Source organism: Megalopta genalis, unplaced genomic scaffold (genome assembly GCF_051020955.1).
Source record: "Megalopta genalis isolate 19385.01 unplaced genomic scaffold, iyMegGena1_principal scaffold0025, whole genome shotgun sequence".
In the NCBI taxonomy this organism is placed as follows: domain Eukaryota; kingdom Metazoa; phylum Arthropoda; class Insecta; order Hymenoptera; family Halictidae; genus Megalopta; species Megalopta genalis.
This window is the reverse complement of record NW_027476095.1, coordinates 207384-278101: the sequence shown is the minus strand read 5'-3', so window position 1 is coordinate 278101 and position 70718 is coordinate 207384. Positions and strand designations below refer to the sequence as shown.

Sequence of the window (70718 nt, the reverse complement as noted above, 5' to 3'; positions counted from 1 at the left end):
CTTAACGCGATTAATTATTATTAAATCAGCTTTGCAATTCATTCGTTAATCTTCACTGTACACCTTGCATAAAAATTTCATATAGTACACACGAGGTGTCATGCACATCAGAAAATTAAAACGGCTGTCACGGTTAAACTACATATTATTTCGGGTCTGAAAAATTAGTAAATATTATTCAGACGTTCTAAAGTAAAGGTGAACAGCGTTCTTTTTTAAAATATCACTATTATGTAGTAAAAACAATCCGGAAAGTTCTCGCTTCGAAACTTGTTCAATACTTCGAACGCGGCTCGAGTCCGTCCCAACCTTTTGTCAAAGTCTCGCGTGCTGCGGATTCTGTCGCGGACTCTCTCTCTCTCTCTCTCTCTCTCTCTCTCTCGCACCGTCACCTCTCATTGGCCAGTGTTTTTCGTTAATAACTCGAAAACAAAGCCGCAGATTGCACTTTCGCAAAGGAAAAAGTTACTTCAAATGACCTCAGCTACCCCTCATTTTCGGTTGTTAAAATAATTGTGGAACACCCTGTATACTAATTTAGGCTTGAATCTTGCGAAAGGAAAAAGATTAAAAAGGGGACGATTTAAAAACTTTTATCCGTCCAAATTTGAAAGCATGGAAGAACGTGATATCATATTAAGAGACTATTTGTTTATGAATGATAATATACAAGGGCGTGGTTTTTAACAATTTGCGCGAGATAAAATAATAAGAGAAGAACTTTTAAAGCGATTAGAATTTTCGTCTGCTATGCAGACAGTAATAAAAGATAGGAAATATTCCCAGAAAGAAATAAAAGAAGCATCTTTGGATAAATTAGTATTTGCAGTTAATCAACCTAATAGAGAAGAAGTGAACAGCATTATCAAAAATGAAATGGAAAAAAATAGTAAAGTTCACGACGGTTATGTAGCATTACAAATCAGTTTCAAGCATTACGTTGCTTTACGATGCTTTATGTTTGTTCCGGCCGAATCGCGGACCGCGGGTCAACGCACATTCGACATTCGATGTACGCCGTCTCGCCGTTTTTGTCGAATAAACGGCGAGGCGGCAAGACAAAAACCCGATCGACGTGCGTTGGCCCGACCGTCAAACGCTCGCCTCGGCCGTTGTAAACACGCGGCGTTTTTGCCTTATGAGGCAATGACCCGGCCTTCGACACCTGACGATGCTTCTCCTTGAACATCGGCCAGGTGTCTATATATACTATTTTTTTTCTTTTTTTTCGTGGGGGAAATCTGCTGGCCAGACTGGGGGGCCGCCCGGGGGGGGGGGCGGGACGGGGGTAGTGCGAGGTTTGACCCGCTAAAACCCCCACGGCGGCCTAGGGCGCTGGCGATTACTGGGGGAGTCACGGGAACTCTTAACGAACACAACCGCGACTCTCCCTCGCCTGGCCGACCACCAGGATGGAATGGCGGTGGCCGGCCGCGTCCCGGGGGGAGATTTATCCTCCCCCATGAATAATCTTGGTTCGGCGGAGCGGGGGACCGCTCCCCGCACCGCCTCGTCACGACAGCCGCTTTTCAATGAGGGTGCCCAGGGCCCCCGCCCTGGGCACGGCGGCCGTCGGGGACGACGATGTTCGTCGCCCCACTCCCGGTATAGGGAGGACATCTTCGGTTGGCGGGCGGCGGGCAATTAAACCAGCATAATCTGGTACCCCGCCGCCCGCCTATTCTCAGCTGCTCGGGTGGGGGGGGCTCTAGGCGTGGGCGCACACGCCGCACCCCCCGCTCACGGCGACCCCGCTCGGCAGCCTCCTTCTGCAACATTACCTGTTCGCAGAAGGCGATGGCTGCCGCCCATTTTCTCGGGCTCTCCAGCATGGTCCCAACTAAGCTGGAGAGAGCGAGGTCGCGACCAACTTCCCTTCTTAGGACTCGGCGCAGCACTGAAAAGGCGGGGCATACCTCCAGTGTATGCTGCGCCGAGTCCTCCTCCGCGCCACAGTGGTGGCACACCGTCGTCGCTTCCCGACCAATGCGACACAGGTAGACACCGAAGCAGCCATGCCCGGTGAATACCTGCGTCGCACGGTAGGAGAGCCTGCCAAACCGCCTCTCCCGCCACGAGGTGAAGTGCGGCAGGAGAGCCCCAGGGACGCGCTCGCCGGCATGGGAACAAAGCTCCGCATGCCATCTGGCGAGCGCAAGTCCCCGGGCCTGGAGCTCGAAGCACTGGACCGCCTCCTGCTCCGGCGGGTCCCCCCGATCCCGGCCAGCGATGCAAATGCGCCTATAAATATAGGCGCGCATTGCCGCCTGCAGCTCGAAGGGAATTTCTCCCGCCAGAGCAAGCGCCGCCACGGTAGACGTGGTGCGGTAGCCTCTTATGAGGCGAAGGGCCATCTGCCTCTGAAGCCAGCGCAACAACACTGTGTTGCGCCGGTTTGCCCTCACGGACGGCGCCAAAATCGGGGCGCCGTATAAGGTCATGGACCGCACCACGCCCAGGTATAGGCGGCGCACCATATCGCCCGGCCCCCCGAGATTGGGCAACAGGCGGCCTAGCGCAGCCGCCGCCCTCTCAACTCGGGGGACGAGGCGGCCGAAATGCGCTCCGAACCTCCAGTGGCTGTCGAGGTTCAGTCCGAGATACTTGATCTCAAACTTCACCTCGACGCAGGCTTCTCCAACCCGGATCCACGATCCGGCCGGTGGCCGCGACCGAGGCCGTCCAAACCAGACGGCCTCGGCCTTCTCCGGGGCCATCTTCAGCCCCAGATCGTGGATCCTCGCGACGGCGGCTGCCACCGCAACCTCCGCTCGTCGGATGGTCCTCTCGAAGGTGTCCCCGACGGCGACCACCAACGTGTCGTCTGCATAGCAGACAAGGGTGGCACCGTCGGGCAGGGAGGCCTTCTCCAGGACTGCGTTATATCCCAGGTCCCACAGGAGTGGTCCTAACACGGACCCCTGTGGGACCCCGCAGTTCACTTCCCTCCATATCGTCCCATACCGGCCCGGGTATTCCACCCACCTGTCCCGCAGGTAAGCCCCGATCACCCGCCTCAGATAGGGAGGCACCTGGTGTTCAACCAGGGCCTCCCTAACGGCGGACCAGGGCAGGGTGTTGAAGGCATTGACGATGTCAATGGACACCGCCAAGCACACCCCGCCCCGTGCCACGGCATTGTCCGAGAGGGACTTAAGACGATCGATTGCGTCGATCGTCGACCGTCCCTCCTGGAAGCCGAACTGGCAGTCCGCCAGATCGGGGCCATCGCGGGACAGGTGCCTGGCGAGGCGGGCGGCAATGATCTTCTCAAAGATCTTGCCCACATCGTCCAGGAGACAAATGGGCCGGTACGCGGTGGGAGAATCCGCAGGCCTCCCATCCTTCCTTAAGAGGACCATCCGACTTCTCCTCCAGAGGTCCGGGAACACCCCGGACCCCAGGAGCCCGGAGTAGAGGCTTCTTAGCCTCTCGCCCAGGACGCTCATGGCAAGCAACCAGACCCGGCCGGGGATACCGTCCGGCCCCGGGGCAGTATTCTTGCCCCGGAGCCATTTGACTACCCCGGCCATCTCCTCCGGCGCGAGCTCCAGATCCGGGGACCACTCATGTCCCTCTAGCTGAGGGACGGGCCAGAACGCCTCCCCGCTGACGGGGAATAGCGCGTCCACGACCCGTCCGAGCATCCCCGGATCCAGGCTCTCCGTCACAGGGGGCGCCCAGGGACGTAATCGTCCCATCGCCATTTTGTATGGGCGCCCCCATGGGTCTCGGTTTAAGGTACCGAGAAGGTCGCGCCAGGCCTGGCTCTTCGCCTGCCTGATGGCCAGCTGCAGGGCGACCACCTTCTCCCTGTATCGCCCATACAGATGGATAGTCAGCTCCACGTCGGAAAGTCGTCGTCGACGGGCGCGGGCGTACTGGCGTCGCGCGCGGACGCACTCTGTGCGCAAATCCGCTATCGCGCGCGACCACCAGTACACCGCCTTCCTCGGGAAGACCCTGGCCCGGGGCATGGCGACGTCGCAAATCGACGTCATTGCGCCCCGGAACCAATGGGCCTCCCTTGTCCCGTCGACTGGCCCGGCCGGTGTTGCCGGCCAGGCCATGATGTGGGCTGTCGCCATCAGAGCGTCCTGGTCGAGGCGCTGCAGCGCCCACCGCGGCTGAGGCGATCCCTCATCAGCGGGGCGACGTCGGGGCGTCGATGGGGCGGCGCTGAGGCCGAGAACAATATACCTGTGGTCGGACAGCGTCTCGACCTCCTCCGCCACCCTCCACCCCGTAATACGGCGCGCGGCGGGGGCCGTTGCCCATGAAAGGTCAACGATGGACCCCCCATTGTGCCGCACGCACGTATGGACCGAGCTCGAGTTTAAAAGACGGAGCTCGAGTCCCGCCGCCCAATCAAGCACCTTCCGGCTCCTCGGGTCTGTCCTGGGGGAACCCCAAGCTGTAGACTTGGCGTTGAAATCCCCCAGCACCAGCACCGGACGTGGCTGGCAGCGGGAGACGCATCTCCCCACCACGTCCAGATACTGCTCGAATTCCTCGAGGGACCATCTCGGAGGTGCGTAGATCGCCACAACCGCGGTGCCGCCCCAGTCAACGGCCAGGTATCCCCGGCCGCGCTCGATAACGGAGCACGCCGGGGACCCCGGCCGGCCTCCCCATATTATAACGGCGGAGCCGCTCAGGTCCCCCATCCAATGTGGATGGTCGGGAATCCTGTACGGCTCCGCCGCTACGGCCAACCCGGCACCCCGCTCGGCCATGAATTGAACAAGAAGGTCCTGTGCCCTGGCCGAGCGGTTCAGGTTGGTCTGTATTATAGGGCCCTTGGGCCCCGTTATAGGCAGGCCTCAACATCCATCGCCGCCGCGGGAGCGGTGGCGTCTGGGGTTTCTTTGGCCCCATCTGCCCGCGCGGGCGCGACGATGGCACCTTTTGGTGCCTCCTTCGGTTTGTTGGCCACGGTGGCCGCTGCCTTAGCCACCGTGATCTTTCTTCCCCTGCTCCCTCTGCCGCGTCTCGCGCTGGCAGGGCACGCCCGGCTACCGAGGCGGTGACCGGCTGGCTTGCCTACGCCCGCACAAAGCGGGCAATTTGACTTTGCCATACAGCCGGTCACTTTGTGGTCCCGACTGCCGCACCCAAAGCAGCAGTCGGAACGATCCTCGGCCGCAGTGCACCCCTGCCTAGTGTGGCCCAGGCCAAGGCAGCGATAGCACTGCAAGGGCCGGGCGCTGAGGGCCTCCACCGTCGCCTGAGTCCAGCCCCCCATGATTTTGCCCGCGACCGCAACTTTGCGTGCGGCCGCAGCAGGGCACTGGACCCAGAGGGGTAAGGCCGGATTTTGCCGGTCCTAACATCCCCCTGGTCGCACCCTCCCACACGGGCGACAGCTGTGGCAACCTCCGCCGGCGTGGTCGAGTCGACCAGGCCGCGCACCCTAAGGTCGGCCTTCTTTATTGTGCGCGCGACCTTCACGCCGGTTCCCGCCAGCGCGTCCGCCATCTTTGCGGCAAGGACAGTGGCCTTGGCAGCCCCATCTGCTCCGGGGACCTCCAAAATAATCCCCCGTCACCGCCCTCCTGGGCTTCAATGAGGCGATGCCAATTTCTGCCAGGTCTATTTTGGACCTGGCAGTGGTCATCGCCTCGGCATAACTCATCGCCCCGCCGGCCGGTACCGTTATTGTAACGGCAGCCGTGCGGGGCGGACGCGGCGGCAGAGGAGCCCTCCTGGGGGCAGCCGGTGCCACCCGTTTGGCCGCCCTCCCGTTCGGAGCGGCCTTGGCAGCTGCCGCAGATTTACCTGCGGCAGCCACCTTTTTAGCCTTCCGGCCAACTACCTGGGACCACACTTCAGTTGGAGGTGTGGTGGAAGGCAGCGCAACCGCAGGGGCGACCCGCGGCTGAGCGGGCTGACTCTGGGCCGCCTTAGCGGCCACAGCCCCCCCCTTACCGCCACCCCTTTTTCCCCCCTTCCTGTTCGTCGGCAGAGGGGGGGCAGATGGCACGGGCGCCACCGACTGCGGGCCCCGCACCCGCGGAACCAGCTCCCTCCTGAATGATGCCAGTTTGGCATCAATCAGGGAGCCGATCTGCGCCAGCAAGTCTGCTGGCGCAGCCGCGGGCGGGGGGAAGGACCTTCCTCGTCCAGGGCATTTGGGCCCTCGGACATCGACAACCGGCAGCTGCCCCGTGTCCCCCCCGGGGGACAGCGGCGGAGGCATCCCGGCAACAGCCGGCCCCACCTCCACCGCTTGACGGAGTCGGGCAACCTCAGCCCGCAACTCCGCCATCTGGTCCTTCAATTGGGCGTTTTCCGCCTCCAACAGCCGGGTAGCGTTGGGAGCTGACCTAATTGCCAACTCCGCAACACCCACCCGGCTGTTCAGGGCCGCCGTCCGCAGGGACCTGACCGTACTGGTCTTTAGACCAATTGCAGAGATGGAGATCCTGGCCACGTCGCCCAGGCACTCCATTACTGCCGCCGCTACGTCCCGCGTCGGGCGGCCGCGGAAATCCGCAGCGACTTCCACCTCATCGGGAAGTGGGTCGCTCGAACTCGCGGGCCTCGGCCCCGGGGCAACCGGGTCAAAGATGCCCGCGATGAGGCTTTTTTCGGCCTCAGCCTGCTTACGCTTGGCCTCGCGGAGACCAACGTACACGCCAGTCGACGGTGGCCGGCCTCTCTTCCTTGTTGAAGAGTTGCCCGGGACACTCTGCGTCGAGCGGTGGGAGGAGACAGAGAAGTCCGACTCCTCCCTCGCATCGCAATCGCCAAGGCCCGCCGCAGGCCTCTTTGTGCCGCGTGTGGCAGAATGCCCCCGCGACACCGGCACCACATATCTCTCGAGGCGCACGATAGCCTCGCACGCCCCCCCCCCTCACGCTCGTTACCCCCCTCCCCAGTTTTGTTTGTAAGGTGTCTATATATACTGCCGCAAATTCGATAACGGATGGAATTGTCAACAATTTCAGTGCAGATACCATTCCAAGTTTTATTCAGCGCCCTTGCGCCCGTACGAAGCCGTGCTTCATTTTTATAGTCTGTGCGAAGTCGTGCTTCATTTCATACTAAGTTCGAAGCCGTGCTTCAAATTTAACCTCTGAACGGAGCCGTGCTCCAAACATTGTAAACGAGGACTGTGGAGTCCAACAAATAAATCGTTGTCGTCTCCTCACGACTTCCGGCGGTTATTTTTGTGCCGTGCGCAACAATGTTCTTTGCTTTGTTCCGCGTTATTGCTTAAAAAAGTATTACGATGTTTTACGTTGTTATACATTGTTTTTACGTTGTTTTATATTGTTTTATATTGCTTTACGTTGTGTTACATTGCTTTACTTTTTTCGGATTGATGATTTACGGTGTTTTACGATGCTTTACGTTCTTTGCTTTGTTCCGCGTTGTTGTTTAAAAAAGTATTACGTTGTTTTAGTTTGATGTACATTGTTTTTACGTTGCTTTATATTATTTTACAATGCTTTACGCTGTGTTACGTTGTTTTCCTATTTTTCGCATTGATCGTTTACGTTGTTTTACGATGCTTTACGTCCTTTGTATTGTTCCGCGTAGTTGTTTAAAACAGTATTACGTTGTTTTAAGTTGTTATACATTGTTTTTACGTCGATTTATATTGTTTTACATTGCTTTGCGTTCTGTTACCCTGTTTTTCTTTGTTTCGCATTGATGATTTACGTTGTTTTACGTTGATCTACTTTGTTTCACGTGGTTTTTTAAAATAGTATTACGTTGTTTTACGTTGATATACATTGTTGTTACCTTGTTTTATATTGTTTTACATTGCCTTACGTTGTGTTACGTTCTTTTACTTTCTTTCGCATTGATGATTTACATTGTTTTACGATGCTTTACGTTCTTTTCATTGTTTCGCGTTGTTGTTTAAAACAGTATTACGTTGTTCTACTTTGTTATACATTGTTTTTACGTCGATTTATATTGTTTTACATTGCTTTGCGTTCTGTTACCCTGTTTTTCTTTGTTTCGCATTGATGATTTACGTTGTTTTACCAAGCTTTACGTCCTTTACTAAACCTTCTACTTCGCATTGATTTGAAGCTAAATCATGTGTTTCGCATGGAATTGAAGCTGACTCGTTTGTTTTGCATTCAGTTCAAGCTAAATCATTTATATCGCAAATATATGAAGCTAAATCATATGTGTCGCATGAATTTGAAGCTAAATCGTGTTTAGCATAAATGTAAACTGCATTATGTGTTTCGCATTGATTTGAAGCTAAATCAAGCATTTCTCATGGATTTGAAACTAAATCGTCCGTTTCGCATGCATTTGAAGCTAAACCATTTATATCGAATGTATTTGAAGCTAAATAATTTGTTTCGCATGGATTTGAAAATAACTCGTTTGTTTCGCATGCATATGAAGCTAAATCACTTGTTTCGCATGGATTTGAAGCTAACTCGTTTGTTTCGCATGCATTTGATACTAGATCATTTATATCTCAATTACTTGAAGCTAAATCATTTGTTTCGCATGGATTTGAAGCTAACTCCTTTGTTTTGCATGCATTTGGATCTAGATCATTTATATCGCAATTATTTGAAGCTAAATCATGTGTTTCGCATGCATTTGAAGCTATATCATTTGTATCGCAAATGTTTGAAGCTAAATCATGTGTTTCTCATGGATTTGAAGCTGACTCATTTGTTTCGTATGAAGTTGAAGCTTTATCATATATATATCGCAAGTATTTGATGTTAAATCACTTTTTTCGCAAGTATCTGAAGCTAAATCATGTGTTTCGCATGGATTTGAAGCTGACTCGTTTGTTTCGCATGCATTTGAAGCTATATCATTTATATCGCAAGTATTTGAAACTAAATCATGTGTTTCGCATGGATTTTAAGCTAAACCTTCTACTCCGCATTTATTTAAAACTAAATGATGTGTTTCGCATGGATGTGAAGCTGACTCGTTTGATTCGCATGCAGTTGAAACTATATCATATACATCGCAAGTATTTGAAGCTAAATCATTTCTTTCGCAAGTATTTAAATCTAAATCATGTGTTTCGCATGGATTTGGAGCTAAACCTTCTACTTCGCATTGGTTTGAAGCTAAATCATGTATTTCGCATGGATTTCAAGCTAACTCCTTTGTTTCGCATGCATTTGAAGCTAAATAATATATATCGTAATTATTTGAAACTAAACCTTCTACTTCGCCTGAATTTGAAGCTAAATCACCATCTTTCGCATGAATTTGGAGCTAATCTATGTGTTTCGCATGAATGTGAAGCTAAATCATGTGTTTCGCGTTAATTTAAACCTAATTCATGTGTTTCGTATGAATTTGGAGCTTAACCATGTGTTTCGCAATAATTTAGACCTAAATCATGTGTGTCGCATGAATTTGTAGCAAAATCATGTGTTCCGCATGAATTTAAAGTTGCATTATGTGTTTCGCATTGATTTGAAGCTAAATCATGCGTTTCTCATGGACGTGAAGCTACCTCGTTTGTACTGCATGCATTTGAAGCTAATTCATTTATATCGCAAGTATTTGAAGCTAAATCGTTTGTTTCGGATGGATTTGAAGCTAAACTTTCTACTTCGCATTGAAATGAAGCTGAATCATGTGTTTCGCATGGATTTGAAGCTAATCCATGTGTTTCGCATGAATTTGAAGCTAAATCATATGTTTCGTATGGATTTGAAGCTAAACCTTCTACTCCGCACGAATTTGAATATAAATCATGTTTTTCGCACGGATTAGAAGCTAAGTCATTTGTTTCGCATGCATTTGTAGCTAAATTATTTATATCGTATTTATTTGAATCTAAATCATTTGTTTCGGCTGACCTTGAAGCTACATCGTAAGTATCGACTGAATCTGAAACTAAAACAGCTTTATCTGCAAAATTTGAAGCATAATCGTATGCTTCGGCAGAATTTGAAGACAATTCGTACGTTGTGTCTTAAATTGAAGTTAACTCATATGTTTCGGATGACCCTGATGCTATATCATGAGTATCGGCTGAATGTGAATCTAAATCAGCTGCATCTGCTAAATTGGAAGCTTAATCGTATGTTTCGGGAGATATAGAAGCCAAATAGTACGTTAAGTCCATAATTGAAACTAACTCATATGCTTCGTGTGACCTTGAAGCTATATCGTCAGTATCGACTGAGTCTGAGGCTAAATCAGCTATGTCTGCTAAATTTGAAGCTAACTCATATGTTTCGGCTGACCTTGAAGCTGTATCATAAGTATCGGCTGAATCTGAAGCTAAATCAAATGTATCTTCTAAATTTGAAGATTAATCGTATGTTTCGGCAGAATGCGAAGACAAATGGTACGTTTAGTCTTAAATTGAAGCTAACTCATATGTTGCGGCTGAATCTAAAGCTAAATCAGCTGCATCTGCTAAATTGGAAGTTTAATCCTATGTTTCGGCAGATATTGAAGCCAAATAATACGTTAAGTCCAAAATTGAAGCTAACTCAAACGTTTCGGCTGACCTTGAAGCTATTTCATAAGTATCGGCTGAATCTAGAGCTAAATCTGCAGTATCTGCTAAGTTTGAATCTTAATCGAATATTTCGGCAGATATTGAAACCAAATCGTACGTTTAGTCTTAAATTGAAGCTAACTCATATGTTTCGGATGACCTCGAAGCTATATCTTGATCATCGGCTGAACACAACGTAACACAATGTAAATCACTGCAAAACAATATTAAACAACGAAAAAACAATGTATATTAACGTAAAACAACGTAATACTGTTTTAAACAACAACGCGGGACAATGCAAAGGACGTAAAGCATCGTAAAACAACGTAACATATCAATGCGAGAAAAAGTAAAACAACGTAACACAACGTAAAGCAATTTAGAACAATATAAAACAACGTAAAACCAATGTATAACAACGTAAAACAACGTAATACTATTTTAAACAACAAAGCGGAACAATGCAAGGAACGTAAACCATCGTAAAACAACGTAAATCATCAATGCGGCAACAAAGTAAAACAACTTAACACAACGTAAAGCAATTTAAAACAATATAAAACAACGTAAAAACAATGTATAACAACGGAAAGCCACGTGATACTATTTTAAACAACAATGCGGAACAATGCAATGAACGCAAAGCATCGTAAAACAGCTTAATGGTGATGGCGCATTGATGATTTACGTTGTTTTACGATGCTTCATGTTCTTTGCATTGTTCCGCATTATTGTTTAGGACAGTATTACGTTATTTTACGTTGCTATACATTGTTTTTACGCTGGTTTATATTGTTTTACGATGCTTTACGTTGTGTTACGTTGATTTCTTTGCTTCGCATTGAAGATTTACGTTGTTTTACGTTGCTGTACTTTGTTTTACGTGGTTTTTTAAAATAGTATTCCGTTGTTTTACGTTACTATACTTTGTTTTTACGTTTTTGCTATATTGTTCTACATTACGTTCACATTACGTTGTGAGTTTTCTGGTTCGCATTGATGATTTACGTTATTTAACGTCGTTTTACTTTGTTTTTACTTTGTTTTACTTGTTTTTACGGTGTTCTTCTTTGTTTCGCGTTGATGATTTCCGTTGTTTTGCTTTGTTTCACGTTGTACTTCAATACAGTATTACGTTCTTTACGTTGTTATACATTGTTTTTACGTTGTTTTATATTGTTTTACATTCGTTTACGTTGTGTTACGTTGTTATTCTTTGCATTACTACGTATTATTTACGTTGTTTTACGCTGCATTACTTTGGTTGCTTCGTTTCGCGTTGTTGATTATAACAGTATTATGTTGTTTTACGTTATTATACATCCTTTTTACGTTTTCAATATTGTTTTACATTACGATCACATTACGTTGTGTGTTTTTTGGGTCGCAATGATGATTTACGATGTTTTAAGATGCATTACGTTGGTTGCTTTGATCCGGGATTTTGTTTAAAACAGTTTTAGCTTCAGATTAAGACTATACGTACGATTTGTCTTCAAATTCTGCCGAAACATACGATTAAGCTTCAAATTTAGAAGATACATTTGATTTAGCCTCAGTCTCAGCTGAAACTCATGATATAGCTTGAAGATCATCCGACACATATGAGTTAGCTTCAATTTAAGACTAAACTTACGAGTAGTCCTCAAATTCTGCCGAAACATACGGTTATGCTTCGAATTTTGCAGATATAGTTGTTTTAGCTTCAGATTCAGCCGATACTCATGATATTGCTTCAAGGTCGTCCGAAACATATGAGTTAGCTTTAATTTGAGACTAAACGAACGATTTGTCCTCAAATTCTCCCGAAACATACGATTAAGATTCAAATTTAGCACATGCTGCTGATTTAGCTTCAGATTCAGCCGATACTTATGATAGAGCTTCAAATTCAGCAGAAACATACGATTTAGCTTCTAATTCATACTATACGTGCGATTTGTCTACAGATTGAGCCTAAACATACGATTAAGCTTCAAATTTAGAAGATACAGCTGATTTAGCTCTAGATTCAGCCGATACTGATAATATAGCTACAAGCTCAGCCGAAACATATGAGTTAGCTTCAATTTTAGACTAAGCATACGGTTTAGTATCAATTTCAGTCGATACATAAGACAAAGCGTCAAATTTAGAAGCTACAGCGGATTTAGCCTAAGTCTCAGCACATCCCTGCTCTTCTCTGCTCTCCTCTGCTCTTCTCTGCTATTCTCTGCTCTCCTGTGCTCTTCTCTGCTCTTCTCTGCTCCTCTGTGCTCTTCTCTACTCTTCTCTGCTCTTCTCTGCTCTTCTCTGCTCTTATCTGCTGCTCTCTGCTCTTCTTTGCTCTTCTCTGCTCTTCTATGCTCTTCTCTGCTCTGCTTTTCTCTGCTCTTCTCTTCTCTGCTCTGCTCTGCTCTGCACTTCTCTGGTCTCCTCTGCTCTTCTCTGCCCTGCTCTACCCTGCACTGTTCTGCTCTGCTCTGCTCTCCTCTGCTCTGCTGTGCTCTGCTGTGCTCTTCTCTGCTCTTCTCTGCTCTGCTCTGCCCTGCTCTGATCTGCTCTGCCCTGCTCTTCTCTGCTCTGCTCTGCCCTGCTCTTCTCTGCTCTGCTCTGCTCTGCACTTCTCTGGTCTCCTCTGCTCTTCTCTGCACTGCTCTACCCTGCACTGTTCTGCTCTGCTCTGCTCTTCTCTACTCTGCTCTGCTCTTCCCTGCTCTGCTCTGCTCTGCTCTGCTCTTCTCTGCTCTGCTCTGCTCTTCTCTACTCTGCTCTGCTCTTCTCTGCTCTGCTCTGCTCTTCTCTACTCTGCTCTGCTCTTCCCTGCACCGCATTGCTCTTCTCTGCTCTTCTCTGCTCTTCTCTGCTCTGCTCTGTTCTTCTCTGCACTGCTCTGCCCTGCTCTGCTCTTCTCTGCCCTGTTCTGCTCTGCTCTGGTCTGCTCGTCTCTGCCCTGCTCTGCTCTTCTCTGCTCTTCTCTGCTCTTCTCTTCTCTTCTCTTCTCTTCTCTTCTCTTCTCTTCTCTTCTCTTCTCTTCTCTTCTCTTCTCTTATCTTCTCTTCTCTGCTCTGCTCTTCTCTGCTCTGCTCTTCCCTGCTCTGCTCTGCTCTGCTCTTCTCTGCTCTGCTCTGCTCTTCTCTACTCTGCTCTGCTCTTCCCTGTTCCGCTTTGCTCTTCTCTGCTCTTCGCTGCTCTTCTCTGCACTGCTCTGTTCTTCTCTGCACTGCTCTGCTCTGCTCTGCTCTGGTCTCCTCTGCTCTTCTCTGCTGTGCTCTTCTCTGCTCTTCTCTGCTGTTCTCTGCTCATCTATGCTCTTCTCCGCTCTTCTCTGCTCTTATCTGCTCTGCTCTGCTCTGCTCTTCTCTGTCTGTTCTTCTCTGCTCTTCTCTGCTCTTCTCTGCTCTTCTCTGCACTGCTCTGCTCTGCTCTTCTCTGCTCTGCTCTGTTCTGCTCTGCTCTGGTCTCCTCTGCTCTTCTCTGCTGTGCTATGCTCTGCTCTTCTATGCTGTTCTCTGCTCTTCTCTGCTCTGTTCTGCACTTCTCTGCTCTGCTCTGCTCTGCTATGCTCTTCTCTGCTCTGCTCTGCTCTGCTCTGCTTTTCTCCGCTCTGCTCTGCTCTCCTCTGCTCTGCTCTTCTCTGCTCTTCTCTGCTCTGCTGTGCTCTGATCTGCTCAGCTCTTCTCTGCTCTTCTCTGCTCTGCTCTGCACTGCTCTGCTATGCTCTTCTCTGCTTGCTCTTCTGTGCTCTGCTCTGCTCATCTCTGCTCTGCTCTGCTCTGCTCTACTCTGCTGTGCTCTGATCTGCACTTCTCTGCTCTTCTCTTCTCTTCTCTTCTCTTCTCTGCTCTACTCTTCTCTGCTCTGCTCTGCCCTGCTCTGATCTGCTCTGCTCTGCTCTGCTCTCCTCTGCTCTACACTGCTCTGCACTGATCTACCCTGCACTGCTCTGCTCTTCTCTGCTCTGCTCTGCCCAGCTCTGATCTGCTCTGCCCTGCTCTTCTCTGCTCTGTTCTGCTCTGCTCTGCTCTTCTCTGCTCTGCTCTGCTCTCCTCTGCTCTACTCTGCTCTGCTCTGCTCTGCTCTGCTCTACCCTGCACTGCTCTGCTCTTCTCTGCTCTGCTCTGCTTTTCTCTGCTCTTCTCTGCTCTGCTCGGCACTTCTCTGCTCTGCTCTGATCTGCTCAGCTCTTCTCTGCTCTTCTCTGCTCTGCTCTGCACTGCTCTGCTATGCTCTTCTCTGCTTACTCTTCTGTGCTCTGCTCTGCTCATCTCTGCTCTGCTCTGCTCTGTTCTTCTCTACTCTGCTCTGCTCTTCCCTGCTCTGCTCTGCTCTTCTCTGCTCTGCTCAGCTCTTCTCTACTCTGCTCTGCTCTTCCCTGCGCTGCTTTGCTCTTCTCTGCTCTTCTCTGCTCTTCTCTGCTCTGCTCTGCTCTGCTCTACCGTGCACTGCTCTGCTCTTCTCTGCACTGCTCTGCTCTCCTCTGCTCTTCGCTGCCCTGCTCTGCTCTGCTCTTCTCTGCTCTGCTCTGCTCTGCTCTGCTCTGATCTGCTATGCTCTTCTCTGCTCTTCTCTGCTCTGCTCTGCTCTACCCTGCTCTGCTCTTCTCTACTCTGCTCTGCTCTTCCCTGCTCTGCTGTGCTCTTCTCTGCTCTTCTCTGCTCTTCTCTGCTCTTCTCTGCTCTTCTCTGCTCTTCTCTGCTCTGCTCTGCTCTACCCTGCACTGCTCTGCTCTGCTCTTCTCTGCACTGCTCTGCTCTGCTCTGCTCTTCGCTGCCCTGCTCTGCTCTTCTCTGCTCTGCTCTGCTCTGCTCTGATCTGCTATGCTCTTCTCTGCTCTTCTCTGCTCTGCTCTGCTCTACCCTGCTCTGCTCTTCTCTACTCTGCTCTGCTCTTCCCTGCTCTGCTCTGCTCTTCTCTGCTCTTCTCTGCTCTTCTCTGCTCTTCTCTGCTCTGCTCTGCTCTACCCTGCACTGCTCTGCTCTGCTCTGTTCTTCTCTGCACTGCTCTGCTCTGCTCTGCTCTTCTCTGCCCTGCTCTGCTCTGCTCTTCCCTGCTCTGCTCTGCTCTTCTCTGCTCTGCTCAGCTCTTCTCTACTCTGCTCTGCTCTTCCCTGCTCTGCTTTGCTCTTCTCTGCTCTTTTCTGCTCTTCTCTGCTCTGCTCTGCTCTACCCTGCACTGCTCTGCTCTGCTCTGTTCTTCTCTGCACTGCTCTGCTCTGCTCTGTTCTTCTCTGCCCAGCTCTGCTCTGCTCTTCTCTGCTCTGCTCTGCTCTGCTCTGCTCTGATCTGCTATGCTCTTCTCTGCTCTTCTCTGCTCTGCTCTGCTCTACCCTGCTCTGCTCTTCTCTACTCTGCTCTGCTCTTCCCTGCTCTGCTGTGCTCTTCTCTGCTCTTCTCTGCTCTTCTCTGCACTTCTCTGCTCTTCTCTGCTCTTCTCTGCTCTGCTCTGCTCTACCCTGCACTGCTCTGCTCTGCTCTTCTCTGCACTGCTCTGCTCTGCTCTGCTCTTCGCTGCCCTGCTCTGCTCTGCTCTGCTCTGCTCTGCTCTGCTCTGATCTGCTATGCTCTTCTCTGCTCTTCTCTGCTCTGCTCTGCTCTACCCTGCTCTGCTCTTCTCTACTCTGCTCTGCTCTTCCCTGCTCTGCTGTGCTCTTCTCTGCTCTTCTCTGCTCTTCTCTGCTCTTCTCTGCTCTTCTCTGCTCTTCTCTGCTCTTCTCTGCTCTGCTCTGCTCTACCCTGCACTGCTCTGCTCTGCTCTGTTCTTCTCTGCACTGCTCTGCTCTGCTCTGCTCTTATCTGCTCTGCTCTGCTCTGCACTTCTCTGTCTGTTCTTCTCTGCTCTTCTCTGCTCTTCTCTGCTCTTCTCTGCACTGCTCTGCTCTGCTCTTCTCTGCTCTGCTCTGTTCTGCTCTGCTCTGGTCTCCTCTGCTCTTCTCTGCTGTGCTGTGCTCTGCTCTTCTATGCTGTTCTCTGCTCTTCTCTGCTCTGTTCTGCACTTCTCTGCTCTGCTCTGCTATGCTCTTCTCTGCTCTGCTCTGCTCTGCTCTGCTTTTCTCCGCTCTGCTCTGCTCTCCTCTGCTCTGCTCTGCTCTTCTCTGCTCTTCTCTGCTCTGCTCGGCACTTCTCTGCTCTGCTGTGCTCTGATCTGCTCAGCTCTTCTCTGCTCTTCTCTGCTCTGCTCTGCTATGCTCTTCTCTGCTTGCTCTTCTGTGCTCTGCTCTGCTCATCTCTGTTCTGCTCTGCTCTGCTCTACTCTGCTGTGCTCTGATCTGTCTGCTCTTCTGTGCTCTTCTCTGCTCTTCTCTGCTCTGCTCTTCTGTGCTCTGCTCTACCCTGCTCTGATCTGCTCTGCCCTGCTCTTCTCTGCACTGCTCTTCTCTGCTCTGCTCTGCTCTACCCTGCACTGCACTGCTCTGCTCTGTTCTTCTCTGCACTGCTCTGCTCTGCTCTGTTCTTCTCTGCCCAGCTCTGCTCTGCTCTTCTCTGCTCTGCTCTGCTCTGCTCTGCTCTGATCTGCTATGCTCTTCTCTGCTCTTCTCTGCTCTGCTCTGCTCTACCCTGCTCTGCTCTTCTCTACTCTGCTCTGCTCTACCCTGCACTGCTCTGCTCTGCTCTTCTCTGCACTGCTCTGCTCTGCTCTGGTCTCCTCTGCTCTTCTCTGCTGTGCTCTTCTCTGCTCTTCTCTGCTGTTCTCTGCTCATCTATGCTCTTCTCCGCTCTTCTCTGCTCTTATCTGCTCTGCTCTGCTCTGCTCTTCTCTGTCTGATCTTCTCTGCTCTTCTCTGCTCTTCTCTGCACTGCTCTGCTCTGCTCTTCTCTGCTCTGCTCTGTTCTGCTCTGCTCTGGTCTCCTCTGCTCTTCTCTGCTGTGCTGTGCTCTGCTCTTCTATGCTGTGCTGTGCTCTGCTCTTCTATGCTGTTCTCTGCTCTTCTCTGCTCTGTTCTGCACTTCTCTGCTCTGCTCTGCTCTGCTATGCTCTTCTCTGCTCTGCTCTGCTATGCTCTGCTTTTCTCCGCTCTGCTCTGCTCTCCTCTGCTCTTCTCTGCTCTGCTCAGCACTTCTCTGCTCTGCTGTGCTCTGATCTGCTCAGCTCTTCTCTGCTCTTCTCTGCTCTGCTCTGCACTGCTCTGCTATGCTCTTCTCTGCTTGCTCTTCTGTGCTCTGCTCTGTTCATCTCTGCTCTGCTCTGCTCTGCTCTACTCTGCTGGGCTCTGATCTGTCTGCTCTTCTGTGCTCTTCTCTGCTCTTCTCTGCTCTGCTCTTCTGTGCTCTGCTCTACCCTGCTCTGATCTGCTCTGCCCTGCTCTTCTCTGCTCTGCTCAGCTCTTCTCTGCTCTGCTCTGCCCTGCTCTGATCTGCTCTGCCCTGCTCTTCTCTGCTCTGTTCTGCTCTGCTCTGCTCTGAACTTCTCTGGTCTCCTCTGCTCTTCTCTGCTCTGCTCTACCCTGCACTGTTCTGCTCCGCTCTGCTCTTCTCTACTCTGCTCTGCTCTGCTCTGCTCTTCTCTGCCCTGCTCTGCTATGCTCTGCTCTGATCTGCACTTCTCTGCTCTTCTCTTCTCTTCTCTTCTCTTCTCTTCTCTTCTCTGCTCTACTCTTCTCTGCTCTGCTCTGCCCAGCTCTGATCTGCTCTGCCCTGCTCTTCTCTGCTCTGTTCTGCTCTGCTCTGCTCTGCTCTGCTCTTCTCTGCACTGCTCTACTCTCCTCTGCTCTACTCTGCTCTGCTCTGCTCTGCTCTGAACTACCCTGCACTGCTCTGCTCTTCTCTGCTCTGCTCGGCACTTCTCTACTCTGCTCTGCTCTTCCCTGCTCTGATCTGCTCTGCTCTTCTCTGCTCTTCTCTGCTCTTCTCTGCTCTGCTCTGCTGTGCTCCGTTCTTCTCTGTTCTGCTCTGCTCTGCTCTTCTCTGCTCTGCTCTTCTCTTCTCTGCTCTGCTCTGCTCTGCTATGCTCTGCTCTGCTGTGCTCTTCTCTGCACTGCTCTGCTCTGCTCTTCTCTGCCCTGCTCTTCTCTGCTCTTCTCTGCTCTGCTCTTCTCTGCCCTGCTCGGCTCTGCTCTGCTCTTCTCTGCTCTGCTCTTCTCTGCTCTTCTCTTCTCTGTTCTTCTCTGCTCTCCTCTGCTCTTCTCTACACTTCTCAGCTCTTCTCTGCTCTTCTGTGCTCTTCTCTGCTCTGCTCTTCTCTGCTCTTCTCTGCTCTGCTCTGCTCTGATCTTCTCTCCCCTGTTCTGCTCTTCTCTGCTCTGCTCTGCTCTGCTCTGCTCTTCTCTGCACTTCTCTGCTCTGCACTGCTCTGCACTGCTCTGCTCTGCTCTGCTCTTGTCTGCTCTGCCTTTCTCTACTCTTCTCTGCTCTTCTCTGCTCTTCTCTGCTCAATAAACACAATATTTGGCTTCAAATCTATGCGAAATACACGATTTATCTTCAAATGCATACGAAACAAACGATTTAGCTTAAAATTCATGCGAAACACATAATTTATCTTAAAATTCATGCGAAACACATGATTTAGCTTCAAGTCTACGCGAAATACATGATTTAGCTTCAAATGCATACGAAACAAACGAGTAAGCTTCAAATGCATTCGAAACACATGAATTAGCTTCGATTTCATGCGAAACACACAATTTACCTTCAAAACTATGCGAAATACATGATTTAGCTTCAAATGCATACGAAACAAACGAGTAACCTTCAAATTCATTCGAAACACATGAATTAGCTTCAAATTCAAGCGGGACACATGATCTAGCATCAAATTCATGCGAAACACACTATTTAGCTTCAAATCCATGCGAGGTAAATGTTTTACCTTCAAATACAAACGAAGATCATGATTTAGCTACGAATTCATGCAAAACACATCATTCAGCTTCAAATGTATGCGGAACACATGATATAGCTACAAATTCTTGCGGAACACATGATTCTGCTTCGAATTCCTGCGAGACACATGATATAGGTCCAAATTCATGCGAAACAAACGATTTAGCTTAAAATTCATGCGAAACACATAATTTAGCTTAAAATTCATGCGAAACACATGATTTAGCTTCAAGTCTACGCGAAATACATGATTTAGCTTCAAATGCATACGAAACAAACGAGTAACCTTCAAATTCATTCGAAACACATGAATTAGCTTCAAATTCAAGCGGGACACATGATCTAGCATCAAATTCATGCGAAATACATGATTTAGCTTCAAATGCATACGAAACAAACGATTTAGCTTCAAATTCATTCGAAACACATGAATTAGCGTCATATTCATGGGAGACTCATGATATAGGTTCAAATTCATGCGAAACAAACGATTTAGCTTAAAATTCATTCAAGACACATGATTTAGCTTCGAATTCAAGCGTAACACATGATTTATTATCAAATTCATGCGAAACACATGATTCAGCTTCAAATTCATGCGAGACATATGATTCAGCTTCAAATTCATGCGCAAAACGTGATTTAGCTTCGAATTCATGCGAAACACGTGATTTAGCTTCAAATTCATGCGAGACACATGATTTAGCTTCAAATTCATGCGAAACAAACGATTTAGCTTAAAATTCATGCGAAACACGTGATTTAGTTTCGAATTCATGCGAAACATGTGACTGAGCTTCGATTTCATGCGAAACACATGATTCAGCTTCAAATTCATGCGAGACATATGATTCAGCTTCAAATTCATGCTCAAAACGTGATTTAGCTTCGAATTCATGCGAAACACGTGATTTAGCTTCAAATTCATGCGAGACACATGATTTAGCTTCAAATTCATGCGAAACAAACGATTTAGCATTAAATTCATGCGAAACACATGATTCAGCTTCGAATTCATGCGAAACACGTGATTTAGCTTCAAATTCATGCGAAACACGTGATTTAGCTTCAAATTAATTCGAAACACATGAATTAGCTTCAAATTCATGCGAGACACATGATATAGCTTCATATTCATGCGAAACAAACGATTTAGCTTAAAATTCATGCGGAACACACGAATTAGCTTCAAATTCATTCGAAACACATGAATTAGCTTCAAATTCATACGGGTCACATGATTTAGTTTCATATTTGTGAGACACAAACGATTTAACATAAAATTCATGCGTCACACATGATTTAGCTTCGAATTCGTGCGGAACACGTGATTTAGTTCCAAATTCATTACGAAACACATGACTCACCTTCGAATTCATGCGAAACACATGATTTTGCTTCAAATTCATGCCAAACACAGTATTTCTGATTAAAGCAGTATTACGTTGTTTTGTGTTGCAATAGGTTGTCTTTACGTTGTTTTATATTGTTTTACATTGCTTTACTTTGTGTTACGTTGTTTTACTTTTTTTCGTATTGGTGATTTGCGTCGTTTTACAATGCTTTACGTTCTTTGCATTGTTCCGCGATGTTGTTTAAAAGAGTACTACGTTGTTTTTCGTTGTTATGCATTATTTTTACGATTTTTTATATTGTTTTACATAGATTCACGTTGTGTTACCTTGTCTTCCTTTGCGTCGTATTGATGATTTACGTTGTTTTACGATGATTTTTGTTGTATACTTAGTCTCGCTTTGTTATCTAAAACAGTATTACGTTGTTTTACATTGTTACACATTGTTTTTACGTTGTTTTATATTGTTTTACATAGCTTTACGTTGTGTAACGTTGTTTTACGAAGCTTTACGTTATTTGCATTGTTTCGCGTTGTTGTTTGAAACAGCATTACGTTGTTTCACGTTGTCAAGTAAAATATCAATGCCAAACGAAGAAAAACATCGTAACAGAACGTAAAGCAACGTAAAACAATATAAAACAACGTAAAAACAATGCAAAACAACGTAAAACAACGTAATACTCTTTTAACCAACAACGCGGAACCATGCAAAGAACATAAAGCATTGTAAAACAACGTAAATAATCAATGCAACACAGAGAAAAACAACGTAACACAACGTAAAGCAATGTAAAACAATATACAACAACGTAAAAACAATGTATAACAACGTGAGACAGCGTAATACTGTTTTAAATCAACAACGCGGAAAAAAGCAAAGAACGCCACGAATCGTAAAACAATGCAAATCATCAATGCGAAACAAAGTAAAACAACGTAGCACAACGTAAAGCAAGGTAAAACAATATAAAACAATGTAAAAACAATGTATAACAACGTAAAACAACGTAATACTATTTTATAAAACAACGCGGATCAATGCAAAGAACGTAAATCATCGTAAAAAGACCTAAATCGTCAATGCGAAACAAAGTAAAACATCGTAATACAACGTAAAGCAATGTAAAACAATATAGAACAACGTAAAAGCAATGTATAAGTAAGTAGAACAACGTAATACTGTATTAAACAACAACGTGAGACAAGGTGAAATAACGTAAAGCATGGTAAAACACGTAACACAACGTAAATGATGGATGCGAAAGGAAATGAAACAACGTAAAGGTGAAGGTTGGTAAGGTGGAGGGAGGTAACAGGTGGAGGTAGAGATAGAGATAGAGGCACATACGTAGCGGTAGAGATAGATATACATGCGTAGAAGTAACGGTAGAGGTACATGCGTCGAGGTAGAGTTAGAGGTACATGCGTAGAGGTAGAGGTAGAGGTACAGGTAGAGGTACAGTAGTAGAGGTAGATGGAGAAGTACATGCGTAGAGGTAGAAGTAGAGGTACATACGCAGTGGTCGAGGTAGAGGTACGCGCATAGAGGTAGAGGTAGAGGTACATGCGTAGAGGAAATGGTTTAGGTACAAGCGTAGAAGTAGAGGTAGAGGGAGAAGTGCAGGCGTAGATATAGAGGTAGAGGTAGAGGTACAGGCTTAGAGGTAGCGGCAGATGTACGTACGTAGAAATAGAGGTTGAGATACAGGCGTAGAGGTAGAGGTAGTGGTGGAGATAGAGGTTGAGGTAGAGGTACAGGCGTAGAGGTAGAGGTAGTGGTGGAGATAGAGGTAGAGGTAGAGGTACAGGTAGAGGTACAGTAGTAGAGGTAGATGGAGAAGTACATGTGTAGAGGTAGAGGTACATGACTCGGGTTAGAGTTAGATGTTCATGTGTCCGGGTAGAGTTAGAGGTACATACGTAGAGGTAGAGGTAGCAGTGCAGACGTAGACGTAGTGGTAGAGGTACAGGCGTAGAGGTAGGGGTAGAGGTACAGGTGGAGGTAGAGGTAGAGGTAGAGGTAGAGGTACAGACGTAGAGGTAGAGGACAAGTTACAACCGTAAAAGTAGTGGTAGAGGTAGAGGTAGAGGTGGAGTTAGAGGTAGAGGTAGTGTTGGAGGCACAAGAGTAGAGGTAGAAGTAGAGGTAGAGGTAGAGTTAGAGGCACAGGCGTAGAGAAAGAGATAGAGGTAGAAGTAGAGGGAGAAGTACAGGCGCAGATATAGAGGTACTGGTAGAGTTACAGGTGTAGAGGTAGAGTTAGAGGTAGAGGTAGAGGTAGTGGTACATGCGCAAAGGTAGAGGTAGACGTAGAAGTAGAGGTAGAGGTAGAGGTAGAGGCGTAGAGGTAGAGGTAGATGTAGAGGAAGAGTTAGACGTAGAGGTAGAAGTACAGACGTAGACGTAGAGGTAGTGGTACAGGCATAGAGGTGGAGGTAGAGGTGGAGTTAGAGATAGAGGTACAGGTACATACGTAGAGGTAGAGGTAGCGGTACATGCGTAAAGGTAGAGATAGAGGTACATGTGCAGAGGTACAGGTACATGCGTAGGGGTAGCGTTAGAGGAACGTGCGTAGAGGTTGAGGTAGGGGTACATGCGTAGGGGTGGAGGTTGAGATGCAGGCGTAGAGGTAGATGTAAAGGTAGAAGTAGAGGTAGTGGTAGAGGTGGAGGTGCAAGCGTAGAGGTAGAGGTATAGGCGCAAAGGTAGAGGTAGAGATAGAGGTAGAGGTAGAGGTACTGGTAGAGCTAGAGGTGCATGCTTAGGAGTATAGGTAGAGGTACATGCGTAGGGGTAGATTTAGAGGTACATGCGTAGAGGTAGAGGTAGAGGTGCAGGCGAAGAGATCGATGTAGAGCTAGATGGAGAAGTACATGCGTAGAGGTAGAGGTAGAGGTAGAGGTAGTGTTAGATGTAGAAGTAGAGACAGAATTAGAGGTACATGCGTAGAGGTAGTGATAGAGTTACATGCGTAGAGGTAGAAGTAGAGGTACATGCGCAGAGGTCGATGTAGAGGTACGTGCGTAGAGGTAGAAGTATGAGTACATGCGTAGAGGTAGAGGTTGAGGTACATGCGTAGAGGTAGAGGTTGTGGTACATGCGTAGAGGCAGAGGTAGAAGTGCAGACGTAGACGTAGAGGTAGAGGTACAGGCGTAGAGGTAGAGGTAGAGATACATGCGTAGAGGTAGAGGTAGTCGTACAGGCTTAGTGGTAGGGGTACAGGCGTACATGAAATGGTACAGGTAGAGGAACAGGCGTATATGAAGTGGTAGAGGTAGAGGAACAGGCGTAGCGGTAGAAGTATAGAAGAGGAAGAGGTAGAGGTTGAGGTAGAGATAGAAGTTCAGGTACAAGCGTAGAGGTAGAGGTAGAGGTACATGCGCAGAGATAGAGGTAGGGGTACATGCGCAGAGGTAGATGTAGAAGTAGAGGTACATGCGTAGAGATCGAGGTAAAGGTAGAGGTAGAGTTAGAGGTAGAGGCGTAGAGGTAGAGGTAGCGGAACAGGCGTAGCTGTACAGGTAGTGTAGAGCTACAGGTAGAGGTAGAGGTAGAGGTAGAGGTACATCCGTAGAGGTAGAGCTAGAGGTAGAGGTACAGGTACATTCGTAGAGGTAGGGGTAGTGCTTCATTCGTAGAGGCAGAGGTACATCCGTAGAGGTAGAGGTAGTGGTACATGCGTAGTGGTAGAGGTACATGCGTAGGGGTAGAGTTAGAGGAACATGCGTAGATGTAGAGGTAGAGGTACATGCGTAGAGATAGAGGTACATGACTCGGGGTAGAGTTAGAGGTTCATGCGTCGGGGTAGAGTTAGAGGTACATGCATAGAGGTAGAGGTAGAGGTACATGAGTAGATATATATGTTGCGTTCTGCAATCAACGGCGAGGGGAAGGCTGAAAACGGGGGGGGGATAACGGGAAGGAAGCGTCATCGTGTGCGGCACGCGTCGTGTGGAGCGGGGGAAGTCACCGATAAGGAGTTTTGCGGTTTTGCATCCGGTGTGGCTCTCGGATGCCTTACCCGGAAGTTGCTTATCTTGCGAAGCGATATCGGGGATTTTGAAATAATATTGTAGAGAGCGAGAGAGATGGATGCATTGCAGCGGTTGTTCTCTCTCTTGCAAACGATGTGAATTTTCTCGCGCGTTGTGGAAGTATTTTGAAGAGAGGCGCCATGCATATATAGAAGTTTGTGGTTTTGTATCCGGAGAGGCTCTCGGATGCTTTTCCCGGGAAGTCGCTTGCGAAGTGATATCGGGGATTTTGGTCTCATTTATTAGATTTATTAAAGTAAGGTTTTTTATCTCGGTATAATATTGTACAGAGCGAGAGGGGGGAAGGATGCAGCGGTTGTTCTCTCTCTTGCAAAAGCGATGCAGGATTTTTCTTGCGCGCGTTAGGCGCGACGCATTTATAGAAGTTTCTGGATTTGTATCCGGAGAGACTCGCGGATGCTTTACCCGCGCTTGCGGAGCGATATCGGGGATTTTGGTCTCGTTGAGATTTATTAAAGTAACTTTTTTTATCTCGGTATAATATTGTAGAGAGCGAGAGAAGGATGCATTGCAGCGGTTGTTCTCTCTCTCTCTTGCAAATGATGCGAACAGAGAGAGATGTATTTTCTCTCTCTCTTTTACTGTTTTTGCTTTTTCCCTTTGCAGCGAACATTTTATTCGCTACCGAGTTGGGAATTGGTAAGGAAGTTGGTTCGTTGAACGTGCCATCGTAACAATCGTTCGCAACGTCTAAGATATTTGAACACGGTGTTCATAATTTTTCGAGCATTGTTCGACGGATTTTTATTCGATATTGTGATGTTATTTTGTGCTACGTGTACTGCGTTTTTCGTCGGAGATATCCGCACGCTAGGTTTTCATACGTGGGTGCATGCGTGTTCAAACCGCGAGACTTGCTCGGTTACGTGATATACAATAGTATTGATGTTTTAAAAATAATCGTTCCTTTGAACACGCAATGTCGTTCGAAGAGATGGTTGAAGAGGATTATTTTTAAATACCGTAAAGAAACTGATTATGTTTGCGTCGAACCAGTGTTGATACCATTATCAAAATTTGAACGGAGTATGACCAGAGGTGATTTCCTCCCTCCATTGAACAAAGTGAAGAGAAGATTGGAATATATTCATTGCACGACGACGACGACGACGATGATTGGGATATTCGTAAAATCAAATGGGACATTAATTTACCGACCGAGAAACTCAATGCTTCACGCGTGAAATTCATATCGAAGTATTTTTCATCGAGTGACGAAGATACGTCGTGAGATGGTTCCTACATTACAGAATTTGGCTTGGGGATACGTCATAAACTTATACCTGAACGATCAATTTCCGCTCGAGTGGAAAACAGCGACGGAACGTCTAATGCGAAAAGATTTGACGAGTCGCGTGAGTTTCATCTACACGAAACGATTTAGCCAAATTATAGTGAAATGGCCCGCGATCGATTCACCGTCCGCGATACTACATATCATCGAGATGGGAGAGCATCGCGTGGTTGGTTGTATAGTGTAGTTACGTTCGTGAGAACTGGAAACATAACCGACGACGTGAAATCAAAATTGAAAAAACTTCTTTTTAATAATTAATGTGAATTAATATTTTCACAAGATGACGCAAGTTTGCAAGGACATGTTGAAATCGTTAACACATATGTCAAGGTTGATTCGAACTGTGGACGAGTATCGCGAATGGACGAAATCATGTATTGAATGTTTACAATGGTGTAGGAAATATATGAACATTGTGAAAAAAAACGAAGCATCCATAGGTGTAAAATCGAGTTTGCTGTCGATCATGTGTCGTATGAAAACTTTGAAGGTCTCGTTAGATCATCGGTTTTTATCCCGCGTTGGTAGCGGTTTGTATGGAAACGTTGGCGCGAGAGCATCGACTCTTCGTTGGGAGAACATCGAATCGGCGTTTAAGAATCGTATATCGACCGGCGTTGTGATCAACGTCAAGCATGTCGATCCACGTCATTTCTTGCAACACGCGAAGTGATTTGTCGTTAAAAGTGAACGTAGTATTGGAGGCAGAATTTGTGCTGCGCAACGAGGTTTCGGTGAAAAGTTTTAGCATGCGAAACTTCGCGCTCTTTCAATCATCGAATCTACGTCGCTAGTACGTGAAAGATGTTGTACCAACGCTTTTGACATCGATAGAAGAGTTTCAAGAACGAGACAGTGGATGGGCGTTATCGAAGATCCTGCATTTGATGGTGAATTCCAACAAGTATCAGCCGTTACAAGCAGGTTGTCAGGTATCCGTGCCTCGAACAGTGCAATTAAAGAAAGCAGTCCTCAATGTGTACAGTAACGACGATAATGCATGTTTCTATTGGGCAGTGGTGGCAAGCCTATATCCAGCTAAAAATAATTTGAATCGCACATCATCCTATCCGCATTACAGCGATGTGCTCCACACCGAGGGATTCCAATTGCTGATGTTGTTCAAGGACATACCAAAGTTCGAAAAAGCGAATGACGTTTCCGTGAACGTGTTCGAATGGGGAGGGGAACAAGAAAGATGTCAGACGTTGCATTTGACCTCAAGGAATCGGGAGAAACATGTAAATTTGCTGCTCATACACGACTTTGAAAACTTGCGCAATCATTATCTCTGTATTAGGAATTCATCTCGTCTGGTTTCATCTCAGATCAGCACGCAGCACAACAAGCATATTTGCGATCGGTAAGATCCACACATGTAAATTTTTTTTCTTTCTTTTGGATAGTGGTGGTGATGGTGGTGGGCGAGAAAAATTAAAATAAAAAATTATGTTTTTTTGTCAGGTGTCTACAGTATTTCAAATCGCAGGAAAAATTGAACATTCACGAAATCGACTGCAGTCGAATGAACGAATGTGCTTTGAAACTTCCGACGGAAGACGATAAGTGGCTGAAGTTCAAGAATTATGCGTACAAGGAACCGACACCGTTCGTTATCTACGCAGACTTGGAATGCCTGCTGGAGAAACAGGAAGATCAAGGTCATGGAGCTTACTGTAGATATCAACATCACCATGCCTTCAGCGTAGGCTACTACCTCCATTGTCGATACGACAGTTCGTTGAGCGAGTATCGGGCTTATCGTGATGAGAAGGGTTGTATCGCATGGTTTGCATCGAAGTTGCACGAGTTGAGCTGTAAATTGCAGCCGGTGTTTGATCGAACGGTTCCAATGGCTTCGTTGACCGCCGCGCAAATCTCAACTTTTCGTACCGCCACGTATTGTCACGTGTGCGAAGAACCACTCGGTAATGACGACGTGCGAGTGCGTGATCATTGTCATTTCACAGGTGCGTATCGGTGTCCGGCGCACAGCCGTTGCAATCTGAGCTATCAATCCTCGTACGTGATACCGGTGGTTTTTCACAATTTGTCCGGCTACGACGCACACTTTTCTATCAAAGAATTGGCAAACGCGTTCGAAGGTGAAATAGACGCGTTACCGCTGACGAAAGAGAAGTACATTTCTTTCACGAAACACAGTAAGAGGAATAAAGATGTGATCAAAAAATCGTGGAAGAAATGCATAAAGTTTCGGTTCATCGATTCGTTCAAGTTCCTGAATTCGAGATTTTCATCTTCTAACCAGGAAAGGCGTTTTCCCATACGACTATGTATCGATCTATGACAAATTAAGCGACACTTGTTTACCACCGCGCGAAGCATTTTATAATCAGTTATGCGACAGCGAGATATCCGACGTCGACTATTGTCACGCGAACGAAGTTTGGTCACGTTTCGGTATACAAACGTTAGGACAGTACAGCGACTTCTACTTGAAATTGGATGTGTTGTTGTTGGCCGACGTGTTTGAAAATTTTCGCGAAAAGTCGCTTGAGAATTATAAACTCGATCCAGCGCACTATTATACGTTGCCCGGTTTCGCGTGGGACGCGATGCTAAAATTGACGAAGATCGAGTTGGAATTGTTCACCGACGTTGACATGCTTTTGTTCGTGTAGCGGGGAATACGAGGTGGGTTGAGTCAATGTTCGCATCGTTACGCGCGCGCGAATAACAAGTATATGTCGACGTACGATTCGGCCGAACCGTCCAGCTATCTGATGTATTTCGATGTTAATAATTTGTATGGCTGGGTCATGTCGCAGTCTTTGCCGCACAGGGGTTTCCAATGGGTTGACGATACGAGTAATTTCAACATCGATTCCGTGCCGATCGACAGCCCCGTCGGGTACATTTTAGAGGTCGACTTAGAGTGTCCTCTGGAAATTCATGATGCTCATGCGGATCTTCCATTTTGCCCGATTCACGAGGTTGGGCCGTTGCAAAAGAAACTGTTGTCAACGCTTAGCGATAAGAATCGTTACGTTCTCCATTATCGATGCCTCCAACAATGTTTGAGGTATAATTTAAAATTAAAGAAAATTCATCGGATACTGAAGTTTGAACAATCATGTTGGTTACGTCGTTACATAGATTTAAATACGAGGTTGCGCGCCAACGCAAACAATGACTTCTCGAAGAATCTGTTCAAACTGATGAACAATGCAGTGTTTGGAAAAACGATGGAGAACGTTCGAAATCATGTAAACGTAAAGTTGCTCTCGCGATGGAGCGGTCGACACGGTGCTAAGCGTTTAATAGCTCGACCAAATTTCCATAGCTGTACCGTATTCTCCGAGGATTTTGTCGCAGTTCAAATGAACCAGCTTTCTATTAAATTTTATAAACCTATTTACTTAGGCATGTCAGTGTTGGACATATCTAAATTACATTTGTATGATTTTCATTATGGTTACATGCTTCCAAATTTTCAAGAAAGATGCAGGATTTTGTACACAGACACGGACAGTTTAATTTATCAGATTATTTGCGACGACGCGTACGAGATAATAAAACGTGACATTCACCGATATGATACTTCCAATTATGACAGAAATAACGTGTACGGTGTTCCGATCGCGAATAATAAAGTATTAGGATTAATGAAGGACGAGAACGGAGGTAAAATCATGACAGAGTTTGTGGGTCTTCGCTCGAAAATGTATGCTATTCGGGTACAGGACAAAGACAATGTAAAAAAGATTAAAGGAATTAAGACTAACGTGACGATTAAAAATATAACTTTCGACGACTATTTATTTATCAGTTTGCGTTAAATTGATAATGTCTATACAACATCAAGTGTATTCAGTATCACAGAGTAAATTAGCATTGAATTTTGTGTACGCGTGGATGAAAACTTGCGCGTCGAGTTTGTCTTGAGGGACAATCGTGGAATAGAGATTTCTTTTTCAATGGCTACGTGGAAACTGCTGGTGAAAACTAGAGATTATATTCACAGTCATCTCGACGCGGACAAGAAGGAAAAGCAAATTGATAAGACTTTATCGTTACAAATTGTTAATTTTAATGGAATGAGTCTAATCAAGTTGTTCGATTCTCAAGCATCGATTTATGTTACGAAAGAGACGATGGATAATTTGTACAAATTAGAGTTATGTATGGATCATATGTATTCATGGTTATTAGAAAATATTCCAGAAATTCAGGATAGATTCGCGAAGCTCGTTGACATTGTAAAAAACTCCAATAACGAGCAGAATTATGCGACCGTAATTTTTACAAACGAATTGTTCTAACGAAATTGCCTGATCGATTGCGAATTGTTAGCTTTATGTCTAGATCTAATCGTATCGAAAGCGAATTGTTGAAATTGTGTGCGTGTGGGGGGAATTAATTAGTATTAATGTAAAAAGCATTTATGTATTTTTTCATGTTTATTAGAGAAACAAAAATAAACATTACATTAAATAATTAAAGTACAGATGATTTCTTTATCCAAGAGTTATGTGACGAATCCAGCCCCAACCATTTCACATATATTTCATTTCCTTTTCGACGCAATACTTTTTCTACTAAATACACGTCGGCATATTTGGTAATGCGTATCTCGTATTCGTAACATCCTCCAGCGATAGGTTTGTTCCGCATATCAACCAAAAGGTACGTGACGGGGTTCGTTCGTTTCACCGTCGCGATCTTAAATACTTCCGTTGACCAGTTCGGCGTGTATCCTTTGTCGAATACGGTTTTGAACGTGCCGATGCGCACATAGTCGCCAACTTTGAATTTCGCAGGACCGGCGATCTTGACGTTGCTGTACACGGTAGATAAAAGATGCTTCTCATTTTTATGATTCACGTTTGCAGGTCGCATACGAATGGTGTGGTGTTTTTGATTATTGTAGTCCTTGATCAACGTGGGAAGCTCGTCGATCGAACGATATTTCCCGCTCAACGAGAAAAATTTCCACATGCTGTTCTTCAATGTACGATTGAATCGCTCGACTATGGACGCTTTCATAGTGCTGAATGTGGAATAGTGGTTGATGTTACGTTTCTTTCAGATATTCTTGAAAATCTTTATTGTAGAATTCTTTCCCCATATCGGTTTGCAAATTGTTCGGTATTCAGCCATCTTTTTTCAACACTGACGCGAAAGCTTTGCACACATCGTCAGCATTTTTGCTGTTCAAAGGAACCGCCCAGGCATACTTGCTGAATGTATCGATTATCCTAAGAATATATCGATGTGCTCGATTCTCTCTTGCGTACAGTTGAACTTCAACAATATCAGCTTGCCAGAGATCGTCGAGTCCTCGCGTAACCACTCGCCTCCGCCAGAAGTAACGTCTCGCCGGAGCATGCAGTTCATTCACCAAGTTCACTTTGTCGCCGCTCATGATTTCGCCTTATCAGTCTGCGGTCGCTCGAAATTAAGATACGCTAATTTAATTATCCTTGCGTTCTCGGAGTCTTTTCGACCGTTGTCGCGTCGTCTTTTGCGTTATCGATGGACTTTTCAGCTATTGACGCTTTTAGCGTTATTGGAATCTCTTCTGTGGTTGCTGCTACCGCTACAGTCAATAAGTCTCTGAAACGAAGTCTCATACGAGAATCCAATTCCTCGAAATCGACGCGCACACTGTGGTGCTGCTGTTCTTCGATACGTCGCATTTTTGTCCGTATATTTCGGTAAATTTCTCTAATAAAGATTTATGTAACTGTTCGAATTTCGCGACTATGTTTCCCTCTCCAGTCAGCTCGAGTAATCTCTCGCGCATAGCAGTATTAAGCCTTTCGAACCTCTCATCCAATTCCTTGCCAGTTTCAAAACCGCCTACTGTAAATTTATTTTGCAGTTCGTCTACGAGTAATTCAAGTTGCGCCAACTTTCCCTGATTCGCTTTACCAGTGCTCGTAATTTCCTCCAAGTTGCGGATTTTATTTAATATGTGATTTTCAAGGTTATAAATCTTTTTCGGCCAGTTGCTGTTAACTTTGTGTTCCACACTTGCAAGTTTGTGCTCGATGTTGCCAGCAAATTTCACAACGGCATTCAATTTTTCTCGATCCACGATACCCTCAGCTTTCATTATTTCGAACAATTTATCCTCGAGCTTGACGAATCTTTGACGTAGCCTTTCATTGGTACTTTTATTATTTTGCTCGATGCACGTTTCAACATGTTTCTTCAGATTCTCGTGATTGGATTCGTCGTTTGTCACGAATTTTTGGAGAGTTTCGATCGCACGTTTCATCGAGTGAACATCGTCGATAATTTCATACAGGTCGTACGTAAATGTTTTTTCACCGAATCGATCGCGTCGTCAACGTAATTTTTTGTTGCCGATGATACGCAGGATTTGAATGACTTCACTTTTTAAAAGGAGCTGGAAAGCTATGGCTTTTCAGCGTATGTTTATTTTACAATAGTTTTATAAAATTGATACATTTAGAATGGGAACTTTTCTACTGTGATCGATGTTCCGGCCCGATCATAAGAATGTCACTGCCCGCACGCATAATTAATGGCCTATTTATACCTGCGTCTTATCTTTTGTTGAGAGTGAAAGTGGGGCGGGAAGGGTCAGCGTTACACCCCCCGTCCTAGACGCAGCTTGCTCCAGCGAGGTGTTAGTTTTACCGTAGGGTTCCTTTCTTTTGAGGGTGGTTCATATCCCGGTGGCGCGTTCAGCAGTTCTTGAGTGGGTGCGTTCGCGTTATAAAGTACCTGGAGTTCTAAATTTACATAGTGTGTGATTTTGGGGCTGAAGATTTCGATACATATGTTTCTGGGAACGAGTTTGCCTAATAGTGAAAAAAGTCCGCAACGGTAAAAAATGTAGAGTATGCCTATAGTTCTGCTTAACTTGTTCGATATTTTGTTCGATCTGGTCTAAATTGGTACTGATTGTTCTGTATGTGTCGATGTTTAGTGTGCCGTGGAGTGAAGGTATTTTGTCAGGAATTAACTGCATGTCAGATGTCGAAAATGGTAACGTAACGTTGGGTCTGTAAACTACTGTTTGTTTGAACTCGTATGTTTTTGCCAAATGATGTGAGAACTGATCGCCCAGGAGTGAGCAGTCTTGTGTAGAGCGGAGTATGGTTGGTCGTCGTATTTCGATGCTGTGATCTTCTTATCGCATATTGCATTTAACGCGAGTTTGCGTTCCGGTATAAGAATGTATCCGTCTTTTATCGCGATGATAGCTATAATGTGAATTTTGAATAAGCTACTGGTGCAAATTTTGTCGTTTGTATCAATTGTGTCTTTTCTCTAATCAGTTTGCTGTCGCATGTGTCAATAGTGTTGATGAGGTAAGTGTGTTGCGTGCGTTTGCAGTATCGTGTGTTTGCGTGTGTCATACAGTTGCTTATCCACTGTTGGTCGGCCTGTATGTAGCTGCGCTTGGTTTCGTCTATTGCGATCCATTCTGATTCGGGGATGGTCACAATATGATGTTTTCCGATTCGTTGTGGAATGGGGATGAGGTGTTGTAGCTGAAATATCGGTTTCTCCATGATGGGTATCGAGAGGTGGTACACGAGATGCCCTCGCGTTAAGGAAATCGCAACAGCGGCGATGTCGAGCAGCAACGCGTAGTCCCGTCGGCCGTCCAGCATCGGGGCGCCAGGTCTCTGGCTTTGAACTCCGTTGATACCCTGCGCTAGTATTTCAGGTGTTAAAAGTTGTGTATCTATGATTCCATGCTTACCCATGGCGATAGCAGTCAGGAGTGTGGAGGTGTCGTCTCGCAATCCTTGCGTTATGGGAATCATGACTTCCAAGGCCCGCACCATCTGGATCTGTTGTGTATTATTGTTGAGCACTTCGATGAGCGAGTCGTAGTTCGTTCTGCTGCCTCTGTTAGCTTCTTCCAGCAGTACTCTGATTACTGCTGTCTGGCTTGATATGCTGCTTGCCAATTTGTGTTGTCCGTCATAAATTTTGTCCATTTCTTTATGCAAATTTTCTAAGTCATCGTTGTCAAGTATGTCGAAAAGTGATTTGCTGAGCGATCCTATCGCGTTTATCAATCCTCGACGGCGTCTTAGATCCTTTCCTTCGAGTGTCTGTATGGTCTGTATTTGCTTGTGGGTGTTCTTCATTATCTGCCTCAATTGATTGAGTTCTCTCATCTCTTCACAGCTCCCGCATCTGGTTCTTAGTGATGATAGCTGGCCTTCTATCTTCTCGTAGTCCTTTCTGAGTTCGTTGGTGTCAAATATCGTGATGATATTCCACGTCTCGTGGTATATTCTAGCCGGTCCCAGTTGTTCTACGTAAATCGTCGAGTCGTTCAGTGACTCGATACGAATCTCGGCTTGTACCAGGGAGAGGCTCGTCAATTGAATCAGGGCTAGTAGCATCTGTAACAGAAAAGTACGGCCGTATGTTATCCGTATGTGCCTTCTGTAATCGTCCATTGACTTCCAAGGTGACGTTGTTGTTCTCCGCGTGGAAGGCCTCAATGCGGTAAGGGCCTTTCCATGTTTTGGCGAGCTTCCCTCTTGCCATATGGTCTTTGATCAGCACTTGATCTCCCTGGCGGTATACCGGGTGTGTACGTACACGCTTGGAATCATGACGTTCTTTACTGCGTCTCTTGCTCTCCTCTAATCTTTCTCTTGCGGCCTGAATCAACTGGTGGTGTCGTTTCCTCCATTTGGTTACCAAGGTTTCATAGGTTGTGCCTGGAGTGGAGCTAACTGCTGATGGTACGTTAGCCGTTCGTCCAAACGTCAGTTCGAAAGGTGTCCGTCCGGTAGATTCGTGGACACTAGTGTTGTAGGCGAGTGTGATGGGCTTTACAACTTCGTCCCATTCGAGTTCTGTGTGCTCCGCTGGGGCTGTTTTTAGAAGATCTTGAATCACTGCATGAGCTCGTTCAAGCGATCCGTTGCTCTGTGGGTGCCAAGAGGTTGTCTGGATATGTTGTATCCCAAGATTCTCCTCAAACTCTTGCATTACCTGGCCGATAAAGTTTGCACCTTGATCGGTGAGTATAGCTTTTGGTGTTGAAAATGTGTATACATAGTTTTCGAGTAAACCGTTGACCACGTCTTCTGCTCTGGTCGCAGTGAGGGGAACGAATATGAGGTATTTCGTGAGCTGATCCTGGATGCTGAGGATATGTCGGTTGTTTCTCCGTGTGACTGGCAGTGGTCCGAATATATCCATAGCGATTTTGTCATTAGGTTGTAGTGGTGTATCTGTAATAATGGCGGGGTGTGCGAATGGCGTACGTTGTGTTTTGTTGCGTTGACACACGTCGCAGGTCGTAATGTATCGCCTTACATCCTCGTCCATTCCTCTCCAATAGTAGTTCATTTTGATTCTTCAAAGTGTCCTTGTTTTCCCAAAGTGTCCACTTGTCGGCGTACCATGATTTTCTGAGATGATCAGTTGCTTTTCTTCTGATGTGAGCCACGAAGACGAGGCCTGCTATATTAATGGGTCTCGGCGGTGTATGGAGCTCGCCTCTGCCGCTCTTGTCGTCCTCGTCTTCGTACGGTACTTTTGTACACAGAAATTCATTGAACGAGCCGAGATTCTTGAAAAGCATCTTCTGCTTGAAGATCGAAAACGCGTTGGTCGTGTACGTGCCGAAGCAAGTTAGTCTCAAAAATATGTTTATATAGCCGGACGGTTTCTCGTCGTCGTCGTCGACGAGGCCAAATGTGTTATCTATTTGGTACGATTTAGGCAGATGCTTGTGGTCGTTGCTCGTCATCGTTACGTAGTCGCAAAGACATCCCGACATGGGGATCTTTGTTCTACCGAGAGGGAGTTTCTTCACTTCCTCGGAACACAGCAATATTTCCTTTATCTTGTAAACATCTAATAATATAGGTCTTGTACGTAGTTTCTCTACCAATTCTCCGGGAGCTCTGGTGAATATATATACTTTGCCGGCGTTGAAAAAGACATTACGGAACTTGGCTTCGCGCATCGACTCCTTATTTCTGTCCGGTTTGGTTAGCGTAAAAGACGTTTGAAAGATTCGAAACAATGGCATGTCTGGAAATTGCATATCAACGCCCAGGCTGGACGCATCGATTCCGTGCAGTTTCTCAGGGTATAAACTGACGTGGCTTACGAAAGCTTCCAAGATGTACAATTTTTCATGTTTGTCGGAAACGCAGTGTCGGTTCATTGTGGCAGAATGATTCCTGTTCGATGCTTGGAAAAGACAGGAAAGTGGTTTCGTGAGATAGTCCGGTAGACACTTTAATTTTGATGATGAAATTGATCGTTGCGCAGGCTTGTTTGAGGCCCGCTCCAGAGAACAATTGAATTCGTTTGGAAAATACGAATTTGAAATTGGCGCGTCTTTCTTCGTTCAACGAGATTCAAATGATGCGGTTGACGATGTAAAAAGTTTTTTTAACATTATTATAATAGTATATTTAATACGGACGTTTGATTACATTGTACAAATATCTTAACACATTGCCTTTCTAATGGCTTATTATAGTACATTCTATTACAAAAAATATAATATATTTTTTGCATATGTACTTCTTTTTTAATAATACTTTACTGAGGATATATTGCGAACTACACACACGGCAGTGAATAGATAGAGATAATCTCGTATCGTTCCCATTTACACTTATTTATTATACAGGGTGTCCCACAATTATTTTAACAGCCGAAAATAAGGGGTAGCTGAGGTCATTTGAAGTAACTTTTTCCTTTGCGAAAATGCAATCCGCGGCTTTGTTTACGAGTTATTAACGAAAAACACTGGCCAATGAGAGGTGACGGTGCGAGAGAGAGAGTCCGCGAAAGAGTCCGCAGCACGAGGCTTTGACAGATTGTCGGGACGGACTCGAGCCACGTTCGAAGTATTGAACAAATCACGAAGCGAGAACTTTCGGGATTTTTTTTTACTACGTAACAGTGATATTTTTAAGAAAAACGCTGTTCCTTTACTTTAGAACGTCTGAAGAATATTTACTCATTTTTCGGACCCGAAATAATAAATAATTTAACCGTGACGGCCGTTTTAATTTTCTAGTGTGCATGACACCTCGTGTGTAACATGTGAAATTTTTAAGCAAGGTGTACAGTGAAGGTTAACAAAGTACGTAAATGATATTTTACGTAAATGATATTTTAATTTAAATAATTCCGTGTCCGAACACAGTTCGACGAATGATTCGCAAAGCTAATTTAATAAATAATAATCGTGTTAAAGGACGTAAGGGATATGTTTGTTAGAGAAATATGAAGAATATTATCAACAAGAAACTCACTTATTTCGGGTCCGAAAAATGAGTAAATATTCTTCAGACGTTCTAAAGTAAAGGTGAACAGCGTTTTTCTTAAAAATATCACTGTTACGTAGTAAAAAAAAATCCCGAAAGTTCTCGCTTCGTGATTTGTTCAATACTTCGAACGTGGCTCGAGTCCGTCCCGACAATCTGTCAAAGCCTCGTGCTGCGGACACTTTCGCGGACTCTCTCTCTCTCGCACCGTCACCTCTCATTGGCCAGTGTTTTTCGTTAATAACTCGTAAACAAAGCCGCGGATTGCATTTTCGCAAAGGAAAAAGTTACTTCAAATGACCTCAGCTACCCCTCATTTTCGGCTGTTAAAATAATTGTGGGACACCCTGTATATTACAATTTACTTGCTATAAATTTTAACCAAAAAACAAAACATAAGAGCAAGATAGTAATGTAAGACTGTAAATATCAGAAACAAATAATAAAGTGATTCTTGAAACAATTGTACTATTACCTTTACACGATTTGTTAGTGTAAAAGTATTAAATTAATTTTTTTTCTAAGTATCTTAGCTTAATCTTATACATATTCCGAAGACATAATTCACTTTTAAATTGCTTACTTAATACGTAAAAATTATTTAAAATATATGATTTTTCTTACTTGATCTTGAGGGTGTAGAACAGAATACATTTTTCATGTTCTCTTTCCAGTCAGTCTGTTGGACGTCGTCCGTCAATAAAAGTCGTTCACTGTAACAAATCTTTTGCTTCACTGGAGTATTGTTACAGCTGCCAGTTATATTCGTTGCACTATTCATACTATAAGTCTGATAACCGGTGTCTTGTACAGAGTTTGAAACACTTTGTTGGTCAGACATGCCTAATTTAGTAAATGTGTAAATATCGTTTCGATCTTTCGAAGGAAGTTCTACGTCCTCAGTCTCAAAGTTCTTTTCGATATAAGGCGAATTTTTCGCGACAATTTTCGTCCCGGGCGAGTTATTAATTTGAGCATGCTCGGAGTTATTGTCGAAATTTAGGAACTTATGAATTTCGTATTCTGCCACTGATGTCATAACGTTGTCAAAGGACACATCTAAAAGGTCGAGAAAACATAAATATTATGTTCAAATGTATTATATAAAAATATACAAATAAAAGCATGTACAAATTTAATGAAAATAATGTTGTAGGGAATACCTGAAGAATTATCATTTGAGTATTCGTTATCTTCCTCGCTGGATTGATCCACACTCATTTCTGTGACAAAGTCTAATCGGACAACTGAACGATTTCGAAATTGTATACTTTCGCAAGACATGTTATTTGCTCTTTTATGTATTGGAGATATGTTCGGAGAAGATAAATTATCAAGAACAATTTCAGATGTATCGAAACGATTTTCTGAATCTTGTGATGGCTAGAAGTAAATTTTATTGAAGTCTACCCAAAATTAAGAGATCCATTAATAATAAGAATTTCAAGTTACTTTGAATGGAACTCCATCTGCTAGCATGCCACTTTGTGGATGACTGGAAGACAATATAAGAGATTCATTCAATTTCACAGATGACACAGATTCAGAAAAGTTTTCCTCTTTATCCAAATATTCATCGTGGTTGCAGAATAACTTTCTTCTCAAGGAGTTATTGCTCGAGTTCGAGTCATCACTCTCAAGATTCTGTTCCTGAAAAATAGAAAAAAATCAGCAAAAAATTTATTATATTTAAATCACTCTGATTGCAATCTTTTTGTTTACTTGAGTGAATGTCAAATAAGGTTTTAAAACTTCTTCAACGTGCGATGGTAAATCAGGCGGCAACGATAATAGTGTTTGACTCCATCCTGAGAAAATATAAAATTTAAGCAATAGGAATGCGATGTGCAAAATTTATAGTAATTACCATCTTTCTTCAATTTGGAAGATACTGCATTCATGTTACTAGATGCTCTAGTTGGAGTGTCTGTTTTAATTTTCATTCTACTGTCTTTCTTCTTTATTTCCCATGGGCTTGGAATGATTTTATTCTCCTTAAAAAATCGATCGATAGCTGCTTGAGCTTTTACTTCAGTTTCTTCATCGATACAGTGTACCTGTTGCTCAGGAAATTCTTCTATACTTGCTGGCTGTATCATGGCCAGTTCATCCACGCACCATGCAAAATCTGGAGACTGCTGGGACGAATTTGAAACCTGCGTGAACAATATCGTAAGAAAATATTAATTTAAAAAATGGCATTATCCATCAAATTAAAACTCTATTTTACATTTCGGCAAGTTACAAAATATTTTAAAGATTACCTTACTAAACACAGTCGGACTAATTACAGATAAATGCAGTCTACTAGTTAAATCAGTCTCAAATGGATTTCTTGCCATAAACGTTGTTAGTCCTGATGGTGGAGTAATATGACTAGGAAGCACACTGAAACAACTTATATTGTTTTGACATGTTGCGTGCGTTGAAATTGAATCATGCCGTTTCACAGGTGTCTTGTACATTATAGGGCTCTTCATTGCTATGCCGTCATGCTTGTTTTCATTCTTAATCGGTGTTGTCCACTTCAATTGCTCCATTTTAACGTAATTATAAAAACTTACGGAAATAATTATGGCAAATAGAGTAGCTATAAACGAAAATTCAAATGTTGATTGAAAATATTATATTTTCGTTTCTTTTCACGATAAATATATTTATTTTTCAAATAACTAAGAAAACAATGCTCTTGATTAAGAAAAACTGTTGTAAATTGTTTGGAATACTTAGGTGTTCACTATCGAGAATGTTGTAACGTCTTTTATCTTTTCGTCCTTTCAATCTATAACCGTTACTGCATAAAATAAACTTAAATATTTCATGAACTTTCTTATTGGATCATTAGTTTTATTTTATGCACAACGGTAGAACGCTACATAATGCCATTCCTGTAATTCAGGAATCTGTTTACGAATTTGAATTATTTTAAATCAACGAACTGTAATCACATGACCATGTCATAAATTACACTGAATCACACTCTCAGCGATTTCCACGGAAGACAAACGGGAATATAGTCTAACAACTAAAGACAACTGATGTCCTAGGGCTCGATGGTGGCGGTCTGCAGTGAGTCCAACAGGTACTTTCCTGTGCGTGAATTAACGTATTTCTGATTAATACAATTTTTACGCAATTAGTACAAATGTCCATACTACTTCTAATAGTAATTTAGTAATTTATAATAGAATCTTTAAATTCTTATTTTCTGTTTCTTTTTCTACGATAGTGGCGGTGCTAGTGGCAGAATCAAGAAGCTTTATTTAGTTACTGTACAGCGCCAATTAGTCAGTGGCAAAATGCCCAAACTGTTTGCCAAACAGTAGCGTCACCTGTGGCGAAATTTAAAAGCTCTGTTTTGGCTAGCAGTTTCAGCTAATATGACATTCTTTCAATAATTTGAACATTGTGAAAGCAAGCTTTAAGCTCTCAAGTTTGCATTACCAACCTTCCAAAATAACATATATATTCTGGTATTGCTTTAGACGATTTTTGTTTTACCAGTTCAGTTTAATTGACAAGAATATTAAATATCAGTAATTATTAGATTGTATGTAACTTGAGGTATAAAACAATTTTTAACAATTTATCTTTGTCTTTAAATAAAATTTGTCAGTGCTGATTCCCAACTCATTACGTAGAGAGAATTTAGAAACACAAAACCAACTTCGATACTTTCATGTTATAAATGTTTTCACTGCGTAATATTTACTGTTAATAAATCATTTAATGATTGTTAAGCATCGTTTTGTGTTTGGTTGACGATTTAATGCAATTGTGGTAATTAGTAATTTTGTGGAATTGTTAAGAATGTCTTTAACCTACAAAGTTGTGGTATTGTTTGCATAGACAAATATCAGCTGTCACTTTTAACTGCTCTCAAACACATACTTTGTAGTATAATTTACGAGCAGTCTGATGTAAATTCTAAGCAAGTCCAATTCATTTTTATTAGATTGTAAACGTTTGTATCAAAAATACTGTAAAATTTTTATTTTTTTGTATCTTTCATATTAGAAGCATTAATAATCCGACTCTTGCCAAGAGTAAGTACGTCTATTAACATTTACATATTTTTCATATTCTGGCAGATAATATAACAAAAATGGTGGCTGGTCCTACGGAACATGGAACGCAGGCAGATGTAATATTTGTCATTGAAGGCACAGCTGTAAATGGAGCCTATCTTAATGATCTCAGAACTAATTATGTGGGTCCAACGCTCGAGTATGTTCTAAGTTACATATTTGTATTTTTATGCTTTGTTTTATAAAATAGGGTCCTTTTGCATTTACATTTATTCATCTGCAATTTTTGTATTTTACAGATATTTCAATCAAGGTCCCATCGAAGATAGGGAATATGTGTCCGAGGTAAAATAATAAATGGTTCATTATCTTATTGCAGAATATATAATTACATCTGATAAATATCAATGTAATTTGTATTAAATTTGATGACTATTAATAAGTTGTTTCTATTTCTCTTTAGAATAGTTCAACATTGTATGGTATAGTGATATACCATGCTGCCGACTGTTTGCCAGCACCATGTACAGAAACTTTTGGGCCGTATGCCAATCCTCACAAGTTACAACTTGTTCTTGATAAGTTAGAGTAAGTAATGCAATTTGTTATGTAATAGTTTCTCTGTTTATATGAGGTCTTTTATAATCGAATAGGATGGTTGGTGGGAAAGGTGAGTCGTATGCAAATATTGGAGAAGGTCTTGCTACTGGATTGCAATGCTTCGAGGACTTACAGTTACGACGTGAACCGAATACAGCATCACAGAAACATTGTATTCTGATTTGTAATTCTCCTCCTTATCAGACGGTCATACAAGAGTCGTATAAATTTGCTGGCCATACCATAGAGCAGGTGGCTACTTTGTATCAAGAGGTACACAAATACAAATAATTTCAATATACAAATTGTATCATAGATCTATAGCAATATTTTCTCATTACAGAGGAACATTAATCTTTCAATATTATCACCAAGAAAAATACCCGCACTGTTTAAAATGTTCGAAAAAGCTGGAGGTGACCTACAGTCGTCGCAAACTAAAAATTATGCTAAAGATCCACGACATTTGGTGCTGCTACGTAATTACAATTTGAAAGAAAGGCCTGTTAGTCCTCCAATTGGCGGTGCTGTTCATAACAATCCGGGCACAGCTGCACAAATTCCGTTGAGCCCATTGCAAAGCAATGACAGTCCAAATACGAATCAAGTTCAACAAAATATTGCTCAGCCAACCCAGTCACAAGGTCCTCCATTCAGAAATCAAACGCCCCAAAATATTGCTCCAGTTCATCAAACGGTGGTACCAATTCCGACTGTTATGAGTACTGGAAGACCACCCTACAATCCTCAAATATCCGCTCCACCAACTTATCACCCACCAGCACAAACAAGAACAGGCCCAAGATGGAGACCTTTTGTGACACCAGGAAACACTGGAGCCGCGAATCCTCAGAGCAGTGCCTTGATAGCACAGTTAAATCAGCCTCCTTCGTTGGGTCTTAATGTAACACCATTTGGTCAAAGAATGGACGGTAATAATGGATTCAAACTTTTAATAAATTTAGTCAGTAGAAAAGTGCTTAGCTGATTTGCAATATAATTAACGTATTTATTTGATGTAGTATTAATTATTATCGCCAGTAATTGTAGACAGTATCACAGCATATAGGATCATTTTATATTATTCGTGTTAAAAATTCGATCTTCTTACTTCTTTTCAGTTCTTCATAGTACTCACATGTTGCATGCACTTTCAGTAGCCAACACCAACGTTATGGCTGCCAATGCGCAACAGCAGCAACAACAACAGCAACAGCAGCAACTTACACAACAGCAGCATCAGCAAGTGAGATTCACGATGCAATTGCAGCAGCAACAACAGCAACAGCAAAATGTGCAACAACAGTCTTCGATGCCTATGTCGGCCCAACAAAATCATGGACAGGGCACGCCGCAACTTACAGTATCATGCGTTAGTCAATCCGTGCCTACTCAAGTTCCACAAACAGTTACTACTTCGCAAACACAGGCATCGGTATCGTCGGTTACTCAGCAGCAGCAAGTGCTACATTCTCAAGCACAGGTAGTTTTTTAAAGAGTATCTTGCATGATTTTTTTTTATTCATTTTAATTGGAGAATCTTTTATAAGTATGTGACTGTTCTAGGGTAATATAAGTAGTGGACCTGTAGCTGGCCCACAGATTTCAGCACCAAGAGAAAGACATACGATATGGCACGGCATGATCGAGTGGGTTGAGAAAGCTAAAGCACCTGCGGATACGCAAAAACAGACCAGACATCTACCTTGTCATGTTTCTGCAAATTCTAAAGACGGCGATCCAGAATTGTAAGTCCCTTCTGGGAATAAATAGCTGTGCTATAAGCATTTTTGTCAGGTTAATATTCTCGATTGGTTTATAGGAAAGCCGACACCTGGCCGCAAAAGCTCCTTATGCAACTGATGCCTAAACATTTGATAGGCAACATTGGTGGATCTTATCTGAAGAATTCTAAGTCCGTTTTGTTCCATCCAGCACAATGCGAGGCACTGGAATCCTTGACTAAAGTTATGAGCTCCGGATTTGTTAGTATCCCATATACATTTTTATAAAATATATTAATTTGATCAGACATCGAAATAGCAGTCAAATTACAGGCAGGTTGTGTTCACTTCACCTTTCCTGCGCCACCATCGACTTGCGACATAAAAGTACTTATTCTCCTGTACACGGCTGAAAAAAGAACATATTTAGGATTTATTCCAAACGATCAGTCAGGTTTTGTGGACCGTCTTCGAAAAGTAATTCAGCAACAGAAAACGTCTCACGCTTCCATGAGACAAGGACAAGTTAGTCTACATTTTGATATGGTCAATTAACGATTTCCAGAAATAGACATGTGTTAATTAAATATCATAGGCTGGTCCTGCACAAGGAAATGCGATAACTGGACCCATGCCAACCACGGGCACATCGCAAGGTGGCATTCTTATGTCTCAAACAAACACTATGGCAATGGGAGGAGGTCAAATAACTCAAAATGTTGTCCCCACTAACGCTGCACAACAAACATTGACATCGTCCGTTGGACCACAAAGCCAAATTAGTATGCAGGTGAATAGCACAATAAAAATGACATTAGTTGGATAAAAAACTGTATGATTAATATATTAGCAGACCGGGCAAATAACTGGACCTCAAGTTGCACAACCTTCTGGCACAATGATAGGCCAACAGAGACCACCGTTCGATGACTTGGAAATAGCTAGGCGTCAGAACCTGTTGAAAATCCAACATTTGAGGCAAACGCTAGAAGCTGCACAGCAACAGGAAGCACAATATAAGTCTCAGTTAGAAGTAAATGTAAATATGAAAAATGCTAAAATCATATTAACAAAAAGTATTGAACTCTGATATTATGTACATAAATTTCATTTATAGATTCAACAAAATTTGGAAGTAGCACAACAGCAAGAAATGCAGTATAAACAACAGTTAGAGGTGAAGCGCTTTGATTGTGAAAGATTGTTTCTCTCATTGTATATTTTACTTGCAATTAGAAGAAACTGAACAAAGATTTTGTTATAGGCTCAGCAAGCGCAAAGAGCTCTTAATCCTGTCGGTATGGCCAATCAACAGGCAAACGCGCCAAGATTGATGCGCCCTGGTTCAAATATGGGTCTCAGACATTTATTACAACAAGTATGACAACGTACAATTGATTTAAACCATTAGATAATTAATTTGTTTACATATATTAATTCTTTTCTATAGCCACAACCACCATACAGGCAAGTACTTGGACTACAACAACAAATTGTTGCTGCCAGAGGACAAATGCCAACTAGGCCTATGGCACCTGGTAATTCACAGAATCAACAATTTGAAGATGTTAACAATTATGATTTCCTCGGATAAGCGATTTAGATAGTAAAAATTTTTATAACGAAACGATGTATTTAAGTAAACTATTTGCTATTTTACATAAGTATTATATAAATATGTTTGTTAAGACTGTAAATCATGTATTACTTTTTATGATCAAAGAAATTAACAGAATTACGAATGAATTGAGAGAATTATTAATATGCGATCTAATAAATTAATTCATAAATCTTGACGTAATTTCTACAGAAACAATGTTTGTTCGCATGTAACAATTTTTTGTTGATAAACCTAAAAGCACGTGGTAGGAAACAGGAAGGTTATGTGTCATACAGTTGAACGTGGTAACTAAAAGAACCTGTTGCGTGGAATAATTACAAGCATACAAGGTTTTGAGATTGTATATACGTGCAGATGATACTGTAAGTTACTATGTATACTCGTTATATAATAAATAAACTTGTCTTAAATCATTAAAAAAAGATTTGTTTTTGCACTTAGTATACGGTATACATTATGCATTGTATACATATGTACATACATATACATACATATATTTAAATTAAGTCTCAAAGTAAAGTTGCAGATTTTGTTAACAAGAGATGAATTTTTATTCTGTAAATTCACATGTATATTAATCAAGTTTGAAATATGAAAGCCATAAATATATCTCTAATAAAATTTAATTTATTCTTATTAATATTAAGCCTGTATTCATACAACCAATAATTAAGAACAGATGCATCAAAAAGATGCTTACAATCACAGTAAAATGTGAAGACACACCACACATAATCTCAGACAGATAAGAATATCATTGAGCAAGATGTCCATTTGACCTAAACTTAAACTCTGTTTAGTTTTGAAATAACATGGGTGTTCTATTTTGCAATTACCACACTGATAAATAAAGATAGCACACTGATTCCATTTAATTCTATACCAGGGGGGTCGATTGTTATGGTCGATCTGCATCACTGTACTGTGTTCTTTCTACACTTTATTTTCTTTTGTGTTTCTTTTATTTGTAATTTTTTGTTCATAGACAATGGGTATCATAAAATTTTACAAATCATCTGGGTTGAGATCCGGACATCTGAGAAACCAATTCAACAGTCTGGTTCTATTATCTAAGTCAATAATTGGACTGGAGACAGAATTGTGCTACTATGTTGAAACTAAGGAGTCTTTAAGTGATGAAGAATTGAAACTATTAAAATGGATTCTTATTCCTCCATTCGAAAAACATTGCCTAAAGAGTGAGAGTGTATTTGATCATAAATCGGATGGTAGCTTAGTTATTGAAATTGGTCCAAGGTAAAGCAAACCATTAGATAAATAATTATTATTAATAGTATAATATAAATAACTAATATCTCATGTTTTTACAGATTGTAAGTCTGTTTGTTTTTACAATTTGTAAGTCTGTCAACCTGCATAAGATAATAAGAATTGAAGCAACTATTAGATACTGCATCAAACAATGGAAAACTTGATAAAATCTTGGAAGATACTGTATGTATAAAATTCGTCATTTAAAATACAAATGAAGCAGTATTTATAATTTTATATTTTTGTACAGATAGCAGAGAAATAAAATGACTCAATGTAGGTACATGCAACCGATAGAAACATTTGATCATGGTTTTAGACCTGATGACTGGTTTGAAGTGGATGTCCTCAAAGGTGGACGAAAAGCATTGGAGGAAGTTAATTCAAAATTAGGTACATATCTAAAATAAAATACAATATATTATTCAAGATAAAACTCATTTTATTTTTTATGTAGGTTTGGCATTCAATAACTGGGATTTAGATTTTTATACAGACCTGTTTCTTAATAAATTGAAACGAAATCCGACCAGTGTCGAATGTTTCGATTTAGCGCAATCTAATAGCGAGCATAGTCGTCATTGGTTTTTTAAAGGATACGTAGTTATTGACAATGAAGAGATGAAGAAATCATTACTTGGTATGATTATAGAGCCCCGAAACACTCGAATCCGAATAACACAATTAAGTATAGTGACAACAGTAGTGCAATCAAGGGATATCAAGTCAAGACATTAAGACCTACTTTGACTAACAAATGTAGCTTTTTCCACTTAGAAAATGTTACTCAAGATCTCATATTTACCGCTGAAACTCACAACTTTCCAACTGGTGTTGCTCCATTTAGGTAAGTAATACTGACTAATTTCTTATTTGTAATTACACTAAATTGTAATTTGCAGTGGTGCTACAACTGGAACTGGAGGCAGACTCAGAGATATTCAAGGCATTGGCAGAGGAGGATATTATATTGCTGGAACTGCTGGTTATTCTGTTGGAAATTTACATATCCCAGGTTCGTTTTATCTTTTTTTTTTAAATTTGTGGATGCCGAAAAATGATTATTGTTCTTACCAACCATTTTATTTATTTGACAGGGTACGACTTGCCATGGGAAGAGAAAGATGTTCCATACCCTAGCAACATGGCTAGTCCATTAGAGATTATAGTTGAAGCTAGTAACGGTGCATCCGATTACGGCAACAAATTTGGAGAACCACTAATAACAGGATTTGCTCGTTCTTTTGGAATGATAGATAATATTGGGGAACGTCGTGAATGGATTAAACCCATAATGTTTAGCGGAGGCTTGGGTACAATGGACACTGATATGTCACAGAAAGTTGCACCAGCAAAAGGTCTGGGTTAAAGATAAGCGAATGCAATGCATAACAATTGAAGATTAATTATTTTAGGTATGGAAGTAATAAAAATTGGTGGTCCTGTATACAGAATCGGCGTGGGAGGTGGCTCAGCCAGTTCCATCGAAGTATTTTGATTACGATCATTCATTAACATCATTCTTTCTGTGTTCAACTAAATAATTCAGAGTTATTAGGTACAAGGCGATAATAAATCAGAACTCGAATTTGGAGCAGTCCAAAGGGGTGATCCGAAAATGGAGCAGAAACTGAACAGAGTGGTTCGTGCATGTACAGAAATGGGACAAAAGAACCCAATACTCAGTATACATGATCAAGGAGCGGGAGGGAATGGTGAGTATTATTTTCATATAATTATATCATAATGATAAGACAATTAAATCATTGTATGTTTCAAATACTATTAGGCAACGTTCTAAAGGAATTGGTAGAACCTGCTGGCGCTGTTATCTTCACCAAGAAATTTGAGCTAGGTGATCCAAGCATCAGTACTTTGGAATTATGGGGTGCTGAGTATCAAGAGAATGATGCAATTCTATGTAAACCTGAAGATGCTGGCTTACTCAAGGAAATAGCAGCTAGAGAGAAATGTCCTATCAACTTCGTAGGAACTGTTACCGGAAATGGAAAGGTCATTCTTTCTGAAGAAATCGATTGTAACGTATCAAAGTATCTAAATGAAAATTATAAGGATGAGAAGAGACATCCGGTGGATTTAGATTTAGAATTGGTACTCGGGAAAATGCCGCGTAAGGTAAACGTGCAGAAATATCAAAGAACATATTAATTTGTGATAAAGTTGAAACTAAACATAATTTTTTGGTTTCGCAGACGTTCAACTTTCAGAGGCGAAACATACAACTACCTTCTTTGTCACTTCCAACAGATTTGACCGTACAATCTGCTTTGGAAAGAGTCTTGCGTTTGTCTTCAGTTGGCAGCAAACGATATTTAACTAATAAGGTTGACCGTTGGTCCTCTGCATACTCCTCTTGCCGATGTTGCTGTAACTGCAGTCTCTTACTTCTCAACGGTAAACGGAGAAATAATTTGTTAATAAATAGTATTATTAGCAATATATTTTTTCATGCAAATCTTCGTAGGTTGGCATAGCTACATCTATTGGAGAACAGCCAATAAAGGGTCTAGTAAATGCAGCAGCTGGAGCTCGCATGACCGTGGCAGAGGCCTTAAGCAATTTAGTATTCGCGCGAATCTCAAATTTAAAGGTATTAGGTGTATCAACGTAAATTGAACTTTTTTGTTTACTAAAGTTTACACACTATAGGATGTTAAATGCAGCGGTAATTGGATGTGGGCTGCCAAATTACCAGGAGAGGGTGCTGCACTATACGATGCGTGTTCTGCTATGTGTTCATTGATGAACGAACTTGGCATTGCAATCGACGGAGGTAAAGATTCTCTTAGCATGGCTGCTCGAATTGGTAAAGATGTTGTTAAAGCGCCAGGGACACTTGTAGTTTCTTGTTATGCTCCTTGTCCGGATATCCGACATGTAAGTAAGAGTTAAAACATCTTTATCTAGGTTTTTATATTCAACTAACAGTTTCATATTGCAGGTGGTAACGCCAGACTTTAAAGCACCTGCGACAGGGAAGAATGGCAGCTTGTTATTCGTCGACTTGTCTAATGGACAAAGTCGAATCGGCGGTACGGCTTTAGCTCAGGTGTATAAATCACTTGGTAACGATGTTCCAGATATGAGACATGCCGATTTATTGAAAAATGCTTTCAAAGCGACGCAACAGTTGATTGCAGGTGAATTATAATGTTTTAATATTTCTTTCATTATATTGAGAAGATATCAAAAAATACTTTTTTTCTATTTACAGAGGAAAAAATATTGGCAGGACACGATGTTAGCGATGGGGGACTTATCACGTGTCTTTTAGAAATGTGTTTTGCTGGTATGTCTGGAATGGACGTTAATATTTCCCACAAATCTGGAACACCTATAGAAGTTTTATTCGCCGAAGAAGTGGGCTGGATATTGGAAGTTGATGAAGAAAATTACCAACACGTGTTAAATGTGTTCAAACAATTTAATGCTCCTATATATTCAATTGGACGATCTGAAAAGTTTGGAATGACTTCGAAAGTATTTACTCTAAATTTTATGCGAAATCTTTAATATGAGCATTTATAATTACTTTCACATTATGTTCTTAGATAAATGTCAAAGTTCAAAATCGGACTGTCTTGGATTCGACGGTGTTATCCTTGATGTCTCTATGGGAAGAAACTAGCTACCAATTAGAACGTCGTCAAACAAATGTGGAATGTGCATTACAAGAGTTTGATGGACTCAAAGATAGAGCTGCGCCAGTTTACAAGTTGTCCTTTAACCCTGATGTAAAACCTGTTAGGATTCATAAAACTTTAACTTGTTCGTAAAATTGTTATCTAGTATTTGCTTACGTCACAGCAAATTTTATAGTTTCTATCGATTCTACAGCAAAGATCACCGTAGCCGTGATAAGAGAAGAAGGCATAAACGGCGATAGGGAAATGGCGGCAGCCTTGGTGCAAGCCGGCTTTGAGGTTTATGATGTGGCAATGCAAGATTTATTAGACAACAAAGTAACATTTGACAGGTTCAAAGGTGTCATCTTTCCTGGTGGCTTCAGTTATGCCGGTACATTGTTCATTTATTGTAGAGGGAAATTATTACTGCTACTGCATTAAGTATAATTGGTTTAAACTTATCTATAATTTCAGATGTCTTGGGCTCAGCCAAGGGATGGGCAGCAAGTCTCCTCTCCATCCGTCTTTACAGAAGCAATTGGAAGCATTTATCTCTCGTAAAGACACGTTCAGTTTAGGAGTTTGTAACGGATGTCAATTAATGTCCCTGTTGGGATGGATAGGAAACGAAACCGGTATGTTCTGTTGAGTAATAAAATGTATCCAGCATAAGGAATTTGTGCTTGCGAAATTCATGAATTTCATTAACACGCTTGATCATATCCTCCTTCTAACGCAGGTAATGTTGAAGAACCAGAGGTTTTCTTAGATCATAATCTATCCGAGAGGTTTGAGTGTCGGTGGAGTACGGTCAGAATTGATAAGTCACCATTCATAATGCTGAATGGAATGGAAAATAGCGTATTAGGCGTGTGGGTTGCACATGGCGAGGGAAGATTTACTTTCAGAAACGATGATACGTTGAAGAAGCTTCAAAACAATAATTGCCTGGCCATCAGGTATACTGATGATTACGGCAACCAAACCGAACAATATCCTCTTAATCCTAATGGTAGTACAGGTGAGAATTCGTGTATTTATGTGTAAATATCAATGCGGATGATAGGGAATCAGTGTTTGAATCTGACGAAATTATGTATCAAATATTTTGTATTACCTTAGGTGGTATTGCTGGTATCTGTTCCGCGGATGGACGGCATCTCGCGATGATGCCACATCCTGAACGATGTACACAAATGTGGCAGTGGCCTTGGATTGGGTGAAATACGAGATTTCGCCATGGCAACGTATTTTTGATAACGCGTACGCCTGGTGTTTGTCTAAACAATGATTTAATACATTCCACACGATAACAGCCTATTAGTGTACATAACAAGATTGCCTATGTTCTGAATGAATTAACTTTTCATAGATTATAAAATTCTTTATTTTCTACTTTCTTAACAAAGTATGGTAACATTGTGTAGTCAAGTACAATAAAAATGGTAAATTACAATTAGAAATTTCTTAATTGTTCAATTCGTGTCACTTAAACGAATTCTGTCTGACTTTAAAGAGTTGATTCGAAGGCGAGAATTGTTGAAATTGATTCGTATCAAAAACGTCTTCTAAATGCAAGTCGCACCGCAATATCACAACACCGGATGGATTCACTTTGACTTTTATTTTCGTTTGAGGCGTCAGAACGCCGTAATTTACATCTTCGTATAAATCCTGGAAACAGAATTATTTTGGCAGTTTTTATTTTAAACTAATTAAATCTTAGAATCGTGATTGTTCCGTAAACGCATACCTCCACATTGTATCCTCCAGGATACTGGAGCACAAGCTCCTTTAGTGTAACAGATACATCGGACGGTGTGCCGTCCGTTCTCCTATTTACAAACGCTATGGCGTAAGAGTAGTAATTCTGGTAGATGGGAGTTATCGGCCTCGCCCAGATTTCAATGCCTTTATGCTAAACAGTAGAGTAGAACTCTTACTAACGTATTCCGAAACCCACACTATTTCCCCGCTACTGTTCAATTTTCATGCACATACTACATTATTACTAATATTTAATTAACTAACTTTGTAGATACGTCGACCCTGAATGCCCAGTGGATCCTGATCCACAGCAATAATTTTCCTATTCTGTAAAATAGCTTTGTACTCGGGCCTGATAGTTCGTAAATCAACGGACATTAATAGAGGCGCCGCCAGAATGGCCCACAAGGCCATTTGTGTTTTGCTTTGCTCGTAACTTAGACCAAAGTTACCAATTATCAGCATGTCGGGATCGTTCCAGTGACCGGGTCCCGCATTTGGTACAATCGCATCTTGATTGTTTCCATAATAATCTATAATGGTTTCTAGGCTGTTCCAGGAATCTTGAATGTCGTCAAAATTCCTCCAAAGATTACAATGTTGTGTTATGGCAATAAAGTTTGGCTGAAATTTATATACTCTCAAAGACTGTTCTAATGTAATATTCTACAGATGGTATTATAAAGACCGACCTGCATTCCAGCATAAATTTGATAGACTGGCCAACTACAAGAATAGACCATAGACCGACCTGTTTGATTTAAATAAAACCCAAACTCAGGATAGCCTAAAATATTTGATAAAATTATTGAATAAAGTCAGTTAAGTAGAATTTGTTTCTAATTGACTATATGTATAATAATTTAAGCTGTACCTCTGTCCATTTCAGATGGATGGGAATAACAACCATCTAGTTTCACATAATCAACATCCCAAGATGCAAAAGTGAGTGCATCTATTTCTAAGTATCCTAATATACCAGGGTAACCAGCACATGTATAGTTACCAAAGTCTTCATAAATCCCGAATTTATGACCCTTTGAATGAATCTACAAAGCCAAAATAGAGAATTGTGAGTATAGGAAATCAATATCCTATGTTGAAGGTAATTATAGGAACATACATTGCAAGACTTTTCATCCCATGTTTAAATCTTTGTCTATCTGGTACAAGTTGACCATCAACATCTCTGTCTTTTTCCAACCAACAGTCATCAACATTAACATACTCATATCCAACAGCAGCATAGCCCTCTGCTACAATAATGTCTGCCATTGTGCGAAAGAGCCGATCACTATAAAATGTAAAAATTGAGTTTTAAGTAATTTTTAAACTTCTGTCATACAATAATTATTTTCTTAAGCTTTGCAATAGAAATTTACGAAACAACTATGTCACAGCTCTAAATAATTTTATTAAGTGTCATTGTTGATGTCATGCATCCTTGATTTGAATCAAATGCTAGTCAGTTCTATTCTAAGCAACATCTTATGAAAGAACAACATTTAAATTTTTCTTAGAATGTATTTTTCCACATTCATCAATGTAATCACAACATAAAAGATCCTTGTGTTTCATAGATTCTTCTAACAATATCTTTGATTTGATTAATTATCCCTTTACTTAAAAAACAATAACTGACAAAACTTTCATATTTACATTGTCCTTTATATAGGTCATTCTGAGAATGAAATTGAATTTTGCATTTCATGATAATCATCTACCAACTGGAGTTGGTAGTAATAGATTTAGAGATATGTAACAGAGATGCTAATGAAGTTTCACTTTATCATATAGAATCATGCTGTACTATCAAGCATTCGTAAGTTCTAAAAATCTATAATAACACTATAATTTCGACGAAAGATTACCAAATAAACTAGCTTCGAATCAATATTGTAGAAAGCTGAAGAAAGTGAGAAGATAAATTTGAAAATTAACACTCTCACCTGATACAGTTATCGGGATCATTTTTGCAATCTGTGTTGCACCTAAATCGTTCCCAGGCAAGCCAGCCCATGGGCAGCGTTCTCACAAGACCATTATCAAAAGCCAATGTCAAATCTGCCACTGACACAAGCAAACACCATATCCATACCAACTGCAACATTCTGCAAAAATCCACGTTTCGTTTTACTAATCCCTTTCACTGCACACGTACACTGAACCGACTGTTGTTGTACTACGACACTGGTATCATAATTTTGTTAAACAATAATTCTAACAAAAGTGTGTATGACTCTGTCGGAGTCAGGCAGAGATCTGGTCATTAGGAGCAGAGAAAAATTGTCATCCACATCCTGCACGGCTCTTGGCAGACTGATCTGATATAAGACCTCCAAGCCAAGAGTACTTTCACCCAATGCCCCATTTCATTTTTACACACAATCGCTGTCGTTGCTGGTGTGAGCATTGATTTCCTTTTGTACAGAGAACGAGCCTGCACACCAAGGCGCTGATTGCCCGTGTAACTATTACGGTACAATTACGCCTACGAAAGACAATCGCGAGCACATTTTATCCGCGAATATCGTCTTTGTCTCTTCGGCTACGAAATATTCGTACACCGCGATACGTGTAAGATTACCCTCGAATAATACACACTCGGTGGAGAATTACATTGCTCTCTGCGAATTATCTTGTGCTCTGTTTATCTAGCAGTTATTTCAAATATGCCACGTAAATGGTTGAACAGAACAGCGTTACATATGTATGTGCAATTTGACTAATTTGCCACAGCTGGCAACACGAAGAATAGTGTGATACGTACTCGGTGAATTATCCTGTGTTCCCGTCTTATCGAGCGGTTATTTCAAATATGCCATACAAATGTTTGAACAGAAGAACAATGCACAATTTGCACTTTCTGGCGTAAATGGCAACGCGAAGAAGAGAGATCAGTTACCGCGTAATGCTCCGTGATCCACTGAACGGATCATTAATTTTCGACGCGTTCGCTGATCGTTAATTTTCAAATTACGATCATTCGTGTATAATTGGAAGTGTTTACAAACAAGCCGTGAACGAGGAGACAGACACACGATAAATTTGACATTCCTGAGACGGAAATGCGATCGACCACGTCGCCACAGTCGTCCGGAAAGCGACTTTTTCTGGCCAAAATTATAAAACACCTTCGTGTACCGACTTTTCTCTGCGACGAAAGTATAATCAATAAAGAAAACAATTACAAAAAGATATGCAGAAGTGTATACGTAGAATATAAAAGATGTTAAAAATCATGTATACAGGTATAACATATAATTACAATGCAATCACTTGCTAAGCTTAAATTGTTACAAACTTTTCACTTTCTATGCACACTCTATACGCTTCTGTAGATTCATTGACGGACACAATTGTTCAAGGTCACGGGAGATCTTACAATTCGTTTGCAAATGATACGATCTCGCTTGATAACGTTATTTTATGTAAATATTGTTCTGCAAAACAATCCTCGCCACTTTCCGTATTGACATCATGTAAAAATTAGAATCTGCAGACAACTTTCATTTAAATGATTCCATTAAACTGTTATCTGGGGGAAAGATCAATGAAATGTAAGAAATTAAGAGTATCTCGAGCAAAGCGCTTGATTCTTGATCAACACCGGTTTTACAGCGTTGCTCTTTCCATACTTTCATTTCGATTACCTAACTGAAAGGAAAAATCGATCGGGAATAGATTCCGATATCTCTTTATCGACTGACGATACCGTCTATCGCTGAAACACATGTATGTATTTGCGATTTAATACGCGGAGAAATTGTTTTACTCTGTGAAAAGACAAAGAGCTACAATGCCTTTCGTTCATTCGATAATTTCTATACAATTCGACGTAGCGTTAATTATAACAGCCACGAATCAATCGGGTTTGACTTTCGATTTCACGATTTCATAAGCTCTACTAGTTGCAACGTTTATCTCGATTACATTTTCACCCAACAATTTAGTAGACTTGTTACAGTATCAAACGTGATCATTATTCAAGAGAAATTGTACTCTTCGTAGAAAGTGGGAAAGTATTCTGTCCTTCGTTAAAATTGTTCAAGAATGTTCGCGTTCTCGAATTACATACACGGTATCAACACAAGATGTTTCTCGTTTTTTTTTTTTAGTATACCGTGACTTTAAATAAATAAATATTCAAAACTAGTAAGAAAAAAAAAGAAATAATTTTTAAAACAACATTACTCACTTTTATACGGCCGATTCAAATCTGTCAAATGACGAAACTTTGAAAACTCGGTGACATTCAAATTAAAACAACGTTCTCGGACATTTGACGAACTTCGAATATGCTTCAAGTTGTGAACAATTTGTAAACTAAACAGAAATGCGCCGATACTAAATGAGAACGATGGTTTTTATGATTTTCGAGTGATATATGCGTTGCTTTTAACGAATCACGGCAAGATCACTGCGTTATACGAAACGAGACTGGTCACGATCTCTGTTGCGCCCTCTGTTTATATGCACTTGTTAAAATCTGCGCGCCAGACCATTTGAGTTTGAATACAACCGATAAATCTTATCGGTCACATTTGAACGTTTGATTGACATTGCTATTATCGATCGAATCATTTTCTTCAGATTGTCGCACAGTCTCCGCTATTTGTAAAGAACATGCATAACCTTTGATAAATTCACAATTTTTGTGCAAGACCATTATCCATCATTTGAATAAATATAGATAGCGAATGTATCTTTAACTTTCTACAGGTATAGTAAATATTTTCTATAGTCTAAAACCGCAAGAAGTTGTCGTCTTTAAATTATTTGTTTAACCTTATATTAACCTTCGATATATTCACAATTTTTGTGCAAGACATTATCCATCATTTGAATAAATATAGACAGCGAATGTATCTTGAACTTTCTACAGATATAGTAAATATTTTCTATAGTCTAAAACCGCAAGAAGTTAACGTCTTTGAATTATTTGTTTAGGGCCAGTAGACTGTATAGAATATTACTTCGTAATTATTAAATATACAATATTACAATTTTCGTTACATATTCAAAAACGTCACGAGTCCATGAAATATTGGAACAAACAAAGGTTGAACGAACCCTTCGGTATCGTACAGTCTCTTCGAGATAACATATTTTTCTATTGTTTCTATCCTTTTTACCGTCTTTATTTACAACGCAATCAGTGAACATGATATTGAATCTTTTATCATGAATTGTTTACAAAAGCACATGACTTTGTCATTAAAACTGAAGTACATAGATCTGAATCTATTTTAATTAATTCAGACTAATAATAACAATCTTCATCAATAAAGCGATCAAAATTGTTTTCCTCAAATACCGAGATCTCGATAAATTGTTATCATTTCTTCAGATGGATTAAATCGTAAAAATTAGTACTTATATAAATAAATGTGATCCTATACGTATCGTTGTACAACAATGCAAGATATCGAAATACAAAAGCCGATACTTAATTTAATATTATTTGTGAGACATTTAGTCGGTGACCCATTTAGCCAGATAAATATTCGAAAAGTGTACGAACGTTCCGAGCGGCACGTTCGAACCAGTCTAAGCTCGCAGTTTGTTTATTATTTCCAGACGTCGTCGAATCGACTAGGAACGTTGGGGCCACCCCGTATTGGTCCTCCCCCAATCAGTCGAATTTCGATCATGCTGGGGATGGTTGACGGTGGCGCCGCGACGTGACGTACCACCATAGTCATTCGTCCCCTGTCTCGCTCGGGTCGCACCATTCTCCGTTAACCTCTTCCTCGTTCTGGCTGGTTCGTTCGCTGCCGAACCCCCAACAATCCCGCAGCCACCGTCGTCAGCGGGGCTGTCGGAGGAGGGACAGTCTGATTTACCCGTCGAAGGGAGCTCGTGCACCGTCACCCGGTGACCTAACCGCAGAGAGACAAACGAGAAAAGAAAACCTAAAACAGGCCGAGAGAAAAGCGATTGGCTCCTCGCGTGGTGCCAAATTCAGGCGGCGGCGGTCTCGTTGCGATTACATCCACCTGGAGAGTCCTCCCGGCCCCTCTCCCCCCTCCAACCCGCCACGGCCTGTCATGTGAGTAAACCGTCGCGCGTTTTCGGACGTGTTATGGCGTGGAAGTGCTGGCGAAACATCGCAGTGCCGTCGTTCTCGTCCCACGTAACCAGGATATACCAGCAGCCGATCGACGACCAGCTGTTGTGAGCCTCCTCCGCTGCTGGAAACATGAAGATACCACCCCAGGTCATGACCCAGGTAAGCGGACATCGGCGACTAACTCCATTCCATTCACCGCGAATCGCGAAGATCCTCGGTCCTCCGACGTCCTCCCGTTTATATAGGTTTTGTTGCGCCTCATTTCGTCACAGCGACAGCTTTCTCTCGGTCGGTGCATCGGTGTCAAAGGATTCGACACGTTTCCCATGTTCGCGAACCCGATGCATCGGGCCGACGTAGTAGCCTCGACTCGATTTTTCGCGGATTTTGCACGACAGCGCCGACGGTCCTCCTTTACAGGAGTCCGTACTCTCCGTAATCTTTCACCGACGTCGCGTTTTCGCGACGTTTTCTCGAGAGTAGTTCTCCAACGATAGTCGGTAATATATTATTATATATATTTATTTTATTATATTTATATATTCCGATGCCGCCGTACACGCGGCAGAAATCAATAAAACCGTAAAATCTGGCAAGGAACATTGGGAGAATAGGCACGATTGTTTCGATGAAAATATATCGACGAAGTTTTATTTAAAAAAATGAATATCTCTTCTCTATATTTGATACAAAAATGTTCAGTAAAAAGTTTCTCTTCGTCTAAAAACAGTCTGGACTTGGCAGTGTGTAAACTGGTCCCCTAAGGGTTAAAATTGCTGAAATTATGCTCTTTCCTACGAATTGATTGAAACGTTGCAATCAAAATTCTGGCAAGTTTAAATAAATTCAATTGCACACTCGTCACTTTTAATTCATGGTAGGTTCAGCGTTAAACGAAATACCGTTCTTACGAAAATTCGATCGCGGATCCACGGAACTGCATTCTCTGGAAAATCAACTTCATTGATCGGTCGAAGACCGAACGGTACGGTTACACCTATCAACCCTATGCGCTCGAATGGCAGTGCCCTTTTCATCGGATGGCACTCCGATGAAAATTGCCGTAGCTAATCGACGCGTTACGAAGTAGATTTCTAATTAGCAAATTGCTAGATAGATATAAGCGCGAACACCTCTTCTCACGGATAAATTGTTCTGAAATTCTCGGTCTTCGGTGCAGCCCCGAGCGTAAGGGGTGCGAGTTCTACATGCAGCAGAGACCGTGTATGGTGGATTCGAACGCTATAGCGCGTAGTCAGCCTAGAATAATATGGTGTAGAACGGAACTAGTATCGATTGCTAGTATAAAATAAGAACGTACAAGTATATTCTACAGTTAAACCATTGTATGTATGTATGTATGTACTGGCATGCGGTTTACGGTTCAGCTATGCCAGCTTGTTAGAGGCAACACTATGTATATTTAAACTATCGACCCATTATTCATAGTTCGACTATATTACATTATACCCCATAATTACATTAGTATAGACTAGCTAACTTAACCGGACCATTAAACCGGGCCCAGCATGCTTGCCCCCGCAACGTACAATTAAAGTATACTAGCGTAGTCGTATAGTACGATAGTCGAGTATTATAGCTAGTATTATAGTACTATAGTATTATAGTACATGTATAGTACATGTATAGTACATGTATTATAGTACAAAGGTATCTTGCGTTCGACGAGCGGCTTAGCGTGTAGTCGCGTCGCGGACTGCTGCCACCGGATCAGATGTGACCCGGGCATAAATTTTTAAGCGATGCTGATTTATTCAATTTAGTTTGCGCGAATCGAGTAACACGCTTTAGGCGAAGAATAAAAAAACCCGAGCCCCTAATAATAAACAAGATTTAAACAAGATTTCGCGCGGTTCACCGACGGCTGAAAGAAAGCAAAACGTGTGTTGTCAAAGTACAGAGCACGCGAACTTTTTCTCCACCGACGACGATGCTCCCTGCCGGATGATATTTGGTCACAGCGTAGGATGGCGAAAAACGTGCTCGGGTTGCGTCAGGCGGGTAAAGATCGCGTTGTACCGTACCGGAAACACACCGATTGGCCGTTTCTCGCCGCGCCGGGCCCGTTTTCCACGGTCGGTTTTAATTGAAATGGGAAATCGGTGTCGTCCTGGGGGCCACGTGTGGCCACAGATAGCCACGGTGGGATCGTTGTCGTCGGTCGGCGTCGACCAAACGGCGGGGGGGACACGGGGTGATGAGCGGCGTTATGCGCGCGATGACGTTCTCCTCCCCCCGCGCCGCCCCCAAGCCCGTTTCAGCCCACTATTTACCATATTTTATCTAGGGCGGCGCGGGTAGATCGATACGCGCTACTTTCATTCATGGCTGCCTCCCCTCACGGCTGGCACGTTGCCTCCCGCGCGTACCACCACCGGGACCAACCCCACTATTTCGCCCATTGGTGGCCACGGGCTGTCTCTCTGTCCCAGTGATTCTCAAATTCTCCCGTGCTCCCCACCAACCCCCGGAACCCTCCGGTGACGTCAGGCCACGGCTAGGCCCGCTTCGAGCGCCTATTCAAACGTTCTCCGCGCTTAAACGTTTCCACCCTTATGCAAGATGTGCTCGAAGCCGTCGTTTTAGAATGTTCTTCCGAGGCACCGTTTTAGTATGTATGTATGTACTATGTACTTCGGGCCACCGTTTCAGATTGCTTCGGCGCGAGCCGAAGGAACTGCGTGCATATTACGCGCACCTTTCGAATAATGTCTCCTGCGCAATTCGGGCCCCGAGCTACCATTACGAAGATATTGTTAGGGACACGCGTGAGGACCAAGGGTAAAATACGGTTCGAACGGGTGCGTCGAGGCAACATTTATAATCGAGTCGATAAAGAGTGCGTTTAGGCAGCTCGAATGATTTTATCGAAGCTTTTCTCGAGCCACGGTACTTTCGAGACACCATTCGAATCGGTACAAACGTTTCGTCGAGCCTGTTCAGTTCTCCCCGCGGAATCGCCGTTTACCCGCGCTCGTGCCTTCATTACAACTGCGGCTCTGCAAGACTCTCGATCGACGAGTGCCACTCGAGACAGTAGGATCATTGAAAGCTACCTGTTACGTGTGTCACCGTGGTAATGAATCGCGCACACGTGAGACCCGTTTCCATGTGTAGAACACACGCACACACATACAGAGAGAGAGAGAGAGAGAGGGGAAGAGAGAGAGAAGAGTATTTTATCTATGCAAGCAAAGGGGATAGATGCAAGGATAATCCCGTCCGGACTTGATACGGTATTGAATGGGGACGGGCTGCCTTCTTAACCTACTATGCAAATAGAATCGGTAAATGTAATCTATATAATCTCGAGTTCTATCTTCTCGTTTGATTCCGCAAATACCTTCGACTAATATTACCGTTCCGCCACTCGACGGCGATCTCCCCGGCGAACGGAATAAACAGGATCGTTTCGTTCAATCGGGGACCGCTTTGTGGAAAAAGCTGGTTCGCTTTCCCGCAAAGACGAGGGAATGCAATTGATATGCATCCAACGATCGGCGGCTGTCTCTTGAATTCAGTCGATGCTACAAACGAAGCGAACGAGATTCGCTCGGTTACGCTCGCAAACGATCGGAGATGTTACAGGATCTCATTTTACATTCGAACTCTATTATCTCGCTTCGGTATAATTTCTTTTTTAACTGGACGATCTACTTGATAATTTATCGTTTTTCGTTTATTTATTCAAAGAGAGGCATTTTCTTCAAAATAGGCTTGCCAATAGATGTGTTATAAGAAAGTTGCGACCCCGATCCACCTTGATCCTGAACTTTCTACATGTTAAAGGGGGATGAAGCGAAATTAGTCGGGCCGTATGGTCGCGAAAGGTGCGGAGACGTTTCGGGACACGGTCGGATGTCATCAGGGCATGGAACACCATGTAATATCGCGGCACTGCCCCCTCCATTCGTCGCCAACGTCACTGCTGACGCCCTTTTGCACCCCCGCGTCCGAGTATTTCAATCGTCCGTAGCGTTCGCGTGGTCGTGTTCCCTTCCGTCCGCCCACCCGGCCCTGTCCTCCACCTCATGACCCTTCTTCATTCCTGTTTCCTCCATCATCGGATTACCAACGTTTTCATCCCCCATCCCCTCGACGGCGGCAACCCTCTCTCTGTGTTCCCTGGATTCGAGCAGCACGCGTTTCAGTTCTCTCTCTCCCTTTCTCTCTCTCTCTCTCGCTCTCTCGATCTCTCTTTCCCTCTGTGATCCTATTTTTAGCGCGCATCCGCGACTGAATAAATGGCTGCGTAATCACCATGTTCCTCGCGCACGAGGAATCGAGCCACGACCAACCTCCCCTGATAAGAAATTCAAACCAGGAATAGACGCCTGGCTACGCCGGAAGACGCCCGGCGTCGGGGCGGAAACTGGCAGACCGTGGCTCTCGTGACCGGGGCTCGGAGTTTCTTCTTAGGGGTTGTAGAACCGACGATGCAGCAATCCGTAGGGGGAGAGCCTCTCTTGACCGCTTCACGATCTTTTCGAAATCGATTCATTTCTGAACAGTCTTTGATATTTTATCTATATTTAGAACTTCTTCGTTCTTTTATAAATTCCTACCAGGGGAAGAAAATTTATATTTATCGAAGGGTGGAATTCTATTTCGATTTGAAAGCAGCGAATAACATTCGTATTTAGCGAATTGTGCACCGAATCTGACGCGATATTACGGTGGAAGAGGTTATAAAGCAACCCCCAATTTCTTGGGCGGCCTTCTTTCCGATTCGTCCCTGTTTGAAATGAATTGTAAAATCGAATCGCTGCTCGAACGTACGATACTTCGCACTAGTCTTTCGCACTCGTTGGTCGATCCGGTCGGTCCGAATTCGAGAAGCTTTTAAAGCTTCCGGTCTGAGGCTCGGATGATGTTAAAGCGATCCGTGGGATTTCAATCTCAAGGTTCCCAAAGAGTTTCAAGGATCCCGATCATCTCGCGGCTCTAGAGAGTTTCCGAAAGTTCAAATGGCCCCAAGGTCTCACGTGTCCCACGAGTTCAAATGGTCCCTGTCCCCCGGAGGGTCTTAAACATGATCTCGTGTCTATCAAAAGCCGGCGCTCAAGGTTCCCAGGGTGCCTCGTGTCTTCGAGATTACACGGAACGCGCGCGACCCGACGTCGATTCACCCCCGATCTTTCGAAAGCGTTGTAACGCTGGCAAACTTTCTGATTTATTTTTATCGCGAAGAATCGATCACCCGGCAACGTCTATTTGTGGCTGTTGTTACACTCGCATTTGTCGCTAGTGAACAAACTTTTCTTCCCCGTCGACTTCCCGGTCGCTAATTTTTTCATTCACGATTACTATACAGAGAGATCGCGAAGATCACGGTTATGTGTTAATTTATTCGATATATCTGTTATTTCACGCGGCAAATATTACGATAACATCGAAGCGAAAAATCAGAAGAGCTGTCTTTTTTTCAATTGTTACTCTTATAGTGTAATAGAAAACAGCTGCTTTTGGTGCTCCGTAAATCGAGCATTAAAGAGTAGTTTCGCATTCTCTTCAACTGACAATTCTCATCAAAAAGAGAAATACATTTTTATTTATCTTCCATCGTTCATTGATTCGGAGAATCTTCATTTCGCGTGAAGATCCACGGTTCGGTGTTCCGCTGATTGGCTGATTGGCTCGTTGGTCATTTTTCGTTAATAACTCGTAAACGAAGCCGCGGATTGCATTTCCGCAAAGGAAAAAGTTACTTCAAATAATCTCAGAAAGTCCTCGTTTCCCGGAACTAGCATCATTTTGAGGCATCCCGTAGAAAATGCCGCGGAATTTTCGCGATATCGTCGACCATGGTCGTCGGGGAATCGATTGTCTCCGATAAGATTCGATTGGCAATCGGAGCACCGTGTTCCGAACGGGAAGGAAGGTTCGCGACCGGCCCATTGTAGAGCCCGAAGTCCGATTAGAAAGGAAACGCGGATCCTTTCTTCGGAATTGTCCGGCGTGGCAGCGATGAAAATCTGATTGCGAGGACGGACTTCGCGTTTTACGATGTATCCAGTGGCGCAGCGTCAACCGCTTCCGTCTCCCGGATACTTTCTATTATATTACTTTGTCGTGTAGCCTCTCCTCGGATGCTACCGCCGTCAGGGATTTCCCTTTCGCGGCGTTCGGTTAACGTTAACCGGTCATTTGGCGTCGACCGCGGTCGCCTAACTTCATCAGCGCGGTCGACGAACCTCCAATTCCCATGGACCGAGCAGTTTCCGTTAATTCCATCGATTGCCCTGTAATTGAATCGTTCCTCCGACCGTGCGAAACCTCCGCCCGATTATTTCCAGACACACCGCCGCGGTTTTCTATGATACTTGGAAGTACGTACTCCTCGGCAACCCCTTTCACCGCTGGCAAAAATTAGAAAGTACGGTGGAGGGAAGTGTCTACGTATTCTTCTTTTATTTTTATTTTTTTTTTCCATTATTCTTACGGCCTTGTATCGTGTTCGCGTTACGTTCGCGTTATATACAATAAGGATCAACGCGGATGAAATGTTTCGTGAACGTTTCGTTAATTAAACAATCCGTTGATTTTTCTTAATAATTTGCCAATTCGCTGCGGCGTAAATTATTCGATTATTAAATTTACGTGCAGCGTAAAAATAGAAAACAGGTGCAACGAATTTAAGTTCTGAAACGATTCTCGGGAAAGGTGTCCGCTTTCCCTGCGTCGGATCGCCGGAGAAAAATCGAAAAATCTAAACAATTACATACCGCGAAAGTAGAGTCTTCGAGCCTCAAAACGAGTCCAGTTCGGTCGTCCTGCGACCGCTGTTCGCGGAACCATGACATTTCAAAAGTGCCACGAATTTTTTTCAATACATCGTCGCGACTGCACTTGCGACCGTGTTCTGAGTTATGGTCCTATTTGCGGCGCGATCATGCAAATTTCGGGGACCCGTTTTTTCTGCGATCGTTTCGCAGAATGTTAAGACCGTCGAGGATCGGAGAGAAAGAGAGAGAGAGAGAGGCGAAGCGAAAAGTCGCGACGACCGGGTGACTTTCTAGGAAACTGGGCCCGCCGCTGCGCAGTGTCCTTCGGGCCCGCGTTTTTCGCGATTCTCCCGTTATTTGATAGACGAAGCCATTCGCCTTAAGATCTTGTCCCGCAGACCGCGCGTTTGTTTTTCGTCGTCTCGTCGGAACGACCATAAAACACGGGCGAGGCTCCTTGACCGGCACGAAAACTGTGTTCGGCAGTCGTCGAAAAATCCTCCTTTCTAACGATTTCTCGTTGCTAATTGACAGAATCCGCGCGGCAAGATGATGTATATTTGCTTAAAACAGCGCAATATTTATTCCGATGGCGGATAAAAGATGAAGGCTTGACGAATGCAATTTTACTCGAATTAGAATTTATTCGTAGAGAAGAATTCATACAGAAAATAATGAATTCGAATCAAAATGATAGAGAAAGAATGTAGAATGTTTTTTCATAGTTTATCGACTCATTTCTTCCATATATTACTTTTCCGAATTGTTCGAATAAAAAACCGATCGAATGAAGAATCGTTCGACTAACAAATCATTGGAATAAATAATTGTTCGAATATAAAAATGTATCGAATAAAGAATCGTTCGAACGAACAATGGATTGTTCGATTGCACTGCGTCGTAGTTCGATGAACTCTCTAATCAACGGACTACGATCGTTTCCGATTGTTTTCGTCGCGTGAACAAAACAGCGAAGAAGAATTTCCGGTGTTCCGCGACAAGTCTTTCGCGGAGGCTCACGGCGGTTTTCTTAATTTAGCAACGGCATTCTTCGTGCAGCAAGTTTCTAGTCGAGTGCCACTTTCTTCGATTAGTTCGCGAAAAACATCCTGTCTGGAGATTAGACCGAGGAGACCGAGGAAGTCGAGGAACCGACCGGGCTTATCGCCGAACCCCAAGGAAGTTTATGCTAATCGGAGATAAATCCTGTCTGGCCGGTGATCCGGATCTCTTCTATTTTGAAAGTGTTGGGATTATGGAATGGAAATGATTCTAATTCTTTGCTTTAGAAGACTTTATTTTAATCCTTTATTGAGAGAAGGTATATGAGCGAAACCGATCGAGCGACCAAACTCTACTGAGAGTCCGGTAAGAAGAAACGTTTCTTTTATACCCTTTTTGGGTTCGTCGTGTCCACCAATCAGAGACGTTTTATTTGTCGCGTTTTACATTGTATACGTGACGCTGGGACCCGAAAACAGTTAGTGTTGTCGTCTTAACTGCGGTCTCTGAGAGACGGGCCGTACCTAAGTCCTTGGTGGACCATACCGGCCGCTCTTGCGACTTATGCCTGATGTTCGGGCTCTACCCTCGTTCACTATCGTATCAGGGGAAGACAGCGTGCTACTCCCACTGCCACCTCGAGTCCAACCCAATCCAGGCACTCTTACGGAGTAGTGTTAAAGTCTATTATCTCCGCAAGAGGGGCTTCAGCCTGGCCCGAGGGGACGAACCCCGAGGGGTTCGCCCAGCATGCCGTACATCGACGGAGCTGGACGAGTCCACGCTCCGTATGCAGTTTCGTTCTATGTTCGTCTCTTTGTCGTTCTTACGGATCGTGCGAATTTCTGGAACTCCTTAAATAGCTGCTCTGACACCAGGCTGGCTTTGTCGATCGGCCACTGAAATCCTTCTCGAATCGCCGCCTGGCGTAGGTGTTCCCTGTCCTCTACGTAACGCTGACAATCGTAGAGGACGTGGTTTGGAGTTTCCTCCTCCCCACATTCGCACAACTCATCGTCGACCAGGGCGAACGTCTTGAGCTTCGCACGGAAGTCTCCGTGTCCGCTCAAGAACTGCGCTACATCATGGTCGACTCTGATCCAGCTCGCTGAGAGTCGGTCTGATACCTCGCCGAAGTATTGGAAGGTTTCCCTACCCTTCGTCGAGGACGACCATCTCTGCTGCCACATCTCTAAAGTCGCCTCCCTCAGCCTTCTGCGAACTTGGGCTTCGGTGACGACTTCGTCAGCCAATTCGGCCTGACTCACTTGATAGGTTCCATGTTGGAACCCGAGTTTCTTCCTGGCTTTGTACACGCAGCTGAACTCCGCTATCGCCAAGTCCACAGGTATCTCCCCGGCGATCATGGGGATCGCATCAGTGGAGACTGTCCTGTAGGCTTTGACGCAGCCAAGCAGAACATGCCTCTGCGCCCTGGTGAGCACTTTACTCGTCCCAGAGGTAAGGCGGTCTGCCCAGCCCGCGGCAGCATACGTGACGATTGGGACAAACAAGCCGCGGTACAAAGTACGCATCGTCCGATATCCCAATCCCCAGTTCGACTTAGCAATCCTTGCTAGCGCATTAAACGTTCGCAAGGACTTAGCATTCAAATACTCGACGTGGGAATGGATACCCAGTCCAGAGTCAAAATGCACGCCAAGGTAACGCACAAAGTCCTTGACGGCAATATTCCGACCTCCTACTTTTATCACAGGTGGCCTCTCTCTGTCGAGAGAGCCTTTCAAGAATATCATCTCGGTCTTGGTCGCAGACAGCGACAATTTCTGCTGGTCGCACCAGCGAGAAATGGTGTCCGCAACCAATTGACCATTGCTTTCTAGACCCTTCCTGCTGTTCGCAAAGATCAAGACAAGAAGGTCGTCTGCATAGGCGATGGGCTCGCAAGCGAGCCCGGCGTTCGATAGGAGCTGTAGAACCTCGTCGAAGACTAAGTTCCAACAGCGCGGACCAAGAATTGATCCCTGTGGGCAGCCCTTAGTGACTTTCTTCCGCACTGCACCGCGATCAGACACCATAGTCACCACGCGGCCGTCGAAGTAGTCGACCACCAATCTAAATAGGTTTTTTGGGCAGCCTCGCTTCCTCAACGCGTTGAGTATGCTTGGCCACCAGACATTATCAAAGGCTGCAGCAATGTCGAAGAGCAGACCCACGACGTACTTTTCCTCTCGACCGGACGCAAGCTCCCTCATCTTTACCACGGCATCAGTCGTGGATCGATGCGGCCTGAATCCGTATTGCCGATCGGAGGCGTAGTCGGGGTGCAAAAACGAACTAGCTAATCGCGTAGCGATTAGCTTCTCTAAGACTTTGCCTACGACCGAAAGCAAGCATATAGGTCTGTAGGACTTTATCTCCGTTTCAGGTTTCTCGGGTCCTTTAAGGATGGAAATGATGGGCCCGACTTTCCATTCCGCGGGAAAGACTCCGTGTGCCAGGCATCCGTTGTAGAGTCGGAGGAGCTCGCGTGAGATCGTATTAAACGAACGTTTTAGAATCTCCGGCTCGATCCGATCTAGGCCTGGACACTTGCCGCTCTTCAGTCGGTTAACCGCCGATCTGAGCTCCGAGAGGGTGAAGGGACTGGCGTCCTCACTCTCCGGCTCGATGGCAGCTTCCCTCCTGACTCGCGCATGATCCGGGGAGTCATTCTCGGGGCTATCGTCCGGAATTAACCCCTCCAGCAGCGCGGAAGCGGTGGAGTCCCAGTCTATAGTGTAACCCTGGGCAGTGTTAAGATTAATATTCGAGATGACCGTGCTGGCTGTCATCTTCTGCCTCGTGATCTTATAAATGAGGCCCCAGGGTTCTTTGTTTCCCTGCTCGGTCACGAATGCACGCCAGCTGTGCGACCAAGCAGCTTTAATGGCGGCTTTGTAGGCCTTTCTCTGTTTGAGATACTCGGTCCTCTTGGCCGCCCTCTGCTCCTCTGAACATGCTGCGTTCTGCGAGGCTCGTCTAAGTTTATAGACTCGCCTCTTCTGCCTCGTCAGGTCGGCCGTCCACCATGGGACGGATTTTGAATGCCACTGCTTGGTTGGCATCGAGGAGTCGCACGCTTGGACGATCATTCTTTCCATCTCCTGTGCTAGATGTTCGACTTCCCCCTTATTGTTCAATGGATTGGGGGATATACTCCTCTTACTTTCCTGCAGCGCCTTGTCGAACTCGGGCCATTTTGCGCTTCGGAGTCGGAACCTTGGTAATAATCCGTTCCGGTTGGTGCTGCTGTCGCTACTACAAATTTCGGCAGCACCGTCCTCGGCGCAAAAACTCAAAGTGAACTCTATGACTCGGTGGTCGCTGGTCGTCAGGTCCTCGCGGACCTTCCAACCTCGCACCTTGTCGCAAATGTCAGGTGTCGATAGTGTGACGTCGATGTAAGACTGTCCACTAGGGCTGGAAAACGTCGGAGCGTTTCCAGCCTCGTTCAAGACAACCAAGCCATGGCTCACGATAAACTCTTCAAGTTTACGGCCTCTCACGTCCGTCTCCGCACTGCCCCACTGGGCTGATTTTGCGTTAACGTCGGCAGAGATAATGACTCGGTTATGTCTAAGTGCGGAAAGAGCTCTCTCCAACCGCGCCAGACCTGATTCAACGTCATCGGACCATTGAAAGTATTGGCTGATCAGGAAGAAGCTCCCAAACGAACCCGAGATGCTGACACAGGACAAATGCGTGTCGCACAAGTTAGAGACTTTGACCACGGTTAGATCCGGGTTTCTGACCGCTATTGCAGCCATCACCGGATCGCCTGCCGTGATCAGCCTCGTTCTCAAGCCTAGCCCGGGCACAGTACCCCGCCAGCTATATGGCTCTTGTGCAAGCAACACATCTACCCCTCGCCTATGCATCTCAGTCCGGACTTCGTCGGTCACGTTTCGGGCCCGCTGCATGTTATGCTGCATGACCCGTATGACTCTCGAGCGTCGCCGGTCGTTTGTACTATCCATTCAAATTATTCTTGTCTAATGCGAGACATCTCCAAAACCAGTGCTTCCTGATAGGAGGCGCAGGCCGGGTCTCGCGACTTATGTTCAAATGGTCGCGCTCTGTCTTTACAGTTGGAGCAAACCGGAGGCTTGCTCTTCCTGTTACAGAGCGCATAACCGTGCCCTTTTTCGGCACAATGTCTGCAGACATCCTCTTTGAATTTGCAGCGCTTCGCCGTGTGCCCGAAGCGCTGGCACTTATAACATCGGGTGACCTGTATGAAGTCCCGCACACGACAGGAACTCCACCCGAGGTACACCCGGTCCCCTCTCTGCGCCAGCCGCCGACGAATCTGCGGACTGACGGCCACTACCCAGTTGGCTGTCTCCGGGGTCTTGCCAGCCATGCGACTGACCCGAACACCCGAAGGCACATCCTTCTGGGACGCCTCAGAGAGGTTTTGCCTCCAAAGACTGGAGGCAATTTCCTCCTTGTCCATCCCTTTCGGGATATCATAAATCAGGACCTCGGGGTCCCGTTTGCTAGGCAAGGAGACGGACAGTCCCGCACTCGCCAGCTTTCTATTACCTACGAAGGCTTTTAGGTCCTCCTTGCGATCGGTTTCGACGACGATGCCACCGGAGTGGATGCGTCGAACCGATCTGACCCGGATCGCCTCCTTCGCAGGTTTCACGATCGACAGAACAGCTCTCTTAGTAGCATCGCTGTTCTGTCCTTTATCCTTTGGCGGGAAGATACGCACCACGTATTGTGTCGGTGGTCTTCTCGCCTCCGGAGTAGCTGTCGGGTTGACCTTAGCCACTTGGGCGTAGGTCAACTGCGCGGCATTGGAGACCGTCTTCGGGAGGGTTCCCTTGGACGGCCCAGGTCGCACCGCACTCATTACGGCAGGACGCGCTTTTAGGTCCGCCCTGACCGCGGCGAGTTGCCCTTCGACGAAGCTGTTCCGTTGAATCAGCTCCTGAACTAACCCGTTGAGTGCTTCGACTTCTGTTAGTATCTTCGACCCGGACTCC

General features: G+C 43.9%; 4 protein-coding genes and 1 pseudogene across 11 annotated transcripts; 3 read left to right on the top strand and 2 right to left on the bottom strand.

The window, feature by feature from the left end:
* The first annotated feature begins 28682 nt into the window (after window positions 1-28682).
* LOC143260912 (uncharacterized) lies at window positions 28683-30434 on the top strand. Its single transcript, XM_076527497.1, has one exon. The coding sequence runs from the start codon at window positions 28683-28685 to the stop codon at window positions 29775-29777; it is 1095 nt and encodes a 364-aa protein (XP_076383612.1). The 3' UTR covers window positions 29778-30434.
* A 3663-nt stretch (window positions 30435-34097) lies between these two features.
* Window positions 34098-40260, bottom strand: LOC143260911 (uncharacterized). Of its 2 annotated transcripts, XM_076527496.1 has the most exons (8): window positions 39968-40260; window positions 39506-39831; window positions 39109-39397; window positions 38964-39049; window positions 38694-38891; window positions 38405-38624; window positions 37866-38300; window positions 34098-34337 (listed from the first exon to the last, which is right to left on the bottom strand). In XM_076527496.1, the coding sequence occupies exons 2-8, from the start codon at window positions 39779-39781 to the stop codon at window positions 34228-34230; spliced, it is 1614 nt and encodes a 537-aa protein (XP_076383611.1). In that variant the 5' UTR covers window positions 39782-39831; window positions 39968-40260; the 3' UTR covers window positions 34098-34227. The 2 variants fall into 2 exon arrangements, with proteins under 2 accessions (XP_076383611.1, XP_076383610.1); XM_076527495.1 differs by having other exon boundaries at window positions 39506-40259.
* Window positions 40261-40650: 390 nt separating this feature from the next.
* LOC117228300 (mediator of RNA polymerase II transcription subunit 25) lies at window positions 40651-45339 on the top strand. Of its 7 annotated transcripts, none has more exons than XM_076527514.1 (15): window positions 40651-40805; window positions 41333-41468; window positions 41569-41614; window positions 41733-41857; window positions 41923-42142; window positions 42213-42801; window positions 43030-43352; window positions 43436-43617; window positions 43692-43854; window positions 43927-44118; window positions 44189-44383; window positions 44444-44632; window positions 44711-44770; window positions 44858-44971; window positions 45044-45339. In XM_076527514.1, the coding sequence occupies exons 2-15, from the start codon at window positions 41347-41349 to the stop codon at window positions 45185-45187; spliced, it is 2664 nt and encodes an 887-aa protein (XP_076383629.1). In that variant the 5' UTR covers window positions 40651-40805; window positions 41333-41346; the 3' UTR covers window positions 45188-45339. The 7 variants fall into 7 exon arrangements, with proteins under 7 accessions (XP_076383629.1, XP_076383628.1, XP_076383627.1 ...); XM_076527513.1 differs by having other exon boundaries at window positions 43027-43352; window positions 44447-44632; XM_076527512.1 differs by having other exon boundaries at window positions 43027-43352.
* Window positions 45340-45965: 626 nt separating this feature from the next.
* On the top strand, window positions 45966-51596 carry LOC143260924 (phosphoribosylformylglycinamidine synthase-like; annotated as a pseudogene).
* LOC143260925 (alpha-N-acetylgalactosaminidase-like) lies at window positions 51497-54042 on the bottom strand. Its single transcript, XM_076527516.1, has 7 exons — window positions 53850-54042; window positions 53020-53194; window positions 52775-52949; window positions 52593-52687; window positions 52165-52524; window positions 51887-52051; window positions 51497-51807 (listed from the first exon to the last, which is right to left on the bottom strand). Exons 1-7 carry the CDS (start codon window positions 54008-54010, stop codon window positions 51619-51621), a joined length of 1320 nt encoding a protein of 439 aa, XP_076383631.1. The 5' UTR covers window positions 54011-54042; the 3' UTR covers window positions 51497-51618.
* Window positions 54043-70718: the final 16676 nt, after the last annotated feature.

Coding starts and splice junctions, on each gene's coding strand:
- LOC143260925 (XM_076527516.1), bottom strand. CDS start 54,010: ATGTTGCAGTTGGTATGGATATGGTGTTTGCTTGTGTCAGTGGCAGAT. Junction 52,525..52,592: donor AAATTTATGCTGGAATGCAG/GTCGGTCTTTAT, acceptor TATAAATTTCAG/CCAAACTTTATTGCCATAAC. Junction 51,808..51,886: donor CTGGAGGATACAATGTGGAG/GTATGCGTTTAC, acceptor TTCTGTTTCCAG/GATTTATACGAAGATGTAAA.
- LOC143260911 (XM_076527496.1), bottom strand. CDS start 39,781: ATGGAGCAATTGAAGTGGACAACACCGATTAAGAATGAAAACAAGCAT. Junction 38,301..38,404: donor CTCAAATGATAATTCTTCAG/GTATTCCCTACA, acceptor TCGACCTTTTAG/ATGTGTCCTTTGACAACGTT. Junction 34,338..37,865: donor TTCTACACCCTCAAGATCAA/GTAAGAAAAATC, acceptor TTTCTGTTACAG/ATGCTACTAGCCCTGATTCA.
- LOC117228300 (XM_076527509.1), top strand. CDS start 41,347: ATGGTGGCTGGTCCTACGGAACATGGAACGCAGGCAGATGTAATATTT. Junction 41,615..41,732: donor ATAGGGAATATGTGTCCGAG/GTAAAATAATAA, acceptor ATTTCTCTTTAG/AATAGTTCAACATTGTATGG. Junction 44,119..44,188: donor CTTCCATGAGACAAGGACAA/GTTAGTCTACAT, acceptor TAAATATCATAG/GCTGGTCCTGCACAAGGAAA.
- LOC143260912 (XM_076527497.1), top strand. CDS start 28,683: ATGTCGACGTACGATTCGGCCGAACCGTCCAGCTATCTGATGTATTTC.